Source organism: Capricornis sumatraensis, chromosome 4, assembly GCF_032405125.1.
Source record: "Capricornis sumatraensis isolate serow.1 chromosome 4, serow.2, whole genome shotgun sequence".
NCBI lineage: Eukaryota > Metazoa > Chordata > Mammalia > Artiodactyla > Bovidae > Capricornis > Capricornis sumatraensis.
The window spans coordinates 67,955,413-68,027,501 of record NC_091072.1 but is presented as its reverse complement, the minus strand read 5'-3'; the positions used below and the strand labels follow the sequence as shown (position 1 = coordinate 68,027,501).

At 39.4% G+C, this 72,089-nt stretch overlaps 1 protein-coding gene across 3 annotated transcripts; it reads right to left on the bottom strand.

The window, feature by feature from the left end:
- Positions 1–37,977: 37,977 nt before the first annotated feature.
- Positions 37,978–67,670, bottom strand: MRPL42 (mitochondrial ribosomal protein L42). Of its 3 annotated transcripts, none has more exons than XM_068971909.1 (7): positions 67,605–67,670; positions 66,793–66,867; positions 66,013–66,172; positions 60,908–60,971; positions 59,314–59,398; positions 52,038–52,201; positions 37,978–38,099 (listed from the first exon to the last, which is right to left on the bottom strand). In XM_068971909.1, exons 3-7 carry the CDS (start codon positions 66,080–66,082, stop codon positions 38,054–38,056), a joined length of 429 nt encoding a protein of 142 aa, XP_068828010.1. In that variant the 5' UTR covers positions 66,083–66,172; positions 66,793–66,867; positions 67,605–67,670; the 3' UTR covers positions 37,978–38,053. The 3 variants fall into 3 exon arrangements, with proteins under 3 accessions (XP_068828010.1, XP_068828009.1, XP_068828011.1); XM_068971908.1 differs by having other exon boundaries at positions 66,793–66,870; positions 67,605–67,635; XM_068971910.1 differs by having other exon boundaries at positions 66,760–66,867; positions 67,605–67,625.
- Positions 67,671–72,089: the final 4,419 nt, after the last annotated feature.

Here is a 72,089-nt window from a genome sequence, read left to right as displayed (position 1 = left end):
GCCACGATTAGAGAGTCCATCTTAAAGCCACTCGGCTTTGTAAAGATAATAAATCTTTTGCAACTTTGCTGCTTTGGCTATAATCCTAGCCTCCCAAGTGACAGAAAGATCCATGTTAGAAAGGTTTTCAACCATAAAACCTAAAGTCATAGAGCAGATGGAGTTTCTGGTGAACATTTCCCAGGGGCTCTGCAAATAGTGTGAGAAATGCCACTCTGTGACAGCTTGAGCCAACACCAGGCTCGTCCTTCAGGAGATCCGCTCACTACTGTGTTGCTCAGAGGAGTGGAAAGATGTCAAATTGCTGATCCGCTTGAAAGATCAAAACAGGTGTATTTCATACTCAAGCAGCAGGGACCCTGTCCTGGGAAGGAATCAGTGTTTTTCCTCATTTGCTTGCTTCACAGAAATTCATGCCCTTAGGCTCAATACCTCACTCCACCCCCAGACTAGACTCTGCTTCCAGCGAGCCCAGCTGGACTCAACATGTTCACCACACGCACAGATGCGTCCCTGATACAGATGGCACCACCAGCTCTATCAAAGCTTGCTTCTCCAGCCCCATAAGGCCTAGTTTTCAGCTTTTAGCCTACATCAGAATCATTTGGGAGCTTGTTAAACACAGATTTCAGGGCTTTAACTTATGATTTTTTGATTCAGTTAAGTCTTGGGTAGGTCCCTTGCTTCCCTAGTAAGTTTCTGGATGCCCAATGCTGCTGGTTTGGGTACCAGCCTTTGACAGCCTCTGCTCCAGGACATTGCCTTAGGCCCTGAAAGGCTGCACCAGCAAAACTGTCTGCAGTGCTAAAGACCCTCATTTTCTTTGGCTTCTGACCACCTCCATCTCAGCTTTCCTCGACTCCTAGTCATTCTTCAACGTTCTTCTTTCAACAGTCCTCCAGCCTCACATGCCGTAGAAAATGTTCTAACTGAAGTTAAACATGATGCACCTGCTGTCAAATTTAATAGACGGGCATCACCACTCAGGTGCCTCCCCAGCTGGGCCACAGCTCACCCTGTCTGAACTGCACTCCCTGCCTCTCTCCTGTTCCCTTGGTCTGGGGTTGGAGGCTGCCTGGGCGGCATGCTTTCTCTTCCTTCTGGTGACAGTATTGCCCCGAATGGCAGCCATGGCCCCTCCCTACTTGGTGACGTTGAGATGTGATTTCCAAACTGACCCTCCTGACACCTTGATTTTGAACATCTGACCTCCCGAATTGTAAGAAAATTAACTTCTGTTGTTTTCAGCTATCCAGTTTGTGGTAATTTGTTACAGCAGCCACATGGAAACAAATACATCCTGCTTCCATTTTAAGGGCTGGAACTGGGGAAGGGAGGCAGGAAATCCTGCTTAGGCGATCTGATCTAAGATATAGGAGGTAGGAAATTTCAAAGCTTCCTCAGCCCAGATCTGATTGCTTGAAAAATAGTACAGTCACCAAACTATGCAGTCTGAAGATAGCTACCACTTTGGCACAGATACTTAGCCAATCAAGAGCTCTATCTCTTACACCAACCCTGTTTATTTAGTCTCTTGAATTTGGCGGGCATTCTCTGTAGACAGAAGAAAGACTTTCTCTGTATAATAAATGAAGAAAGAAAAAGTTTCACTGAACAATCCTTTCTTAGAAAGCTTACAATTAATTTCCTTTGTAATTTCCAGTTATAAGAGCTGATAGCAGATTTCCTTGCCAGCTTTTGTAATCCCAATGACATCACAGAACCTCCATCACCGTAGAAACATTGTTCTTTTAGGTGGCGATGATGACATCAACCACTACAAGTGGTGTGGGGTGGGGAAGAACAGGAAATTGTACATTCCGCTGCTAACTGATAAATGAAGGAGGAACTCGTTTTTAAAGTAAGTTCCCATAACTAAGCAGCATTCTCAATTACTTGGCTTTATTTGAGACCCAATTGTTTCTATAATCGACAAGTCCCTAGTCAGAAAGGCTCCTCACTTCCAAAAAACCCAGGGATTATAGGTTAGATCCCCTCACTTTGGGGGAGCCCTAGGTCATTGCCTCATGTTAGACATAAGCATAAGGGCTAAAAAAGACCCACACCACAGAGCTAGGAGATAATTTTCAGGATGAAAGGAAGAGAAAGAAAGAGAGAGTAGGAGAGAAAGAGAGAGAAAGAAAGAAAGGAAAGATGAACAGAAAAGAAATACAGAAAATCAATAGACCTCTGAGTTGGGCAACCTACCAAACTGTATTAGGCTTCTCCAGAGATGCAGAACTGATGGGATGTGTGTATATAGAGACTGAGTTTCATTTTGTTTCAGAACATCATGTAGAGTTTGGTCTTATTTGTATACAACTGAAGATGTAAATTGCTATATTTCCTGGAAAGGACCTTTACCAGAATCTTAACAGTCGTTTTCTCTGAGTAGTGGAATTTCAGGTTATTTTGGTAACATTTATTAGGGGTATACTATGTGTCAGGCATTCTTTCAAGTATTTTACATGGATTAAATTAATTCAATAATTGATTTGGTTTGCACTTTCTAAAAAACAAAATCATGTATCATTTCACCCCAAAAAAACTATGAAGCAGTTGTTTTTTTAAAAAATATCCCTTCTATTCTCATACATGCTGCTGCTGTTGCTGCTGCTAAGTCACTTCAGTCGTGTCCGACTCTGTGCGACCCCATAGACAGCAGCCCACCAGGCTCCCCCGTCCCTGGGATTCTCCAGGCAAGAACACTGGAGTGGGTTGCCATTTCCTTCTCCAATGCATGAAAGTGAAAATTGAAAGTGAAGTCACTCAGTTGTGTCTGACTCCTAGTGACCCCATGGACTGCAGCCTACCAGGCTCCTCCATCCATGGGATTTTCCAAGCAAGAGTACTGGAGTGGGGTGCCAATGCCTTCTCCATCTCATGCATGAGCAGCCCTTGTTTCCCAAAGCTCCACAATCTTGGGACCATTGAGAAGCTGAAACTGTAGTATCCAGATCCCACCCAGAGTTATTACTGGAAATCTTCCCATTTCACATACACACACAAAATTTAAAAAACTGATGCTTTCCCATTGTTGTTGGATGCTTTGTTTGATTATTTTCGGGGCTCCTCTCTTGTTTATTAAGAACTGGGTAAGTCAGTAATCTGTTCCCTTTCAACCTCAGTCTTACTCGTACCCATCTCCCACAGCCCATGCTTCTAAGGTATTTAATTTGCATTCTTTTGTTTCTGTGTGTTCTTATAAAATATGCTGTCTGGTAAACTCATGTTTTTAATTCACCTAGATGGTTTGACTTTACATCTCATTCAAGGGTTCTCTGCCACACCTGCTACAATCACCCATCCAGTCCCTGCACCCGCTTTCACCATTGCTGCCAGTGGAAACTCAGAGATTCCTGGAGCTGAAAGTGTTCTCCATCATCCCTCTGCCAACCACTCACTCCTAATCCCCTGACTTGCTCCAGAACTTAAAGTTCATTAGACAACCTTAGGTCCAAAAGTCAACCTTTTTTTTTCCACGTGTGTAGCTCTGTCCCCTGAGAAACTTGCTCCAAGTTCTCCATTTGCTAGCCTGAAGTCAGTGTAAAGCTAGCAATGATTGCCAAGTCAAGCCAAAGTCAGGTCCCTGGAAGAGGACTACCGGCCAACTCACTCATCCCTAGTAACTCCTCCGCCTAAATCACTTTCCCTTCTCCACTGGGTTGAAGCAGTCTTGTTTCCCAACTTGTGCTAATACTTACGGCGAGAAGCTGGATCTTTCGCTCTGAGATTTCTTTACTGAATCTTCCAGAAAATCTAACGTGTCCTTCATCATCTCACAAGCATTATAAGAATGTATGTGGGGGGCACTCCTCTGGTGGTCTACTGGTTAAGAACCTATCTTGCAATGCAGGGGACTTGGGTTTGATCCCTTACTGGGGAACTAAGATACCACATCCTGCAGGGCAACTATGGAAAAGGCAATGGCACCCCACTCCAGTACTCTTGCCTGGAAAATACCATGGACGGAGGAGTCTGGTGGGCTGCAGTCCATGGGTCGCAAAGAGTCAGACACGACTGAGCGACTTCACTTTCACTTTTCACTCTCACGCATTGGAGAAGGAAATGGCAACCCACTCCAGTTTTCTTGCCTGGAGAATCCCAGGAATGGCGGAGCCTGGTGGGCTGCCATCTATGAGGTCGCACAGAGTCGGACAGGACTGAAGTGACTTAGCAGCAGCAGCAGCAGCAGGGCAACTAAGCCCACACCCTCTGGAGCCCCTGTGCCACAAGAGAGGCCATGCACCACAATGAAACGATTCCAGCAACTAAGACCCGACTTAGCCAAATAAAAATATATTTTTTTAATGTATGTGATGAGTCCCTCTGCTGCTGCTGCTAAGTCTTTTCAGATGTGTCTGACCCTGTGTGACCCCATAGATGGCAGCCCACCAGGCTCTCCCATCCCTGGGACTCTACAAACAAGAACACTGGAGTGGGTTGCCATTTCCTTCTCCAATGCATGAAAGTGAAAAGTGATAGCTCAGTCGTGGCTGACTCAGCGACCCCATGAACTACAGCCCACCAGGCTCTTCCATCCATGGGATTTTCCAGGCAAGAGTACTGGAGTGGGGTGCCATTGCCTTCTCCGTATGAGTTCCTCACTTTTCTATAATTTCTGCATCCCACTCATCCCATTGGCTGCCTCTAACTTCAGTCTGATGTAATCCTCAGAGAAATGCTCAGGGTGGCAGATGGTCAGAGGTGGAGTCATCTCAAAGTTAATGAAGCTTGAGTTTCAAAGTGCCCTGTAAAGGGCCCAAGAAAAGTCCAACAATGTGCTCACAATGTGTTTTTATTAAATTTGTGGGGTTAAGACATTTTAGCCACAGTGAAGTAAGACCTCTCTCTTTGTTCTCTGACCTTCCTCCCATCCCAGTCTACCACGGGTCAGGGAGCTTTGGTGAGGCCTTAGCTGTTTGGGGATCTGGCTAAAGGAAAGTTGGCTTGCGGATACACATAGTGGGGTTTAGCGTTTGTAAACACTGTTGTGTCTTCTTGTTATACTATTTGTATCCTACAATTGTATTCTTAAAGAGGGTTTCCAAAATTCCAAAATCTCCCTCCACCTCCCAAAGCTGGGTCTTTCCGCCCAGCGAAGCCCCGTGAAATCTGCTTCAGAACCCATGTATCCTTAGGCGTGACTTTGGACCTTCACGGTTCTGGCCTGATCTTCATTGGAAACATTTCTGTTGTAGGTGGACCCCCAACTCCACCGAAGCACTGCCCTTGCCTCAGTGTCATTTCCACCTGCGCCCCTGTGGGCTTTCTCCCCGCGCCCCTCGCCTCTGCTCCCTCTGCGCACATGTACTCTCCCTTCCTATCTGGTGCAGTTGCAGCTCCTATTTAAACACCAGAAGCTGAAGTGCATATTGGCAATGAGCCGGTTCTTAAAAATGAGCCCAAATGTTCGCGGCAAACAGTTCCAAGAATGCCCACAGCTGCCAGTCTCAACTTTAGAGGGCAAGAGGAGGAAACAGGCTTACAAAGCAGATGTTCTGTCTGGGTGTCCCTCTGGAACTGAGGCTGTTTGATGAGGCAGAAATATTTCCAACTCTCCACCTAACCAAACAGTGAGGGAACAAAACTCTTAAATTAGAAAAGTCTCTCAAGCCAACATCTCAGCAAAATTTTCAGCACATACACCAAAAAAAGTACTCAAAGACTATTAAGTTAACAAAATTTCCTTTTAGAGGAAAGCAACCCCCACCCCTAGTCATTGCAAATGGACTCTGTTTCCATCTAAAATGTCCTGGGAGACATCTTTCTTCTGGCCTACATTCAAGGTCAAGTTTTTGTTGGTTTCTTGGGGGTTGGGGGCTGGGGAAGAAGAATTGCTTTCGTTTTCTTTACCTCTGCAAAATGCCTTTCCAAAAGTGTTAACTCTATTTTTTTTTTTTTTTTTTGAGTGTTGACCTCCATTTCTCTGGCAGACTTTCAAATCATTTTTTTCTGGTTATAAAAGTAATCTATCCTAAAAAATCTAATCTATAAAAGTATTAATTGAAGAAATATTTACAGAGTACCTACATCTCAAGTCGTATTCTTCTTTCACTAGGATAATTTTTTCTCTCTTATTAACTAGATTTTGCAAACACTTAAATCATAATATTTATGACAAGCAGACCCCAGAATTTATTTATCCATTCTCTTTTTGTTCAACATTTAAGCCATTTCCAATTTCTCCCTGTTGTAAATAGTGCAGCAATGACCTTCCTTGCAATAGAATCTTGTCTATATCAAAAGAGTAACTCTTCAGGACAGATATCTCACAATGGAATTACTAGATCAAAACGTATGAACAATATAGACTTTCTTAAGAAACATTCTAGTAAACTTGCTGATGCATGCTGTCACCTTTGGCTTCCTCAGATCTTCCTCAAAGGACAAATCACTCATCCCTATTTAAAGACAGGAGAGCATATTCCATTCCTTCTACAGAAGTTTGCTGATTCCTAAAATAATTTCATTTCCTGGTGGCAATAAAAGTAATCTGGTGGTGATAAAATTCCAGTTATTTTCTCAAACACATATAGTACTTTCTGTACTAAATTCATCCTCTAGGGTCACATTTTCGCAGTCTTTATGCAAAGGTAAAACACTAAGAAAAGAAAGTGTATCCACACTCTTCTGCTCATGATTATCACTCTGGGCAAACAAGAAATCAACCCAGAAGGGAAATCATCCCTTCCAACAGAAATATGGAGTCACCCAAAGGTATGTAAGACTCTAGTAACCATCTTCATTCCTCTACCTATTGAGGGGTTTGAGGAGGAGAGAGGATGTAAAGCTGAGCATCTCTCTAATTAGCCTTGCTCACACAAAAGAAAAGGAGCCTCCCACCTAGTCAGCACCTCTGCTCTGGCAAGTCAACCTGTAAAAGTGCCTTACCAAGGTGCTTTTCAATATATAAGCAAATTTCATTGCATAGCATTTTAATCTTTAATTTTTCTTCTGGAACACCTTCATTCCCTGACTCTCTACTAAAGAAAAATGCCTGCTTTCCAAGAAACCAGTGCTGTCTTGAGAACCCCCAGTACTTTGACCTCAAGAAGAAACACTAGGGGAGACAAAACCAGGAGCAAGTCCTCTTTGCTCTCATTCAAGATGGAATATTTGCTAATGCGTTGCTTCATTGTCTTATTTGGATCAGAAGTCCTTTAGTGGGAATTTTGTTTATATAATGTTCTGCTTAAGACAAAGACTGTTGAGATTGAAAGATTTTCTCTTTCCTGGGAGCCAGGCATTCTGAGCAAACTGATTGCCTGGTCTTTTTCCCTCCAGCTGAGTCCAGGCTATGAGGAAATCCATGACAAGAACAAAGAGTTTCATCTCTGGATGACCAAAGAGGGCTGTACCAAAGGTGATGATAGAACCTGTGCTGGGTGAGGGACAGCACCATCATTCATTCATCCAGCAGTGACTTACTGAATGCTTAGTATGTGCCAGAATCTAGACCAGGCACTGTGTGAGTGAAACAGACTGCTCTCATGGATCTTGCTGATGAATGAGAAGCAAACACCAACCAAATACTGTTGATCCTTGAACAACACGGGTTTGAACTGTGCAAGTCCACTTGTATGCAGATTTTTTTTTGTTTCCTTCAAACACTACAGTATACCACCATCAGGGTTGGTTGAATCTGCTGATGCATAACTGCAGATAGGGAGGGTCAACTGAAAGTAATACATGGATTTTCCTGTGTGCAGAGGGTCAGCACCCCTAACCCTCCAGTTGTTGGAGGGGCAGCTGTACTCATGCCCGTGAATATAAGACCAGTCTTGGTGTGGGCAGGGCATCAAGAACATAGAGCTGTGAATGCTTGTTTGTGGTAGGGGATTTACCTTAAAGGGAGAAGGCAAGCAGTTGTTGCTGGAATTTAGATCTGAAAGGTAAGCTGGAAAAGAAGGAGGAAAGCATGTATCAGGCAGGGGGCTGCAGCCAGAAAGTGAAGGGAAGAGGGAGTTTGCAGGATGACTCCAGAAATGTGATCGAGGCCTTGCAGGGTTTTGGTTTTCATCTTGAGTGAGTCTTTATTTTTAAAAGTTATTTTTAATTGCAGGATAATTGCTTTACAATGTTGTGTTGGTCTCTGCTGTATAACAATGTGAATCAGCTGTAAGTATACACACATCTCCTCCCTCTTGAGCCTCCCTCCGACACTCCCCCAGCCCCGCCCCAGCCCTCTAGGTCCTCACAGAGCCCCGAGCTGAGCTGCCTGTGCTATATAGCTGCTTCCGGCTGGTCGTCTATATACACTGTCACACATGGCAGTGTATATATCTCAATGCTACTCTCTCAATTCACCCCACCCTCTTCTTTCCCACTGTGTCCGCAAGTCCATTCCCTACCTCTGCGTCTCTATTCGTGCCCTGCAAGTAGGTTCATCAGTACCATTAAACGAGTCTTTAGATTGTTAAGCCCCTACTATTTGACGATTCTACTCTTAGATATTTACCTAAGAGAAATGGAAACTTCCTCAAAAGACTTAACATGAATACTCATAGTTAGGAGGAGCATAAAGATGGCGGAGGAATAGGATGGGAAGACCACTTTCTCCCTCACAAATTCCTGAAAAGAACATTTCAACGCCGAGCAAACTCCACAAAACAACTTCTGTAGGCTGGCAGAGGACAGCAGGCAACCAGAAAAGCAGACCATTGTCTTCAAAAACAGATTTTTAATCTTTGCTCTTAGGGTTTTTGTTGTCAATTTTGTACTTTTAAAAACCCAAACTTCACTACCCAAGTTTACCTGAGAGCGAGATTACTGGCTTGACCACTCTCTTCTCCTTTGGACTCTCCTTTTTCTCCACCAGGTGGCCTCTGTCTCTTTTCTCCCCCATCTCTTCTCTATCCAACTCTGTGAATCTCTGTGTGTTCCAGACGGTGGAGAACACCTAAGGAACTGGTTACTGGCAGGATTTGTCTCTCTCCTTCTCATTCCTCTCTCTTATCCTCCTGGTCACCTCTGTCTACTTCCTCCCTCTCCTCTTCCCCGTATAACTCTGTAAATACCTCTGAGCGGTCCAGACTATAGAGCGCACATTGGGAAGTGACTACTGGCTAGCTTGCTCTCTCCTCTTTTGATCTCACCGCATCTCATTCCAGTTACCTCTAACGACCCCCTCCATCTTCTCTTCTCCTTGTAACCCAGTGAACCTCTCTGAGTGTCCCTCAATGCGGAGAAACTTTTCATCTTTAACCTAGATGTTTTACCATCGGTGCTGTATAGATGGAGAAGTCTAGAGGCTACTGTAAAAATAAAACTGAAAACCAGAAGCAGGAGGCTTAAATCCAAAGCCTGAAAACATTAGAGAACTCTTGAATTAAGGGAACATTAAGCAATAGGAGCTCATCAAATGCCTTCATACGACACTGAAACCAAGCTCCACCCAAGGGCCAACAAATTCCAAAACAAGACATACCACTCAAATTCTCCAGCAACACAGGAACACTCCCCTGAGCTTCAATATACAGGCAGCTCAAAATTATTCCAAAACCTTTGATGTCTCATAACCCATTACTGGTCACTCCACTGCACTCCAGAGAGAAGAAACCCAGCTCAACCCACCAGAACTCCAACACAAGCCTCCCTAACCAGGAAACCTTGACAAGCCACTGATAGAACCCCACCCACAGTGAGGAAGCTCCATAATAAAGGGAACTCCACAAATTACCAGAATATAAAAAGGCCACCCCAAACGCAGCAATATAACCAAGATGAAGAGACAGAGGAATACTCAGCAGGTAAAGGAACAGGAGAGTTGCCCACCAAACCAAACAAAAGAGGAAGAAGTAGGGAATCTACCTGAGAAGGAATTCCGAATATTGATAGTGAAAATGATCCAAAATCTTGAAATCAAAATGGAATCACAGATAAATAGCCTAGAGACAAGGATTGAGAAGATGCAAGAAAGGTTTAACAAGGACCTAGAAGAAATAAAAGAGTCAAAATATAATGAATAACGCAATAAATGAGATCAGAAACACTCTGGAGGCAACAAATAGTAGAATAACAGAGGCAGAAGATAGGATTAGTGAAATAGAAGATAGAATGGTAGAAATAAATGAATCAGAGAGGAAACAAGAAAAACGAATTAAAAGAAATGAGGACAATCTCAGAGACCTCCAGGACAATATGAAACGCTCCAACATTCGAATTATAGGAGTCCCAGAAGAAGAAGACAGAAAGAAAGATCATGAGAAAATCCTTGAGGAGATAATAGTTGAAAACTTCCCTAAAATGGGGAAGGAAATAATCACCCAAGTCCAAGAAACACAGAGAGTTCCAAATAGGATAAACCCAAGGCGAAACACCCCAAGACACATATTAATCAAATTAACAAAGATCAAACACAAAGAACAAATATTAAAAGCAGCAAGGGAAAAACAACAAATAACACACAAGGGGATTCCCATAAGGATAACAGCTGATCTTTCAATAGAAACTCTTCAGGCCAGGAGGGAATGGCAAGACATAATTAAAGTGAGGAAAGACAATAACCTACAGCCCAGATTACTGTACCCAGCAAGGATCTCATTCAAATACGAAGGAGAAATCAAAAGCTTTACAGACAAGCAAAAGCTGAGAGAATTCAGCACCACCAAACCAGCTCTCCAACAAATTCTAAAGGATATTCTCTAGACAGGAAACACGAAAAGGGTGTATAAACCCAAACCCAAAACAATAAAGTAAATGGTAACTGGATCATACTTATCAATAATTACCTTAAACGTAAATGGGTTGAACGCCCCAACCAAAAGGCAAAGACTGGCCGAATGGATACAAAAACAAGACTCCTCTATATGCTGCTTACAAGAGACCCACCTCAAAACAAGGGACACATACAGACTGAAAGTGAAGGGCTGGAAAAAGATATACCACGCAAATAGAGACCAAAAGAAAGCAGGAGTGGCAATACTCATATCCGATAAAATAGACTTTAAAACAAAGGCTGTGAAAAGAGACAAAGAAGGCCACTACATAATGATCAAAGGATCAATCCAAGAAGAAGATATAACAATTATAAATATATATGCACCCAATATAGGAGCACCGCAATATGTAAGACAAATGCTAACAAGTATGAAAGGGGAAATCAACAATAACACAATAATAGTGGGAGACTTTAATACCCCACTCACACCTATGGACAGATCAACTAAACAGAAAATTAACAAAGACACGCAAACTTTAAATGATACATTAGATCAGTTAGACCTAATTGATATCTATAGGACATTTCACCCCAAAACAATGAATTTCACCTTTTTTTTCAAGTGCTCATGGAACCTTCTCCAGGATAGATCACATCCTGGGCCATAAATCTAAACTTGATAAATTCAAAAAAATCGAAATCATTCCAAGCATCTTTTCTGACCATAATGCATTAAGATTAGATCTCAATTACAGGAGAAAAACTACTAAAAATTCCAACATATGGAGGTTGAACAACACACTTCTGAATAACCAACAAATCACAGAAGAAATCAAAAAAGAAATCAAAATATGCATAGAAACTAATGAAAATGAAAACACAACAACCCAAAACCTGTGGGACACTATAAAAGCAGTGCTAAGAGGAAAGTTCATAGCAATACAGGCATACCTCAAGAAACAAGAAAAAAGTCAAATAAATAACCTAACTCTACAACTAAAGCAACTAGAAAAGGAAGAATTGGAGAACCCCAGAGTTAGTAGAAGGAAAGAAATCTTAAAAATTAGGGCAGAAATAAATGCTAAAGAAACAAAAGAGACCATAGCAAAAATCAACAAAGCCAAAAGCTTGTTCTTTGAAAGGATAAATAAAATTGACAGACCACTAGCCAGACTCATCAAGAAGCAAAGAGAGAAAAATCAAATCAATAAAATTAGAAATGAAAATGGAGAGATCACAACAGACAACACAGAAATACAAAGGATCATAAGAGACTACTATCAGCAGTTGTATGCCAATAAAATGGTCAATGTGGAAGAAATGGACAAATTCTTAGAAAAGTACAATTTTCCAAAACTGAACCAGGAAGAAATAGAAAATCTTAACAGACCCATCACAAGCATGGAAATTGAAACTGTAATCAGAAATCTTCCAGCAAACAAAAGCCCAGGTCCAGACGGCTTCACAGCTGAATTCTACCAAAAATTTCGAGAAGAGCTAACACCTATCCTACTCAAACTCTTCCAGAAAATTGCAGAGGAAGGTAAACTTCCAAACTCATTCTATGAGGCCACCATCACCCTAATACCAAAACCTGACAAAGATGTCACAAAAAAAGAAAACTACAGGCCAATATCACTGATGAACATAGATGCAAAACTCCTCAACAAAATTCTAGCAATCAGAATCCAACAACACATTAAAAAGATCATACACCATGACCAAGTGGGCTTTATCCCAGGGATGCAAGGATTCTTCAATATCTGCAAATCAATCAATGTAATTCACCACATTAACAAATTAAAAAATAAAAACCATATGATTATCTCAATAGATGCAGAGAAGGCCTTTGACAAAATTCAACATCCATTTATGATAAAAACTCTCCAGAAAGCAGGAATAGAAGGAACACACCTCAACATAATAAAAGCTATATATGACAAACCCACAGCAAACATTATCCTCAATGGTGAAAAATTGAAAGCATTTCCCCTAAAGTCAGGAACAAGACAAGGGTGTCCACTTTCACCGCTACTATTCAACATAGTTCTGGAAGTTTTGGCCACAGCAATCAGAGCAGAAAAAGAAATAAAAGGAATCCAAATTGGAAAAGAAGAAGTAAAACTCTCACTGTTTGCAGATGACATGATCCTCTACATGGAAAACCCTAAAGACTCCACCAGAAAATTACTAGAGCTCATCAATGAATATAGTAAAGTTACAGGATATAAAATCAACACACAGAAATCCCTTGCATTCCTATACACTAATAATGAGAAAGTAGAAAAAGAAATTAAGGAAACAATCCCATTCACCATTGCAATGTAAAGAATAAAATACTTAGGAATATATCTACCCAAAGAAACTAAAGACCTATATATAGAAAACTATAAAACACTGATGAAAGAAATCAAAGAGGACACTAATAGATGGAGAAATATACCATGTTCATGGATTGGAAGAATCAATATAGTGAAAATGAGTATACTACCCAAAGCAATCTACAAATTCAATGCAATCCCTATCAAGCTACCAGCCATATTTTTCACAGAACTAGAACAAATAATTTCAAGATTTGTATGGAAATACAAAAAACCTCGAATTGCCAAAGCAATCTTGAGAAAGAAGAATGGAACTGGAGGAATCAACTTGCCTGACTTCAGGCTCTACTACAAAGCCACAGTCATCAAAACAGTATGGTACTGGCACAAAGACAGACATATAGATCAATGGAACAAAATAGAAAGCCCAGAGATAAATCCACACACATATGGACACCTTATCTTTGACAAAGGAGGCAAGAATATTCAATGGAGTAAAGACAATCTCTTTAACAAGTGGTGCTGGGAAAACTGGTCAACCACTTGTAAAAGAATGAAACTAGATCACTTTCTAACACCGCACACAAAAATAAACTCAAAATGGATTAAAGATCTAAATGTAAGACCAGAAACTATAAAACTCCTAGAGGAGAACATAGGCAAAACACTCTCAGACATAAATCACAGCAGGATCCTCTATGATCCACCTCCCAGAATTCTGGAAATAAAAGCAAAAATAAACAAATGGGATCTAATTAAAATTAAAAGCTTCTGCACAACAAAGGAAACTATAAGCAAGGTGAAAAGACAGCCTTCTGAATGGGAGAAAATAATAGCAAATGAAGCAACTGACAAACAACTAATCTCAAAAATATACAAGCAACTTATGCAGTTCAATTCCAGAAAAATAAACGACCCAATCAAAAAATGGGCCAAAGAACTAAATAGACATTTCTCCAAAGAAGACGTACAGATGGCTAACAAACACATGAAAAGATGCTCAACATCACTCATTATCAGAGAAATGCAAATCAAAACCACAATGAGGTACCACTTCACACCAGTCAGAATGGCTGCGATCCAAAAATCTGCAAGCAATAAATGCTGGAGAGGGTGTGGAGAAAAGGGAACCCTCCTACACTGTTGGTGGGAATGCAAACTAGTACAGCCACTATGGAGAACAGTGTGGAGATTCCTTAAAAAATTGCAAATAGAACTACCTTATGACCCAGCAATCCCACTGCTGGGCATACACACCAAGGAAACCAGAATTGAAAGAGACACATATACCCCAATGTTCATTGCAGCACTGTTTATAATAGCCAGGGCATGGAAACAACCTAGATGTCCATCAGCAGATGAATGGATGAGAAAGCTGTGGTACATATACACAATGGAGTATTACTCAGCCATTAAAAAGAATTCATTTGAATCAGTTCTGATGAGATGGATGAAACTGGAGCCGATTATACAGAGTGAAGTAAGCCAGAAAGAAAAACACCAATACAGTATACTAACACATATATATGGAATTTAGAAAGATGGCAATGACGACCCTGTATGCAAGACAGGAAAAAAAGACACAGCTGTGTATAACAGACTTTTGGACTCAGAGGGAGAGGGAGAGGGTGGGATGATTTTGGAGAATGGCATTCTATCATGTATACTATCATGTAAGAATTGAATTGCCAGTACATGTCTGACGCAGGATACAGCTTGCTTGGGGTTGGTGCATGGGGATGACCCACTGAGATGTTATGGGGAGGGAGGGGAGGAGGGTTCATGTTTGGGAACACATGTAAGAATTAAAGATTTTAAAATTAAAAAAAAATTAAAAAATTAAAAAAATAATAATAAAAAAATAAAATAAAATAAATAAAAAAAGAATACTCATAGTTGCCTGAAAATAGCCTAAAACTGGAAACAATCCAAATGTCCATCAACAAGAGAATAAATAAATAAATAGATAAATAAATTGCAGCATATTCATAGTCAACTGAAGGAATGAACACGCAACAACACAGAATGCTATCCAGATTACTTTGAGTAAAAAGAGCCAGGAACATACCGTCCATACTGTGTACTTATATTTGTATGAATCCAAAAATAGGCAAAACCAATCTATGGTGAGAAAGATCAGAAAGTGGTCACCTCTGGGTGTGGGGGCTGGGCAGGGGAGGGAATCACTGGAAAAGAGGAGCAAGAGAACTTTCTGAGGTGATAAAAGTGTCCTACACTTTCTTTTTTTTGTTGTTGTTTGTCTTACACTTTGCTTCAGCAATACGTGAACCGTGAACTTCCAGAGGTTCAACCTGGTTTTAGAAAAGGCAGAGGAACCAGAGATCAAATTGCCAACATCCGCTGGATCATCGAAAAAGCAAGAGAGTTCCAGAAAAACATCTATTTCTGCTTTATTAACTATGCCAAAGCCTTTGACTGTGTGGATCACAATAAACTGTGGAAAGTTCTGAAAGAGATGGGAATACCAGACCACCTGACTTGCCTCTTGAGAAACCTATATGCAAGTCAGGAAGCAACAGTTAGAACTGGACATGGAACAACAGGCCAGTTCCAAATAGGAAATGGAGTACGTCAAGGCTGTATATTGTCACCCTGCTTATTTAACTTACATGCAGAGTACATCATGAGAAACGCTGGGCTGGAGGAAGCACAAACTGGAATCAAGATTGCCAGGAGAAATATCAATAACCTCAGATATGCAGATGACACCACCCTTATGGCAGAAAGTGAAGAAAAACTAAAGAGCCTCTTGATGAAAGTAAAATAGGAGACTGAAAAGGTTGGCTTAAAGCTCAACATTCAGGAAACTAAGATCATGGCATCCAGTCCCATCACTTCATGGCAAATAGATGGGGAAACAGTGGAAACAGTGTCAGACTTTATTTTTCTGGGCTCCAAAATCACTGCAGATGGTGACTGCAGCTGTGAAATTAAAAGACGCTTGCTCCTTGGAAGAAACATTATGACCAACCTAGACAGCATATTAAAAAGTAGAGACATTACTTTGCCAACAAAGGTCCATCTAGTCAAGGCTATGGTTTTTCCAGTGGTCATGTATGGATGTGAGAGTTGGACTATAAAGAAAGCTGAGTGCAGAAGAATTGATGCTTTTGAATTGTGGTGTTGGAGAAGACTCTTGAGAGTCTCTTGAACTGCAAGGAGATTCAGCCAGTCCATCCTAAAGGAGATCAGTCCTGGGTGTTCACTGGAAGGACTGATGTTGAAGCTGAAACTCCAATACTTTGGCCATTTAATGCGAAGAGCTGAGTCATTTGAAAAGACCCTGATGCTGGGAGGGATTGAGGGCAGGAGGAGAAGGGGATGACAGAGGATGAGATGGTTGGATGGCATCACCGACTCAATGAACATGAGTTTGGGTGGACTTCTGGAGTTGGTGATGGACAGGGAGGCCTGGCATGCTGCAGTTCATGGCGTCGCAGAGTCGAACACGACTGAGCAACTGAAGTAAACTGAACTGAACTGAGGTACAACTATTTATCTTACACAGATTTTAAACTGTGTAAAGAGTCATGGTTGGTACCCCTAACCTGTGTTGTTCAAAGGTCAGCGGTAGATCTTTAAATACCTGAAAATTTAAATATCTGAAAACGATGGTTTTCCAGTCCTGTCTACTGACAAAGGCTCTGTGATACAAGGAGATTTTACCGGGGCTGGGCCTTCTTGTGTCTTGGGGAGTACAGGAGCTTAACAAACACCCCCTACCTCTTTTCTCCATCCTATAATGCATATGTGGGCTAAATTGTCCATTTTTTAAAGTAAACTTCGAGGAATGACATATTTTGATTTAAATTATTTGGGAAGGAGCATGTGAAGTAGAGAACGAGAGAAATTTGTAGTTAACACGTTTTCATTTGGGTCTTACCCCTGTCCATACCCGTGTCAGCTGTTAGCTGAATGGGTGCAGGCCAGATCTGTCTTAACTCGCTGATGAACACACTATACCAAGCGGGTTTAATAGGTGCTCAATACCTTTTTTGTTGTTGTTGTTAAATAAATTGATACATGGATTTTTGCATGGGCCCCTTAATTTTTCTTATGTCAGTTAGGTTAACTGGGAAACAAGCACCAAAATATCAGTGCTTGGGTAGAGGAAAGGTTTATTTCTCGTTCCTCTCACAGTTCAGTTGGATCAGCGAATGGGTGTCACGGTCTTCGTAGACCGGGACCTGGGGACTGGAGTCAACAAGAAGAAGGACGCAGGGGACCCAAGTCTCGAGTGAAATAATGGTACTTTATTTGCAGAAATGCATGGTCATATATCTTCAATAAAATGATTATTCAGCCAATAAAAAGAATGAAATTCCACCAGTTGCAACAAAATGGATAGTCCTGAAAGGTCACTGAAGGGAGTCACTGAAGGGAATCCAAGCAGGTGCCCTTTCCCATGATCTCAGTCCTGAGAACTGCAGCTTTGCTCATTCCTGTTTTCCAGGAACTGATAAGGATCAGAGAGTCCTTGAGAAATGGCACACAAAGGAAGAAAACAACATATTGGATCCCTTAAAGCTGAACGTCCGCTGACAAGTGGGGGAAAATCTCTCTGCTCCACAGAGTCATTCAGAGACCCAGGATCCTTCCAGTGGATGGCTTCACCATCCCCTGGGACTGTGAACTCCTCTCCTGCGCCCTGTGCATCGGACAGCCGGCAAAGAAGCGAGAATGCGAAGAAAGGATGGTACGGTAGGTTACCCTACCCCTTCAGCTGCAAGAGAGGTGGTAACAGGGATGTAGTGATGTACCCTAGAAGGAGAGGAGAAACTTGTGCATTGATAGAAATTCACTTTTTCTGCTTTACTCTCTGAGCCCCAACTTCTGAAAAGAAGAAGGAATAATTTGCCATTGCTTTATGGGGATTTAAGGAGGTAGTCGACGTGGAAGTACTTGGTAAGTATTAATCAAATGTTAGTTATGAATGTCCCTGGGTAGTTTAGTCCCTTTACTCCCGCATTCCATGAGTGAAATGATTAGGCTGAAGTGCAATCTGAGAATTCTTTCCAGCTGTAAAATGCTTAGCTTCTGTGGTTCTTCTAAACCTTCAGCAAGCAAGGGCCTTTCTGACTTTGAGGTGGTGCCTGCAATAAGACGTTTAGGATCCTACAACCCAATCCACCTGCCCCCCAACCCTCATTCATTGCTATAATACTGCCTGTGTTCTTTTAGAGACATAACCGGACTCAGTCTTATTTTAATTCTATTCATTTCAACTGTGGGTAAAAGATGATTTTTGCCTTCCTATTATGCCAGTCACTTCCAGTCTGTTAGATTCTTAATTTCAGAAGAAAATTATAAATGGGAGAAGAGAACCCAAGGAAGTATTTGACAGGTTTGAAATATTAAAAACAAACATGATTATTTAATCCTGTCTTGAAAGGTTTTATGTCATAGAATTGGCTCCATCTATTGCCCTTGTCTGCAGTTTCTTTAGTTTCTTATCTGAGTTTCCCAGCATTTTTCTCCAGCTAACTTCTCTTTGTGGTTCATTGACAGTACAGCTCCTAGAGGAGGTCAGCAAAGACCAAGTCTGAATTCTTCTAAGGGAAGAATATGCACTGATGATATGCACTGATGCTCAGGGATATTCTGGATTCTAGATAATTTGAATTAAGCAAAGGAAATGATCTACCACTTCCATTCAGGCCTCTTCTTATCTTTCTCCAAACCACAGCCAGGCGCTTTTTTCACACTGCAAATCTGATGTCATTCCTGTGCTTAAACACATTATTATATGTATTGTATATGAAAAAAAACCTTTGAAATATATTATTATAAATAATACAGTGCACAGATCTTCAGTACAATTTGAGGAGTTTTTATAATTGGATATGCTTGTGAAAACACTATCCCAAACAAAGTGTTTCAGTTCAGTCGCTCAGTCGTGTCCAACTCTTTGTGACCCCATGAACCACAGCACACCAGGACTCCCTGTTCATCACCAACTCCCAGAGTCCATCCAAACCCATGTCCATTGAGTTGGTGATGCCATCCAATCATCTCATCCTCTATCGTCCCCTTCTCCTCCTGCCCTCAATCTTTCCCAGCATCAGAGTCTTTTCAAATGACTCAGCTCTCTGCATTAGGTGGCCAAAGTATTGGAGTTTCAACATCAATCCCTCCAGTGAACACCCAGGACTGATCTCCTTTAGGGTGGACTGGTTGGGTCTCCTTGCAGTCCAAGGGACTCTCGAGAGTCTTCCCCAGTACCACAGTTCAAAAGCATCAGTTCTTCGGCGCTCAGCTTTCTTTATAGTCCAACTCTCACATCCATACATGACCACTGGTTGGCCCTATGTATACCCTGGTCCTCTGTATATATAGTTCCTCGTATCAACAGTTCTGCATCTCTGGATTCAACTAACCAGGGAGGGTGTAGTAATGAAGTATTGGCCATAGAAAAAAAAAATCACGTATAAGTGGACCCACGTAGTTCAAACCCATGTTGTTCAAGGCTCACCTCTATATTGTTGGAAATGGCCTGAGTTCATTTCCCTTATTACTCAACAGTAGTAACCTAAAATTCTATGACCCTATGAACTTTTCTCTCTGATACCTGTGACTTTCTGGTGTCTCATGGTCACAGCTCAGAGCAGCTGTTCTCATTGTAATGCATTGTTAAGGGACTAGATTAAACATCTCAGACTCTGAGATAGTCCAAGCAATTGTCTGGATTTTTCAGAATACTCAGAACCTGGTTTCTTGTGCTTCACTCTCTTTTTCTAGATGATTTTGGCAAGCCCATAGGAAAGGCTGTCATGGTCAATAGATAATTGAGTTTTCAGCTCTTGCTGTTTGAAATTTCAGATTTGTATGTATTTATCCAGTTTTTACTCTTATTCAAGTGACTTTTACATGGTCATTGCTGTATCAGTTAACTCTTGGTAACAGAAAGACCCATTCAAATGGGCTTAAGCAAAAGGTAAGTTTTGGTTCAAGTAACTAGGACCTGGTTTTTGTTTCTCCATCTCTCAGCTTCCTATCTTTTGGGTCAGCTCTGTTCTCAGATAGACAACCCCCACCTGCTCATAAAATAACTGCAGGAATGCCAAACTCTCAGCCCCTTAAGTTCACACCCAGTGGAAAGAAAAAATATATATCTGCTGGTAGCATTCATAAAAGTCTTGAAACGTTCTTGAATTGCACTGGTTTAGGTCAGGTACCCCGGAGAAGGCAATGGCACCCCACTCCAGTACTCTTGCCTGGAAAATCCCATGGATGGAGGAACCTGGTGGGCTGCAGTCCATGGGGTCGCTAGGAGTCGGACACAACTGAGCGACTTCCCTTTCACTTTTCACTCTCACACACTGGAGAAGGAAATGGCAACCCACTCCAGTGTTCTTGCCTGGAGAATCCCAGGAACGGGGGAGCCTGGTGGGCTGCCATCTATGGGGTCGCACAGAGTCGGACACGACTGAGGCGACTTAGCAGCAGCAGCAGCAGCAGGTCAGGCACCCACTCAGGAACACAGGCGCAGGCTGTCTTGAGCCTGGGTCGTGACTCCAGTCCAGGTAGGGATCAGAATGCCACTGAGGCCTCGTAGGCTGAGTGGGAAGAGAGTAAATCACCCAGGAGAGAACTGGAGACTGGTTCCACAGAGAGAGGCAGGCAAAGAAAAATTATGGGATGCATTGGTTAGTACTGCCATGGATGGCTCTGGGTGATTAGATTCTTTCTAAAGAATACAGCTATTAACCAGCTTGGGTAGCTGTTTCGAAACTCAGCAAATGTCTGAGTGAACACAAAGTTTGGGGTTTCCCTTAGCCTTAAGAACTAGAAAAACCAAAAGAGTAAACAGACAGTAAAACCTGTTAAAATAAGTCTTCATCAGAGAAAGTGTAAGCTTGAGTAGGCACTTGGGAAGTTGTTTGTAACTAAGGGAAAGAAAGATAAGAGAGTATATGTACTTTCTCTTACAAAACTGATTTATTTCTTGTTGCTTTCAAAAAGAGCTTTATAGTGACAAGATAATATACATTCAGTGCAACAGTGTGATGGGGGAGGTGGAAGTGGAAATACAAGCTAAACTAAGGTTGCTAACAAGAAAGAGAGCTTTAAGACATTGCCTGGATGGAAAAAAATTTTTTAACAACTGATACTTTTATTAGGAAAAGTACAAATGGTCATTTTATTTCTTACCATTTTCTGTGGGCTGTTTGAGATATTTATCAAAATGAAGTTAACTTTTTAGGAAATATTTATTCATTTATATATTCGGCTCCGTTGGGTCCTAATTGCGGCACACAGTTCTCCGGCTGTGGTGCGCGGGCTTAATTACTCCACAGTGGGTGGGATCTTAGTTCACCAACCAGGGATCAAACCCGAGTCTCCTGCATTGCAGGGCAGATTCTTAACCACTGGACCACAGGGGAAGTTCCTGAAGTTAACTTTTGGGGATATAAATGAAGTTAGCTTTTGACAATATTAATCAAAATCAGTTACTTGAAGTCGCTGTATGAGTGAGGTCTCTCTCTTTGGGTAAAAAGTGACTGAAACCCAAGTCAAACTAGCTTAGGCAAAAAAGAATCTGTGTTGGAAGGCTCAGCTAGTTCTGAGATGATGAGGACACATCTGGGCCTTGCACACAAGGAGTCAGGGATTCAACCACACCCAGACTCTTTTCCTTTAATCCCTTATCTCTGTTTCTCTTACTCTGGCTTTCTCCCCAGGAATTATGCCAAAACAGATTGAATGTTTTCTCAATTTTTTACCAGCTGCACCCCAAGGGAAGCCAAGAATACTGGAGTGGGTAGTCTATCCCTTCTCCAGAGGATCTTCCCAACCCAGGAATCAAACAGGGGTCACCTGCATGGCAGGTGGATTCTTTACCAACTGAGCTCTCAGGGAAGTCACTTCTCAATCTGTCTTAGCAAGGAAGTAAGCCTCTTTGTCCACTGCCAGTTTTTCAAATCCTGAAGAAGGACTCTCATTGGTCTGGTGTAGGTTATCTGCTTACTCAGGACCAAAGCATTATATTTTGATCAGCCCTACTTGATATGGTTAATCATCTCCAGTCCAATTCGCTAAGGCCAGGAGTTGGGACTCCCTACAAGACGTTTGTGTTAGAAAAATAGGCATTTTCCAGAAGAAAGAGGATTGGAATGCCAGGTCAACAAAGCCAGAGATGTTCACATCAAACATCCGATTCTTTTATTAATAATGAAGAATAATAAAGAGTTTAAAAATAATAAAGTATTCTTTGTAAACATAATTGTCACTTTAACAAGTAGAGGGTTACAGCTGCAATGCTAAAGCCCACACACCAAGATAAAATGCTTGGCACAGGTAGATAACCCAAACATTTCACAGGCAGTTGTTCAGTTTTGCTCACTGCCCACCCTTCACAGATGACCTTCCTGCCCTGCTGAGATCATGCAATGCCTGATGAAAGTCAGACCTCTGCCCAGATTTCCTAAAATGAATCCTAATTTTAGGGAAAGCTTGGAGTTCTATTTATCTTTCACCTGCATTGAGCTTAAGTTTCAGTTCTAATAACTAGACCTCTGCTTTGCTCATCTTTACCTAAGCCAAATTTCCCCCTCTTTGTCCTTCTATTCCCCTACATGATACTACATAACCCTTCTCAGACACGCTTTTTAAAAGGAGTGGGACACAAAATCTTGGTTTCTAAGTATCAATACCATTTTCCACTCGAAGGAAACAGGAGTCCTCAGAAATGGCTGATTCCAAATCTAGACGAGGAAAGTAGAAGATGAGCCTGAAATATCTTATTGTACCAGCAAGTAAAGAGGTGCTCAAAAACAATGGGAAACGTCAAATAGTTTGTAGGGCTCCTTATCTTACTTGAATTCTTGGCCATATATAAAACTACTAATCTCATCCTCGCTCTTGAAACCTCCTCTAACTTGTGGTCATCTTCTCAATGCTAGCCCCCTCCAAGAGTATTTCCTGGTATCTCATTTTCTGCCCAGTCATCAAACAGGTGTTCCTTGGGGTTCTATCCTCAGCTGTCTTCTCATTCTATTCCCGCCCTGGGTGATCTCAGCTAATCCCCTAACTCCAGTTGTTATATAAACAATGGCTCCCAAATATATAACTTTTAAGTGTATTTCTATGTGGGTAGAGAGAAGAGATAGATTTAGCACAGAGACTTTGTTAAAGCTCCAGAATCCATCCTGGATAGCACCTGGATATCTCCACTTAGTATAATTCTCATAACCTCTTAAAAATTAAAGACATCTTCATCATGTCATCTAGTATTCTTTATTCTGTTTCTGGTTTTACCAACATCTGACTCTCGCAGCAAGAAATTCTGTGGTTATTCTTTTTTAAACAAACTTTTTATTTTGTTTTGGGGTATATAGCCAATTAATGGGCTTCCTGGATGGCTCAAGCAGTAAAGAGTCTATTTGTAATGCAGGAGACTAGAGTTCAGTTCCTGGGCGGGAAGATCCCCTGGAGAAGGGAACGGCTACCCAGTCCAATATTCTTGCCTGGAGAACTCCATGAACAGAGGAGCCTAGCCAGCTACAGTCCATGAGATCGCAAAGAGCTGGACACGACTGAGCAACTAGCATGCAACATGGGCAATTAACACTTGGGACGTTTCAGGTGAACAGAGGAGGGACTCAGCCATGCATATACGTGTAGCCATTCTATCCCAAACCCCGCTTCCATCCAGGCTGTAACGCTGAGCAGAGTTCCATGTGCTGTACAGTAGGTCCTTGTGGGTTACTCATTTTAAATACAGCAGTATGTACATGTTAGGATTACTGTTAATGTCAGTGTCTTTCAGGCAGAGACCAACAGGAACTCATCTCTAGTTGGAAAGCTGAGTTAATTACTCTTTGCAGGGAAGGAAGACACACAGCCTAGGGAGCCCTGGGACTCAGAAAGAGAGTGTTTGAAGAAAACTCTTAAGGAATTTGGGATTTGGTTGAGTGATTTGAGAGAGGACGGAAGAAGCAGAGGTCTGCTCTAGACTGGCCGCCATTGGAAAGATGCAGCATTTTACTGTTGGGAACGCAATACGTCTCATGGGCAGGAAGGACAGCCCAGAGGAACTATAACACTGTAATTGGTAAAGAAGTAGCTATCGTTCATTTCAGAGAGAGGGGCAGAGTGTTTTGTACTTTGTGAATGGCGCAGTGACCCTGTTTTTGTCTGTGCTTCCACAAAATTATCAAGCAGAGTTGTTTTGTCTCATGTTATGGTCACTGACTAATCTTGTCTGATGCTGGTATTCTTTGAGATTCTTATGCCAGCAGAAAATAACATGGCCTGACTCTGAATGCCAGGTCAGCGTCAGGATGTCAACAGCTGCTATTTTCCCTTCTTTCTCACTCATTACTGTCATTCACATGTAAATCACTTACCAAGTCCTATTAATTTCACTTCCTACATATCACTAGAATCTGTCCCCTTCTCGCCATCTTCTCTTCTGCTTCTCTAACCGAGGCCATTACCATTTGTCATCTAAATAACTATATCAGTCACCCCAGATTTCATCTTGCTCCTGTTCTGGTCCATCTGCTACCCTCCCCCCAGTTAGCCAAAATGAAGTTTCTAAAAATATCATCCCTGCTTAAAATCTTCTTTGGTTACATTATCAGCCATACTGCTAACACTTACACTGTAAAATTAAAAATCATGGAGGTTAGCAATGAAATAAAACTTTTTTTTCTTTTGTCCCTAAGAGGAATTAAGAAGGGTGGAAGAATTTATTTTTATATAAGAATCAGCTGAATTTGGAGACCATTTTCACAGGGTTAGCAGAAGTATATTGTCCAGAACACGAAAATGATGTTCAGTTCAATTCTGGGCAATACATTTTAAGAGAGACATCATTTAAAAAAATATGTCCAAAAGAGGGCAACTAAGACTGGGAGCTTCTGGAAACCACGTCATACAGATAAACAGAAAAAGTGGAGCTTAAAGAAAAATAGGAATTTGACAAGTGTTTTCAAATATACAAAGAGCTGTCATATGTAAGAGGGACTAAATATACTTTTTTACAGTTGTGGGGCAGGATCAATCCTGAGGATTACAAATCATAGGCAGATTGATTTCCACTCAGTATAAGGAAATACTTTCTAATAATGAGAACTGTCCACTAATGGAGTTAGCTTCCTGGAACTCCAGGTTACTAGAAGGGTTTAAGCCAAAACTGAATAACTGTCTGGAAAGAATGCTGTAAAACAGAAGTTGTTAAACCATCAATTATGATCTAATACTTTCATAAATTATAATAAAACTTAGTAGAATGAAAAGAAAAAAATGAAAATTACAAACTTAATTTTTTATTGCCTAATTCAATGAACATAAAATTTAATTTTAGTAAATAGAATTAGAACAAATCTGAGTACATTCAGGATTAACATAGAAAATTTCTATGAAAGTTAAAGTGTTAGTCACTCAGTTGTATCCGACTCTTTTCTGAATCTGTTGGACTATAGCCTTCTAGGCTCCTCTGTCCATGGGATTCTCCAGGCAAGAATACTGGGGTGGGTTGCCATGCCCTCCTCCAGGGGATCTTCCTGACCCAGGGATTGAAACCACATCTCATGTCTCCTGCATTGCCAGGTGGGTTCTTGACCACTTGAACCTCATGGGAACCAAATTTCTATAACTCTTAACATTTTTTTGTTCTTCAGTTCTAAATGAAGAAAATTATGAGTGAATTAGCAATTTTCTAGATTAGCCCAATACATGCATACTTTGAATAAACAGCCTGCATATTACTATTTTAAAGTTTTAATATTTTAAAATACCATGTGACAAATGAGCTTGTTTCTTTATTGTTAAAATATCTAATCCAGGTTGGACTGATGACAATGCTACTTTCAGGAAATGATGCATGTCTAGACTGCTTCTATGAGATATTTTAATATCATCCCTAAGAAAGAACTGAGCTTACAAAGGGGTGATGGTAGAAATGGAAAAAATAAGTTTTAAGATAATTTCAGCATGCTCAAACTGTTCGTTTTAACTTTTGTACAAAATGAAGGGAGTGATTCTGAAATTTCAAAGTTTATTTTAAATTCTTCATTAGTTGCCAGTTAGAACAATATATCCTATAAGTCTATGATTAAATTTAAATCATCTTTTGATGAAATAAATGGATTCCAGATCTATGAAGTTACTGTCTGGACTTTCTTTTAATGGAAGATAAAATTCAAAACATTCTATCAAATTAATAATCGTTTGATGTAAACTGTTTGCACATGGGCAGCATCAAGATAATCACCACTTCCACTGACAGTTGTTAAATTATGGAACATGGAATCACAATCTGTAGAAACCCTGTTCTTCCTGGCCTCTACCTTTTGTTTTTGCCCTTTATCTTCCACTGAAAAACATCTTGCATTCCTGCTTTGAGTAGACCAATTTTGAAGATATCAAACAAGTTAATAACTCTAGATGGCCAATTTATATTTAAAAAGTTGGAACCAAGCTGGTTTCTTGAAGTGAAGCTAAATATTCAAATATACTCAACAGAATTCCCCCCTATATAACTATCATATCTCAGCATGTAATCATAGTTGTTTATAATGTTTTCTAATTATCACATAATAAAATGAATAATTTCAAATTTATTGCATTAGCCTTTATATAATTTATAATATTTCCTAAGTCACTAAACACACTGTTTAATTTAGCTGATGAACTTTTTATACTAAGACTTTCTGAAAGGAAGTGGTATGTTGACTTAAATTCTGGGTCAAGCTCCTTAACTTAAGCAACTACTTCAGAATGTTTTCTTATCATTGCAGCTATGCATCTAATTGTATTCCTGCTCAAAAATTCAAACCACATTCACTGACACCGTAATCTTTCTGTTGTTTACAGATAGTTATGTTTGTCAGCAATGAAGGTAAACAAGAGAATTATTTGGACTTATATTTGATTGTCTAATGCTGGGAGCAGGAGAGGAGAGACAGCAAAAGGGGCAAGAGTTAATTTTGAGGGATGGTGGAAATGTTCTCAATCTCGCCAAAGCAATCTTGAGGAAGAACAGAGCTGGAGGAATCATGGCCCCTGACTTCAGACTATACGACAAAGCTACAGTCATCAAAAGATGCACGTAACTAGACACATGAACCAGAAATAAACTTGCACATTTATGGCCGGTTAATCTATAACAAAGGAGGTGAGGATGTACAGTGGGGAACAGACAACCTCCTCAGTGAGTGGTGCTGGGGAAAATGGACAGCTACAGGTAAAAGAATTAAATTAGAATGTTTTCTTATACCATAAGAAACAAACTCAAAATAGATTAAAGATCTAAACATAAAACCAGAAATCATAAAACTCCTAGAAGAAAACATCAGCAGAACACTCATTGACATAAACCATAGCAATCTTTTTTGGATCTGTCTCTTAAGGCAATATATAAATAGAAACAAAAATACACATATGTGACTTAATTAAACTTAAAAGCTTTTGCAAAACCAAGGAAATCAAAATGAAAACAACCTATTGAATGGAAGAAAATAGTTGCAAATGATATGATCAGTAGGGGATTAATACCCAAAATATATAAACTGCTTATACAAAATTAAAAATTCAATTTTAAAAATGGGCAGAAGATATCAACAGACATTTTTCCAAAGGAGACATACAGATGTGTGTATGACACATAGGAAGACACACAGATGACCAAGAGGCAGATGTAAAGATGCTCAACACTGCTCGTCACCAGAGAAATGCAAATCAAAACCACAGTGAGATATCATCTCACACCCGTTAGAATGGCTATTATCAAAAAGACCACACACACACACACACACACACAAAAGACCACAAATAACAAATGTTGGCGAGATCATAGAGGAAAGAAAGAGAACTCTTGTGAACTATTGATGGGAACGTAAATTGGTGCAGCCACTATGGGAAACACTATGGAGATTCCTCAAAAATCTAAAAATTAGAACTATCATCTGATCCAGCAATTCCACTCCTGGGTATGCACCCAAAGAAACAAAAGCACTCAGTGGAAAAGATACATGCACCCAATGATCACAGTAGCATTACTTACAACAACCAAGGTATGGAAGCAACTGAAGTGTGCAGAGCAGATGAATGGAAAAAGAATATGTGGTGTGTATACACACACACACACACACACACACACACACACAATGAAATACTGCTCAGTAATAAAAAAGAAAAAGAACAAAATTTTGCCATTGCAACAACATGGATGGACATGGAGGGTATTATACTTAGTGAAATAAGTCAGGCAAATGAAAACAAATACTGTATGTTAAATATGTGCATTTTATTGTATGTAAACTATACTTCAATAAGGTGGATTTAAAAAGTGGTTCTCCAAAAAGCAGTCTTCTCCACAAATTTAATTCCCAGTGAGTGCTTCTTTTCCTAAACTTGAATGACAATACACAATTTATCAATTGATTACCTAAAGTCTTATTTCAGCTTCCAATTGTTAAGCAGACTGTACCGCCTCACTGTTTAACCCTTTCCCACCTCCACCCTCTCTTTAGCTAACCAGTGTGTGTGGAAAAGAGACAGTACTAAAATAAATGTTCTAATTGATAAGGAAATTATCAGTTAATGAGCATATCAATGAGGGCATTCAAGTAAAGCTGGTTTGTAAGTAAAAGTTATGAATTTCTTCTGGACATCAGGAAAAAAAAACTTCAGTTAATTTCTTACTGTGGGGCTTCCCTGGTGGCTCACTGGTGATGAGTCCAGCTGTCAATGCAGGAGACACAAGTTCAATCCCTGATCCAGGAAGATTCAGCTAAACCCATGCACAACTTACTGAGCCCAAGCTCTAGAGCCTGGGAGCCACAGCAACTGAGCGGTAGCTGCAACAACTGAAGCTCGGGTGCACTAGAGCTGTGCTCTGCAACAGGAGAAGCCACTGCAATGAGAAGCCTGCCCCCAAACTAGAAAGGAGCCTCCATGTGCCACGCCTAGAGAACAGCCCGCACAGCAACAAAGATCCAGCACAGCCACAAATAAGTAAGTGTTCACATTTGAAAACTTTTTGCTGATGTTGAGCCTTCAGCTCTGTCCTACAGACACGTGACAATCTACACCCAAATGTAAATCAGTTAAGATTAGTGATTCCTACTGTGACAGAATGGCCACTGTATTTGCTGCTTCTTTCAAAAGCTAGAGAGTCTCTTTCCCCACTCCCCGAACCTGGGATGGCCTTGGGGAAGCAATGTCAAGCCAGTTCAAAGGCTTGGCCTTTAGAAACTTGACAGCTTCCAGTCTTGTACCTGTGAGACCATGAAGCCATGTGACCAAGCCAGGCCTGGCTTGCTGGACAATGAGAAACATAGGTCCTCTTACTGCCCTAGCTGATAGACATTCAATCACTGTGACACACGGATGATGTCATCCAAGAGCAGCCAGCCTCATCAACCCAATTAATGACCTTGGATAGATAAGCCCAGCCTACACTAGAAGAACACCCAGAAGAACTGTTGACTAAAATAAAGGATGGTTGTTTTAGGCCAGTGACTTTTGTGGCAGTTTGTAACTTAGCCAATAAATAATAGATACTCAAGGACTCATCTGAAGCTCTCTTAAAAGACTGACCAAGTCATTTTAGACATTTATCAAAAAGTTATTAAATCCTTGGACTCCCCTAGTGGTGCGAGGGTTAAGAATCTGCCTGCCAACACAGGGACTAGGGTTCAATCCCTGGTCGGGAAGAGGCCACATGCCATCGGGGCAACTAAACCTGTGTGCCACAACTACTGAGCCTGAGCTCTAGAGCCCGCAAGCGGCAACCACCAAGTCCACTCGCCTAGACGGCCCAAGCTCAGCACCGGAATAAGCCACTGCAGCGAGAAGCCCGCGCATCCCAGCGAAGAGTAGCCCACACTCACCCCAACTAGAGAAAGCCTGCGCATGGCAACAAAGACATAGCACAGCCAAAAATAAATAAGTAAAGATAACTTTTTAAAAGTCATTAAGTCCTTAAACTGAAAGTGAAGGCTGAAGCTGACATGTAAAGAATAATTTATTTCTCCCTGGAAATATTAACCAGAAAACAACGTAAAGTGTCTCTGAATAGAGAACTAGAACGAGTGAAGAAATAATCTAATGCTTTAATAGTAAATGTATGATTTCAGAGGCATAGCCAGTGGAATGCAAGGACTGGGCATACCAACCTTTGAAATTCAATTATTAAATTTTCAGAAATGTTGTGAGCCAATTGTTAAACCATTGGGAGATTAAATCAGCCATGATAAGAGTATTTATACCATGGAATCCAGTTGTTAAATCTTTACTAGTGTATCACTGGGCATATCTGCAACTGGAGGCAAATATCATCAGTTTGTATATACCTATATACATATTAAAATATCCTTGAGACTTCCCTGGGGGTTCAGTGGTTAAGACTCTGTGCTCTCACTGCAGGGGGCACAGGTTCAATTCCTAGTCAGGGAGCTAAAATCCTGCACGCCATGTGGCACAGCCAAAAATAAAATATCCTTAACACTTAAAGAAGACATTGGTTGGCATAACCAAGGCCATGGCATAGCATTCTGCCATGATATGTAGTCTTGGGGAAGCCAATCAGTCTTGGTAACTCTGAACCCATATATGTAAAGTCTGTGCCCCAAATCATCGTTTAGGTTTCTCTCAGATCTGTTATTCTATCTCCTATGAGTGTACTGATGGTAATTATACCTGGAAGGCAATGATGGAAAAGGCCAAGGGAGCATTCAAATGATTGCACTGTGCTACTGACCACAAAGTTTGGTCTAATTCAAGACAAACTAAAGTGATAGTACAGTAGTAATTACATGTACTTTGGGTTATAGACAGCAAGGAGATCAAACCAGTCCGTCCTAAAGGAAATCAGTCCTGAATATTCATTGGAAGGACTGATGCTGAAAGGTGAAACTCCCACCTGATGCGAAGAACTGACTCATTGGAAAAGACCTTGATGCTGGGAAAGATTGAAGGTGGGAGAAGAAGGGGACAACAGAGGATGAGATGATTGGAGGGCATCACCCACTCAATGGACATGAGTTTGAGTAAACTCCGGGAGTTGGTGTTGGACAGGGCTCCTGGCATGCTGCAGTCCATGGGGTCGCAGAGTCGGGCACAACTGAGCGACTACTGAACTGAACTGGGTTATGGAGGAGGAAGAGGTGAATTCTGACTAGATGGGAAAGAAAAGAAGGTCTGGGGAAGATATTTTATCCGTCAGGAATGAGATCTCATCTCTGAGTCTACAGTGGCTTGAACTCTGTAGGTGCTTAATAAAACTTGCTGAAATTGGGCTTTCTGCAGGAAGATACTAAATAAATGTGAGGTGATTTTAGTGATGTTACTAAATCTAAGGGGATGCCTTTTGGTAGAATTAGAAAACACATTACATACTCTGAGCACTTCTTGCCCGTACATTGAAGTCTTACTTTCAGAAGGTTAAACAGTACATTAGAAAATAGTAGGGGGTTAACAGCTGAACTGTAATTAGGAAAGCATTTCTTTAGCACTGGAATATTTGCAAATTATTTTGGTAAAAATATTAGCAAATAATTTTTAACTTTGGTGGAAAAAAAATCTAAGAAATCATTCCTTTTGTCTATAAACAGTGGAAATACTTATCTATGCCTTCAGCAAAAGAAATGGTTTGCTAACTTCTTGTGTTTACATAGATAAACAAGTTGACTCATTTCTGAATACACATCTGAAACTGAAAAAATATTCCTTGATGGAATCCTCCCATCTAAAACAAAGGCACATGATGTCTTGTTTTGTTCTTTTCTTAAAAAAGCTTGAATCTAATTAAGGTTGTTTCTGAGAATATGTGGAAACTACTCTTTGTTGCATATCAATATCATTCCATTACTAATGTTATTATGTGCTTTAGCTGCAGGCATGTAAGAACTAGGGCATAATGTGACAGAGCCTTTAATTGCTGAAAAACCACAGAACTTATTCCCAAGGGGGGAAACACACACACACACACACACACACACACACACACACACACAGATACAAAAATTCTCAAAATTCTACACAATTTCCGGAGTTTCATAGATACTTCCAACCCAAATCCCCTTTACAAAATCCTTTGGTTAAAATCTTCTGCAAAAATCCTCAACAAAATATTACCAAATCAAATCCAAAAAAGTCTAAAAAGAATTATGCACCATGACCAAAAGGGATTTGTCCCAGGTGTGTAAGACCGCTTCAGCACTCAGAAATCAATTAATGTAATCCATCAGTATTGAAAAAGTCAGAGGACTGACAACCACCTGATTTTAACGCTTATTGTAAAGCTACACTCATCAAGACAATGTAGTATTGGTGAGTGAACAAACAGGTCAGTGAGACAGAGTCCAAAAGTAGACCCATACAGTAGTCAACTGAGCTTTCACAGAGGCGTAAGAGCAACAAAAGTGAGCATAGAATGTCTTTTTTAACAAATAGTACTAGAACAATTAGACATCCACATGCAAAACCAAATCTAAACGTTAACTTTTCACCTTTCACAAAAATTAGTTCAAAATGGATTACAGGTCTAAATGTAAAAAGCAAAACTATAAAACATTTAGAAGATAACACAGGAGAAAATCTAGATGACCTTGGGTTTGGTGATGACTTTTGCAGATACAACACCAAAGACACATTTCATCAAAGAATTGGTAAGCTAGCCTTCATGTCGATTAAAAATGTCTGCTTTTTGAAAAGACACTGTCAAGAGAATGAAAAGATAAGCCATAAACTGGGAGAAAATATTTTCAAAAGACACATCTGATAAAGGACTGTTATCCAAAATATACGAAGAACTCTTAAAACTCAACAATAAGAAAACAAATAACCCAATTAGAAATGGGTCCCAAACATTTTAACATTGACTGTGGCTACAGAACTCTATGAATATACTAAAAACTATCTAATTATACACTTTACATGGGTGAATTGTATGGTATATGAATTCTAACTCAATAAAGCTAAAAAAGAAAAAAAGGGTCAAAGACCTTAACAGACACTTCATCAAACACATACAGATGGCAAAGAAGCAGATAAAAACATGCTCCACATTCTATGTCATCAGAAAAATACAAATTAAGACAACACACCACTACACACTATTTACGATAAACAGGACATGGAAGCAACCTAAATGTTCATTGACAGAGGAACAGATAGAGATGTGGTACACACAGTGGAATTTTGGTCAGTCATAAAAAAGAATGAAAGAATACCATCAGCAGCAACATGGGTGGACCCAGAGATTATCACACTAGGTGAAGTCAGACAAAGATGAGTATCATATAGCACTTATCTGTGGAATCTAATTTTTTAAAATGATACAAATGAACTTACTTACAAAACAGAAACAAACTCACAGATTTTCTTTTTCTTTTGATGTGGACCATTTTTAAAGTCTTTATTGAATTTGTTACAATATTGCTTCTGCTTTATGATTTGGTTTTCTGGCCATGCGACCTGTGGAATCTTAGCTCCCCGAACAAGGAATCTAACTCGCACCCTCAGCACTGTAAGGTGAATCTTTAACCACTGGACCATCAGGGAATTCCCTCACAGATCTTGAAATCAGACTTATGGTTATCAAAGGAGAAATGTGGGGGGAAGTGATAAATCAGAATGGGATTAACATATACATACTACTATACATAAAATAGATAACAAAGACCTATTGTATAACACAGGGAACTCTACTCAATGTTCTGTAATAACCTATAATAAGAAAAGAATGAAAAAGAAAATATATATAACTGATTCACTTTCCTGTACATTTGAAACTGACACACTGGAAATCAACTATATTAGAATAAAATTTTTTTTTTAAATAAGAAATAGTCTTTTTAAAAAAAACTATTATGTCCGATGCAGGATACAGCATGCTTGGGGCTGGTGCACGGGGATGACCCAGAGGGATGTTGTGGGGAGGGAGGTGGGAGGGGGGTTCATGTTTGGGAACGCATGTACACCCGTGGTGGATTCATGTCAATGTATGGCAAAACCAATACAGTATTGTAAAGTAAAATAAAGTAAAAATAAAAATTAAAATAAAAAAAGTATTGCCCAGGATGTAGTAACAGCACTCCTTATAATAGGGAACAAATGGAAATAATGACTATGTCTAATGGTATGCGTGCATGCTAAGTCGCTTCAGCAGTGTCCGACTCTGCAATCATGTGGACTGTAGCCACCCAGGCTCTTCTGTCCATGGGATTCTCCAGGCAAGAATACTGGAATGGGTTGCCATGCTCTCCTCCAGGGGAGCTTCCCAGGGATCGAACCTGCATCTCTACGTCTCCTGCATTGGCAGGCAGGTTCTTAGCACCATTAGCAACACCTGGAAAGCCCACGTCTAATGGTATGGAGTTAGTTAAATTATTACATTCCAGTTTATAAAATAATACGCATCAATTAAATGAGAGTACTGATACAGCAAAAGAATGCATGATACTAAGTGAGAAAGCAAGTTATAAAACAATATGCATAATAAATACAATTATTTTTGGAAATATATTTATGTAGCAAAATAACCCAGGAAAGAAAGGTAGCAAATATGTTAGTGTTCTCTTTAGATGGGACAATCATAGATAATTTTATTTTCTCTTTAGTCTCTAATTTTAAAAAAATGATACATTATATCTAAGTAGCTCAGTAGATACTAGTTAAGTAGATACTATGCTCCTTAAGGGTCCATTTTCTGTTATTGGCCTGGCAAAAAGTACAATGCCTCTTCATAGTAGTAGGGGTACAACAAATGACTAGATCAACAGAATGAATGATGGCTTTAATTAATTTCACTGGGGCCACTTACTCTACTTATCATTCTTACCTATAGAATACCCAAATAGTATCTGCTAAATTAAGTACATTAAGTCACTGCCCTTTGGGTGAGGCGTGCTCAAACCGAACCCTATATGAGAGTGCCCTCTGGTGGTTTCACCGACAAAGCGTTTTTTCAATTTGAAGTATGGAGGCCTGGCGTGCTGCGATTCATGGGGTCGCAAAGTCGACAAGACTGAGCAACTGAACTGAACTAAACAACAATCCATTCCTTCCTCCAGGGGATCATCCCCACCCAGGGATCGAACCCAGGTCTTCTGCCTTGCAGGTGGACTCTACCATCTGAGCCACCAGGGAAGCCTCAACAACAATCCACCTTACCAACAGAAGGAAATATGAGAATAAGGACTTGGTAGTAGCATTTTCATGAAGCTAAATTTATTCCATTTAGAGTCATCAGACCTTACATATTTTTTAAATTTCTGAAAAAACAAACTAATCTTCCATGAAATGTTAGTGATGGCGGATAATACATTACACTGCTGAGGTGGAAAATGGGAGAAGCTGAGTGGAGGTGAAGGTGGTGATGAAATATGTACTTATTCAGCAACTCATGAAAACCAGAATTCCAGGAACTACAATGTATGGTACTTCCAGTACAAAGAAAACTAATTCTCCCAAGGACTCACATGTACATGTGCACTTTCGACATATCACAGCCGAACAATCTGTATTTAGTAGATCCTTGCATTTAGAAGAAAATTTTAGTTTTTCTTACTACTTTCATAACATGGTATATCTCAATCTTTGTAAAATTTTGGATATAACAACCTGAAACAACTATTTTTGAAGATATGTCACTGAATATGTGGTTAATATTTCAATTATCAAATTCTATTGTCTTTCGCTTTCCCCACCAAATGAGTAACATAGTTTTCTTTCCTTTATACTTTTCTATTATTCCTACATTTTACTGAACACTTGAACCTTCACCTTCCTTTATGAAAAGAACTAGATTAAGCAATAGAATGTGAAATCATTTTTCACATCCAATTTAAAAATATCACAAATGTTGCACAAGTTTGAATAACTTTCCATCTTCTTAAAAGACTCCTCACTTCCTAAGGAGAAATCACAGAGGCAGCAATGCTGACCATATATAAGCTGGTAGTGATAATCAACAGAATAAACTATTAACATTCTTATAAGAAAAATCAGAGATCAAATTGCCAACATCTGTAGGATCATAGAAAAAGCGAGTTTCAGAAAAACATCTACTACTGCTTTATTGACTATGCCAAAGCTTTTGTGTGGATCACAACAAGCTGAAAAATTCTTCAAGAGAGAATACCGGACCACCTGACCTGCCTCCTGAGAAATCTGTATGCGGGTCAAGAAGCAAGTTAGAACTGGACATGGAACAACAGACTGGTTCCAGTCAGGAAAGGAGTACATCAAGGCTGTGCATTGTCACCCTGCTTATTCAACTTATATGCAGAGTACATCATGTGAAATCCCAGGCTGGATGAAGCACAAGCTGGAATCAAGACTGTTGGGAAAAATATCAATAACCTCAGACACGCAGATGACACCACCCTTATGGCAGAAAGTGAACAGGAACTAAAAAGCCTCTTGATGAAAGTAAAGTGGAGAGTGAAAAAGTTGGCTTAAAACTCAACATTCAAAAAACTAAGATCATGGCATCCGGCCCCATCACTTCATGGGAAATAGATGGGGAAACAGTGGCAGACTTTATTTTCTTGGGCTCCAAAATCACTGCAGATGGTGACTGCAGCCATGAAATTAAAAGACACTTACTCCTTGGAAGAAAAACTATAACCAACCTAGATGGCATATTAAAAAGCAGAGACATTACTTTGCCAACAACGGTCTGTCTAATCAAAGCTATGGTTTTTCCAGTAGTCATGTATGGATGTGAGAGTTGGACTATAAAGAAAGCTGAGTGCTGAAGAATTGATGCTTTTGAATTGTGGTGTTGGAGAAGACTCTTGAGAGTCCCTTGGACTGTAATGAGAGCCAACCAGTCCATTCTGAAGGAAATCAGTCCTGAATATTCACTGGAAGGACTGATGCTGAAGCTGAAACTCCAATACTTTGACCACGTGATTCAAAGAACTGACTCATTAGAAAAGACCCTGATGCTGGAAAAGATTGAAGGCAGGAGAAGAAGGGGATGACAGAGGATGAGATGGTTGGATGGCATCACCGACTTGATGGACATGAGTTTGAACAAGATCCAGGAGCTGGTGACAGACAGGGAAGCCTGGCGTGCTGCAGTCCATGGGGTTGCAAAGAGTCAGACACGACTGAGTGACTGAACAGAACTGATTCTTACAATGCCAGTTTAATTTAGTAATACTAATGCTCTAATCAGAGTTGCATGTGCTCTGAAGCAATTTTTAAGAAATGGTGCACTGAGAGGACCCAGAGGGATGGTACAGGGAGGGAGGAGGGAGGAGGGGTTCAGGTTGGGGAACACGTGTATACCTGTAGTGGATTCCTGTTGATGTATGGCAAAACCAATACAATATTGTAAAGTAATTAACCTCCAATTAAAATAAATAAATTTATATTTTAAAAAAAAGACAGCCAGAAAAAAATATCAATATATTCTTTCTAGGAAAGTAAAAATTCTTGGGTGAAAGAAAACACCTCTTGTCATAGTGATGCCTTGTTAAAAAGCTCTGGAGCCTGACAGTGTGGATCCTGGCTCTGCCACTTGCTAGGTAGGCAGAGTTCAAGTCACTTAGCCTTATCTGTAAAATGGGAAAGATGCTGTTTCTTCAGAGGATTATTTTGAGAATTTAATAATATTGTAAACAAAGGACCTAGCAGATAGTAGAAACTGATTAAAATGTAATTATTCCCTAGAGCCACAAGAGAGGAAACATTATAACATCTTTTTCTGTGTGAACAGAATGAGTTTCTTTGCAAAAGCAATTTAAAAATCTTCAGAAGAACCATGAACATTTTTATTAATCATATTTATACTACTAACAGTATTTGGTTGATAAAAGTACCTAATCGTACTAGGCACATAAAAATAAATACTAGACTGAAATAACTCAACAGGAAAATACTATAAAATAGGCTCTTTAAAATTCGAATTGTCAAATTCAGAATTACTTACTATATATAAAGAAATACACATTCTAATATATGAAAAGATGTTTTATTATTATTTTACTATATAACATATTAGTGAATACACCCAACTGTATCTTCTCAAAAGGCAAATGAGATCCAGGGTAACATTCCTCTTTGATTCCTGAAAACATCAATATCATCTGTCTTTTGGAGGATTCAGTTTCCTACGACGTCTGTGATACCTTGAAAAGAAGAAAACATTTAAAATAAGATTATTTTAATAAAAGTTAACTGTTCCTGATAGAAATATCAAACTTCTATTAGCTTGGTGTTTATTGGCACTCAAAAAAAAAAAATCAATGAAACATAATACATACACAAGACATACCTCAAGTAGATAGTTCTTAATAATAAGCCATATTTCCCTGCTGTGAACATTGCTTTCTTTTAATTAAGCATTTGGAAAGTCTTTTTTCACATCTTGAGGTAGTTTTAATATGGTAACGTAGATGACTGTTCCTTAACTTAAATCTAATGGTTGTCTTTGAGGTAAAGAAACACCACATTGCAAATATGAAGGATACATGCTATTGAAGTTTTATTTAAAAAGGGATGATCAACTCTAAATGGAAGCCTCTGGAGCTGCAAAATCATATTTTAATAAACAATAAAATATAATTAGTAGTATGTATATGGAAAATGTGCAGTATCACAAAAAATGGAAGAATTACAAATTAAAACAGTGAGAAATCTTTTCCCTTGTTTTTGTAATCACAAATACTTTTTAAATTATAATGTACAATCCAAGTATAGGTATGGTGAACTAAGCAATATCAGACCCAACTGCTTAAAGTATGCATCAGTATAACATTTGAAAACCACACTATCAAAAATTTTTTTTATTAATCATAACTTTTGATCTAATAATTCCTCTCTGGAAATCTATCCTAAAGCAATAAGTAAGTAGCTAAAATATTAACAATCTTAATATGAAAATATTAAATATATAATATTCAATATTAAAGGGGGAAGGGATGATACAGGATTCAAATTTATATATACAGTATGATTAAAATCATGTAAAAATAGGCGAACTATTAAAACTTATGTATAGAAAGAAAGAGAGAAATAAAATGTACTGTTACCAGTGACTGAAGTGTTTTCACCATGCAGAATTCCTTTTTCTTTTTTCAACTGCTCTTTTCAATTATTTTTTCAATAAAGAACTCTTTCTTTATTGAGTCAAGAAAATTTCTGCACAGAGTACATGTGCTTTCAGTGATGAGTTCTCTTCAAAAATTCCCTTAAGGCGAGACTGTGGCAAATTGATCTGAGCTAATTTTTAACTTTTTTGCTAGTGTGGAAATTCAATGTAAAGATATCTATACCAATGAGTGACAAGGCATGTATCTTATGTCCTTCAGTTGTTGTGATTAAGATGATCTCAAGTATTTTTTGCTTATCTTAAAGGTTTCATATAGGCAACTTTCCCATACACTGCTTTTTGATAAACTGCAATTTACAGAAATTAAACTAAATAAATGAAGTACATCTATATATACTAACAGGGAATACTAAGTTGTAGGATAACACATATAACATATTATCACTACCTGAACATGTCTACATATATTTATATTGGCATTGAGAAGATCATGGTTTTCTTAAGGGCTCCAGTTATGTGCCATATAATCAAGGTTTTACTAGCACAACTGTATTCCTGAAAGATGTTCTGTAAAAGCTGTGAGACACAGAACAGGGGTTTGGGAAGTTACAAACTTCCTGAAATTATTTATTAAAATTTTGAACATGTATTTATTTTCCTGGGAAGTGGATTAATAGGTTTCATTAGATTCTCAATGAAGTCTGTAGTTCTAAAAATCTAAGCACTGTCCTACACAAGTGTGATTCAGCTTATAATGCTCGAACATTTTCACTACTCAAGATGCTTAAGACCAGAAAACACTGAAATCTTGATAGCCCTGAATCTAACAAAGTCAAATTCTAAAATATGCTCAATAAATGTCAAATCGCATTAACAGATTTTTTTATCATGCATGAATGTCAATACTCGGAAGCAAATACCTGAATTTTAAGGTGCTCTTATAGAACTGGACATGGAAAAACAGACTGGTTCCAAACAGGAAAAGGAGCACATGACGGCTGTATATTGTCACCCTGCTTATTTAACTTATATGCAGAGTACATCATGAGAAACGCTGGGCTGGAGCAAGCAAAAGCTGGAATCAAGATTGCTGGGAGAAATATCAATAACCTCAGATATGCAGATGACACCACCCTTATGGCAGAAAGTGAAGAAGAACTAAAGAGCCTCTTGATGAAAGTGAAAGAAGAGAGTGAAAACGTTGGCGTAAAGCTCAACATTCAGAAAACTAAGATCACAGCATCCGGTCCCATCACTTCATGGCAAATAGATGAGGAAACAGTGGAAGACTTTATTTTTCTGGGCCCCCAAATCACTGCAGATGGTGATTGCAGCCATGAAATTAAAAGACACTTGGTCCTTGGAAGGAAAGTTATGACCAACCTAGATAGCATATTGAAAAGCAGAGACATTACTTTGCCAACAAAGGTCCGTCTAGTCAAGGCTATGGTTTTTCCAGTAGTCATGTATGGATGTGAGTTGGACTATAAAGAAGGCTGAGTGCTGAAGAATTGATGCTTTTGAACTGTGGTGTTGGAGAAGACTCCTAAGAGTCCCTTGGACTGCAAGGAGATCCAACTAGTCCATCCTAAAGGAGATCAGTCCTGGGTATTCATCGGAAGGACTGATGTTGAAGCTGAAACTGCAATACTTTGGCCACCTCATGCAAAGAGCTGACTCATTGGAAAAGACCCTGATGCTGGGAGAGATTGAGGGCAGGAGAAGAAGGGGGCAACAGAGGATGAGATGGTTGGATGGCATTACTGACTCGATGGACATGGGTTTGGGTGGACTCCGGGAGTTGGTGATGGACAGGGAGGCCTGGCGAGCTGCGGTTCATGGGGTTGCAAAGAGTTGGACACGACTGAGCGACTGAACTGAACTATGACTTATCATCTAAACTGGGATCATTTAAAAAATAAAAACCTGCTCTATTAATAATTAACAAAATAGTTAAACTGAGACAGTCCCTGGCAAGCCAAAACGTATTGTTATCCTTCTTAAATTACACAATGACTCAGTGATATCTGAAAGATTTGTCAACAGCTCTTAGTCCAGGACAGTACTTCACCCCCTGGTTCACAATGCAGCTGGACGTTCAATGTTTCCTACTGATGGTGAGAATTAATTTTTGTTGCCTCCATGGGAAAATATTCAAGTTGCTCTTTAAAGAGGTACTGCCACTCATATGTTTATAGAATTGCTTTATATTTCAGAAATTTAGAGTTATGTTCCATATCCTTCTTACTTTCAATCCAGTCTTCTTTCAATCCTTCCATCCTTTTTTTCAACATAACTTTACATTTGATAAAATTATGTTACCTATTTTCTTTTTTAAGAGATATTATGAAAATCAGAATCATCACTTATTCATTTGTTTTTAAATATGTGGAGCATCTACTACATAGCAGGCATCATTTTTAGGCACTAAAGTTTCTGTGGTACACAAAAAACTGACAAAATCCCCACTCTCATGAAGCTTACATTCTAGTGTATTAACAGAAAAATAAGATAAGCAAGTTGGCCAAGGAAGGCTTCAGTGATAAAAACTCCAAAGAAGAGGTGATGGAATTCCAGCTGAGCTATTTCAAATCCTAAAAGATGATGCTGTTAAAGTGCTGCATTCAATATGCTAACAAATTTGGAAAACTCAGCAGTGGCCACAGGACTGGAAAAGGTCAGTTTTTCAAATCCCAAAGAAGGGCAATGCCTAAGAATGTTCAAACTACCATACAAATGCACTCATTTCACATGGTAGCAAGGTAATGCTCAAAATCCTTTAAGCTAGTCTTCAACAGTATGTGAACTGAGAACTTTCAGATATACAAGGTAGATTTAGAAAAGGCAGAGGAACCAAAGGTCAAGCTGTCAACATCCACTGGATCACAGAAAAAGCAAGAGAATTCCAGAAAAACATCCACTTCTGCTTCATTGACTACACTAAAGCTTTTGACTGTGTAGATCACAACAAACTGTGGAAAATTCTTAAAGAGATGGTCCAGACCAGCTATCTGCCTCCTGTGAAACCTATATGCAGGTCAAGAAGCAAGGGTAAGAACCAGACATGGAACAATGAACTGGTTCAAAACTGGGAAAGGAATACGTCCAGGCTGTATATTGTCACCCTGCTTATTTAACTTATATGCAGAGTACATCATGTGAAATACCAGGCTGGACGAATCACAACCTGGAATGAAGACTGAGAAATATCAATAACCTCAGATATGCAGATGACACCACCCTTATGGCAGAAAGTGAAGAAAAACTAAAGAGCCTCTTGATAAGCATGAAAGACGAGTGAAGAAGATGGCTTAAAACTCAACATTCAAAAAACGAAGATCATGGCATTTGGTCCCATCACTTCACGGCAAATAGATGGGGAAACAATGGAAACAGTGACAGACTATTTTCTTGGGCTCCAAAATCACTGTCGATAGTGACTGCAACCATGAAATTAAAAGATGCTTGCTCTTTGGAAGAAAAGCTATCACAAACCTAGACAGCATATTAAAGTACAGAGACATGACTTTGTCAACAAAGGTCTGTATAGTCAAAGGTATGGTTATTCCAGTAATCACATATGGATGTAAGAGTTGGACCATAAAGAAGGCTGAGGACTGAAGAACTGATGCTTTTAAACTGTGGTGCTGGGAAGACTCTTGAGAGTCCCTTGGAGTGCAAGGAGATCAAACCAATCAATCTTAAAGGAAATCAACCCTGAACTGGAAGGACTGACGGTGAAGCTGAAACTCAAGCTCCAGTACTTTGGGCACCTGATGTGAAGAGCCAACTCACTGGAAAAGACTCTGATGCTAGGAAAGATAGAGAGCAGCAGAAGGGAACGACAGAGAATGAGATGGTTGGACGGCATCACCAGCTCAATGGACATGAGTTTGAGCAAGCTCCAAGAGACGTGAAGGACAGGGAAGCCTGACGTGCTGCAGTCCACGGGGCTGCAAAGAATCGGACACAACTGAGCGACTGAACAACAATAACGGGTCCGAGGTGGAAGGAAGGGCATGTCGAAGGAACAGCAAAGAAGTCATGAGGTTGCAACAGCCTGAAGATGGAAGAGAACAATTGGAAATGAGAGTAGAAAGGTAATAGAGGGCCAGATCACGTAAATTCTTGTAGATAACAGGTAAGGCCTATAGTTTTCTCTGAGTGAGATGGAAAGCTGCTGGAAGTTTTTCAACAGAAAATTTATAATAACTAGCAGAATTCTGGCTGTGTGCTCAGAAAAGACTGCAGGAAAGCAAAGGCTGAAGTAGGGAGACCAGTTAGAAAGCTTCTATGAACCAGGCAAAAGATGGTGGCACAGACGGGATGATGACAGAGGGAACGGTGATAAACGGTCAAATTGATACATTTTGGAGATAGAGGCAACAGATCTGCAGATGTTGGGGGTGAGACAAATAGAAAAGTTAAGAATGGCACCAAGATTTCTGGCCCAAGCAGCTAGAAGAATGGAACTGGCATTAACTGAGACAGGGAAAATTGCAGGAGAAGCTGGTTTGTGAGAGACCATGAGAAGCTCAGTTAGAGACACATTAAGTTAAGGACATTAGACAAGTCAAGTAGGCCCCTGGAAATACAGGTCTGGAGGTCAAGGGACAGGAAGAGAGAGATCTGGGAGCCAATGTAGATGGTATTTAAACCCATAAGACTGGATGAGATCACTGTCTTAGGGAATGCACAGAAAAGGTGAGAGAACCAAGGACTAATCCTTGGGGAACTCCAAAATTTAGACATAAAGGAAATGAAAAGGAATCAGCAAGAGAAACCAAGATATTAATAGTATATGAACTCTGGATATGTAAAAAATATAAAAAAGAGTTTCAGCAAACTTATTAAGGTTGAATTAGTAAGAAAAATAACAGAAAACTCAAACAGAACCACTAGGAACCCTGCAATATTGCTAAAATGATGTGTTCTGCAAGAACGATAATGGAAGGAATGCTCCACTGACTTTATTTTTTTCACACCAACTGAGGAAGACTAAAGACAGGAAGAAGAGCTTGGACACAGATGCTGGCAACTTAGGGCACTGATATGTCCTGCTTCTTGAATACTGGTGACATTAAAGGTCAACAGGAGACACCTCAGGGGCTGCAGAGAAGAGCAAAATGACTCACAATCAGGTCCTCAACACCTGTATACAGAGGAGCTATCTAATGCACACTATAGAGAGTACAAAGAAATTGATTTGTAGAAGGAGTACCTTTCACAAAATATATTCAAAGTCCCATTACATCAGGTAAATTATAATGTAGTGAGTTAGCTAGGGTAATTTGTTTTCATCACCTATAATATCATCAAATAGGAAGTAAGCAGGAGCCTCATGGTTACATATGCTATATTTTTAAAAAATCAATCTTTGCACAACTACATATAAAAATAGGCAAAAGGCAGAGGGGAGGGAACCAAAACTTCAATTTAATCCCAAACCCTCAGCCCAAATTTCGTCATCGCTCATTCTCAGCCTGAAAATTCAAACAGTTCTATACCCAGTCTCAGTATAAAGCCCAAATCTAAGAGGACTCTTCGGATTGCCATCCTAAAGTAAATAAGATCATCGGGATTAGCAAACAGTAATATCCAGTTGATATATTTAGTGGTAACAATTCTAACAGTGGATCTCCATATGTGAGATAACCTAACCCCCAGTGTTTATTATCCACTGGACTATTTCAGCATCAATTCTGTACAGTCATACTACCTATGCTTCCAGTCCACCCCACTGTGGGTGAGGTCAATAATTAAATGCAGGTAGGTTCAGGATTGAATGAGGTAGGCAACACCTTGAGATCATAAAGCCTTTTCTGACCTTGATTCAGAATCTGATAATAAAGAACATCTTAATGCACAGGTGACATACAGAGATAAAATGGAAATTAAACAAATCCTCATGACTTAACAGCTCAACTCTGAAAATAAAACTTCCAAGAATCACAGGGAAATTTACCAATGGACCAACCCGAAGACTACCATAAAGTATAGCTTCAAAGAAAAACAACACCTTCAACAAACTGGAAAGATAATTAGGTAAGATAATATCCCATCAGACAGTGACTTAGTACATAGACATCATATTAAAGATACTGTATTAGAGGTCTTCCAGGAAACTACAAAACAGAAGTTGCATTCCTGATGAAGACAGAATGACAGCAAAAGATGAAACCAAAAAATTACCCACAAATATAATGTTAATGGGTATTTAATAAATTATAGTTAAAATAATTTAGAGGCAGTAGCTATTCAAAGTGACTATAATCAAATTTCATGAAAAAAGTAGACTAAGGGCAAATGGCACAAGAAGAGCACAAGTACTGAAAATCAAAAAAAAAAAAAAAGCACTTAAGATGGCTTGATACTAAAATCAGAAGTCAGACTGGATAAAAAAACAAAATACAACTATATTTCATTTTAAAAGCCCACTTTTGAGGACTTCTGTGGTGGTCCAGTGGTTAAGTTCATGCTTCTGATTCACCAGTTCAATCCCTGATCAGGGTTATATGCTGCACTTGGCATAAACAAACAAACAAACAAGAAACCCCTTCAAACTTTATAAAAAATTTTGCACAGCAAATAGAACTAGAAACAAAATTAATGAACAAAATGAATGAACAATCCACAGAATGGGAGAAAATATTTGCAAACAGTGCAACTAACAAAGGATTCATCTCCAAAATATACAGACAGTTCATGCTGCTCAATATCAAAAGAATAAACAACGCAATCAGTAAATGGGCAGGGACTTCTCTGGTGGTCCACTGGGTTAAAACTCCATGCTCCCAATACAAGGGGCAAGGTTCCATTCCGGGTTGGGGAACTAAGATCTGGCATGCCTAAAGGTGCAGCCGAAAAAAGAAGAAAAAAAAGGGGGGGCAGAAGATCTAAACAGACATTTCTCCAAAGACAGACAGACGGCCAAAAAGCACACAAAAAGATACTCAACACTGCTAATTATCAGAGAAATGTGGATCAAAACTATAAGGGGGACTTTACCCAAGGGTCCAGCAGCTAAGAATCCACCTTCAAATACAAGGGACACGGGTTTGATCCCTGGTCGGGGAGAGGAGCAGCTAAGCCTATGCTCCACAATAAGAGAAGCCTACACAGCTCAGCAAAAGAAAGTCTTCCAACCACAACAAAAAGCCCCCACGCCACAGCAAAGACCCATGTAGTCAAAATATTAAAAATAAATTAATTAAAAACAAACAAAAACTACAATGAGGCATTACGTCACACGAGTCAGAATGGCCATTACCAAAAAGTCTGCAAACAATAAATGCTGGAGAGGGTATGAAGAAAAGGAAACTCGCCTATACTGTTGGTGGGAAAGTAAATTGGTACAACCATTATGGAGAACAGTATGAGTGTTCCTTTAAGAACTAAGAACAAAACTACCATATGATCCAGCAATCCTACTCCTGAGTATATATTCAGGGAAAACCGTAATTCAGAAAGATGCATGCATCCCAATGTTCACTGCAGTGTATTTAGAATAGCCAACACACAGAAGCAACCTAAATGTCCATCAACAGAGGACTAGATAAACAAGATGTGGTACATATATATAATATATGCGGTTTTACTCAGCAGTGAAAAAAGAATGAACTAATGTCATCTGCAGCTACATGAATGGACCAAGAGATTACCATGCCAAGTGAAGTAAGTCAGACAGAGAAAGTATCATATGGTGTCACTTACATGTGGAGTCCAACAACAACAACAAAATGATACAAATGAACTAATTTACAAAACAAACAGACTCACAGATCCTGAGATCAAACTTAGGGTGACCAAAGGAGAAAGTGGAGGGAAATGATAAATTAGAAGACTGAGATTAACACATACACACTACTATATATAAAATAGATAATTAACAAGGACCTACTGTAGAGCACAGGAAACTCTACTCTGTAATAACCTATACAGGAAAGAACCTGAAAAAGAATGGAGAGACACACACACACAGACACACACACACACATAGACACACACTCACTCTGCTGTACACCTGACACTAATACTGTAAGTCAACTATACTCCAATAAAAATTTTTTAAACTTAAATAGGACTTCCCTCGTGATGCAGTGGATAAGAATCCTTCTGCTAATGCAGGGGCAACAGGTTTGATCCCTGATCCAGGAGGATCCCACATACCAGGGAGCCACTAAGCCCATGCTCCCAATGCTGATCCTCTGCTCCGGAGTCCAGGAACTGCAAATGCTGAGCCCCTGTGCCACAGCCACTGAAGTTCGCATGCTCTAGAGCCTGTGCTCTGCAGCAAGAGAAACTAGCGCGATGAGAAGCCTGTGCACCACAACGAGTATCACCTCCACTTGCCACAACGAGAGAAAAGCCTGGGCAGTGTTGAAGACCCAGCACAGCCCAAATCAGTTTAAAAAATAAAACGGCCAACATACCAGAAAGGACCCAAAATGCCCAACTGGTTAACAGATAAACAAACTGTGGTCTATCCATACAAGGAAATATTATCCAGAAATGAAAAAGGACAAACTATTGGTATATACATCAATATGGATGAATCTCAAAAGCACTGTACTTAGTGAAATAAGTTAGACACGAAAGGTTATGTACTGTATAATCCCATTTATATGAAATTCTAGAAAGTAATAAAAAGCAGACAAGTAATTGCCAAGGGTGAGGATTATAGGGAGGGATCAGAATGCAAAAAGGCATAGGAGAACTTCTTGGAGTTATGAAAACAGTCTATATCATGATCGTGGTCGTGATTATGAAACAAAGCAGGACCTTAAGGCCCTTGACCGCCCTCCCCACATATCCTCAGCTTGCTTTTTGTCTGTGGGAAAACATTAGCCAACGAATAAGTTTAATCAGAGAAGTGAGAAAATGAAGAAACAAAGGAAAACAGTCCAACAAGACTAAATAACAAGTTGTAATAACAACAGAATAACAATGATATGCTAAATATTATACTCAGCATGTACAGCATGTAATAACTACACAAGACAGTTGTATAACTGTTATCCAAAATGGGTGTCCAGCTACCCGCATCTCAAAAGCTAGTAAGTAGGCAAGGCTGGTGGAAAGGAAAGTTTGCTTTATTTTGAAGACTGGTTCCCAGGGTGAGTAGGTACTGCTGTCTGTTGAAACGCTGACTCCCCCGACTGACAGTTGGTGGGCAAGAGCTTTCATAGACAGAGGGAGGGGGCTTCATGCAGAAAACAGTACACTCAGCTCCGACAGTTATCTTGAAATTGGTCACTGGTGGTCTGATCAGCATCATCTTGATTGTTCTACGTACGACCCTATGCGACCCTTTACAACCCTGTGGATTGTAGCCCATCAGGCTCTCTGTTCAAGGGATTCTCCAGGCAAGAATACTGGAGTGGATTGCCATTCACTTCTCCAGGGGATCTTGCCCACCCAGAAACCCAACTCTTGTCTCAACATCTTCTACAAGCAGGTGGGTTCTTTACCACTAGCAGTATACATTTGTTACAATGTATACATTTACATACTTAAACTAGTGAATATTTCACTTAAAACATTTGTCAAAAGTCACAAAGTTGTAAACTTAAAACTGGTAAACTTGAAGTATGTAAACTACACCTCAAAAGAGCCTATTTAAGAAAAGGTGCTTCAGGGAGCTCTCTGGCGGCCTAGTCGTCAGATTTGGCGCTTTCACTGCCCTGGCCTGGGTTCAGTCCCTGGTTAGGGAACTGAGATCCTACAAGCTGCATGGCATAGTCAAAAAAAAAAGAAAGATGCTTCAAAAAGAATAAGAGGAAAACTGTGAGTAGGAGACAATGAGACAATGTTAATTATTATCACACTACTACTGTATATATACTGTATGCCAGCTGTTTGATTATATTTTATCTCAAAACCACCAAGCAAATTAAACATTATTAGCCATGAGATTAAAAGGCACTTACTCCTTGGAAGAAAAGTTATGACCAACCTAGATAGCATATTCAAAAGCAGAGACATTACTTTGCCGACTAAGGTCCATCTAGTCAAGGCTATGGTTTTTCCTGTGGTCATGTATGGATATGAGAGTTGGACTGTGAAGAAAGCTGAGCCCCGAAGAATTGATGCCTTTGAACTGTGGTGTTGGAGAAGACTCTTGAGAGTCCCCTGGACTGCAAGGAGATCCAACCAGTCCATTCTGAAGGAGATCAGCCCTGGGATTTCTTCGGAGGGAATGATGCTAAAGCTGAAACTCCAGTACTTTGGCCACCTCATGCAAAGAGTTGCCTCATTGGAAAAGACTCTGATGCTGGGAGGGATTGGGGGCAGGAGGAGAAGGGGATGACAGAGGATGAGATAGCTGGATGGCATCACTGACTCGATGGACGCGAGTCTGAGTGAACTCCGGGAGTTGGTGATGGACAGGGAGGCCTGGCTCCCTGCGATTCATGGGGTCACAAAGAGTCGGACACGACTGAGCAACTGAACTAAACTGATTTCTATTTTCTTCAATAGATAACAAGATTGAATAACTAGTCAGTAAGTAGCAGAGACAAGATGATTTACGTCAGTCCAGCCTCTTTAACCCACTTATACTCTCAGAAAAGGTTCTACTTTATTGGAGTTCAAAAAGCACAGAACTGAGTATAATATGAGGTAGGGTTATTCATATAGGGAGAGTTTAACAGTGTTTATCTACGGGGAATACAGCATTTGTAGGTATAAAGGAAATTTTTATTTTATACTTTAAATGCTTCTGAGTTGTTTTAAAATATTTTAAAAACAAGTATTTTATACCTTTCAATAACTTATTTAAAAAGATGTTATATAGCCCCAAGTAGTAAATTCATAATGGGTCCCTCCCTTTCTTTTAACTGTTATAACTTTAAAACTGTGAAATATTTAGTAAAATATCCTTGTATATCCCACCTGATATTTAAGAAATGTTCTCTAACATCTAGAAACCAACACTTGAAAATGGCTCCCATTAAACCAAACTATCTATATATATACACCAAATAAATATTTGTTAAGTATCAGTAATCACACATTGAAATTGTGAAAGATGATGCATCACAATGGCAATGCCTACAGGTAAAACTTTTCTTTGTACACATAAGCTAGCATCTGGAGTTTTTCTGTTGAACTCTTTATTAGGAGAGATACTGAGATAATCAACTGCATCTAATTAAAGTCTGCTTAGAACTGAAAATGCCTAGTAATCCTGAAGAGAGAAGACATACCAGGAGATTAAATTAATTAGCAGTCAAAGCTAATTAGCAGTAATAAGATTAAACATAGGTAGGGTACTAGACAGAAAAGTCTGAAGATTACACGTTTGGTTTTAAGACTCCCTAATGGTCTTGCCTTCAGTCTTTCCTCTTCAAATTACAAATCAACACAGAACTTTTGTAACTTCAGCAATTTGGTTATGAACAAAAGATCACAAGAAAACTGCAGCAATATGAAACATACAGGAACCAAGTACTGAAAGCTATTATAAAAAATTTTTTAAGGTGGGGCTTGAACTAAAGTATCTCGATGATGGGAAAGAAATAAAAGATAAACATGAGCAATGGTATGAATCATAGAAAGAAATCTTAGAATACAGCAGTGACTGAGATATGGGGCTATATAAATGGCTTGCTAACCTGTTTTCCTATAATGTAATTTCCAAAGAGGGAAAAACATAGACTGCATGTATAAAGTAAATGGGTACTGAATAAGAAAGAAAAATCAAGGAAGGGGACATAAAATAGGTAAAGGAATTGAAAGATACTTATGGTAGCCAAGAGATAAATGGATAAAGAAGATGTAATGTATTTATTTGCTACATACAGCAGCTTGTGGGATCTCAGTTCCCAATCAGGGACTGAATCCATGTCCTTGGCAATGAAAGCACGGAGTCCTAACCACTAGACAACCAGGAAATTTCCAGTATTACGTTTAGTTAAATAGGTCAGACAGAGAAAGACAAATACTCTATGTTATTACCTATATGTGGAATCTAAAAAATAAAACAAATGTATATAACAAAACGGGCTTCACAGGTGGCGCTAGTGGTAAAGAATCCAGCTGCCAGTGCAGGAGACATAAGAGATGCAGGTTTGATCCTGGGTCAGGAAAATTCCCTGGAGGAGGGCATGGCAACCCACTTCAGTATTCTTGCCTGGAGAATCCCCTGGAGGACAGAGGAGCCTGGCGGGCTACAGTCCATGGGGTTGCAAAGAGTTGGTCATGACTGAAGTGACTTAGCATGCACACATATGTAACAAAACAGAAACTGACTCACATAGAGAACAAACTAGTGGTAACCAGTGGGGAGAAGGGAGAGATGCAAGGTAGATTAAGAAACTGTGAGATTAAGAAACACAAATTACTATGTATAAAGTAAACAAGCAACACGGATATATTGCACAACACAGGAAAATATAGCCATTATTTTGTATTAATTTTAAATGGGGTAAAACCTATAAAAATACTGAATCACTAGTTTGAGGTATACCTCAAACTAATATAACATTGTAGGCCAATTATGTTTCAATAAATTAAAAACAAATATTGTTTTAACTTAGACACTACAGTGGCAAAAAAAATCATAGATTTTTTTTCCCTTGGAAACTGATGCAGAAATATCATTACAGAAAGATTATTAAGGGAGAGAGAGGCTCTTTTTGAGTGGAACAGAGCTGTGCTTTGTTATAATGAATTTAAAACTTTGCACAGATTATCTAGTTAGAAATCTTCTAAGGACAATGAATAAAAACAATACTTTAAATGACTATATCACAAAATAGAGAAAATTTTAAGAACCCCTCCAAGATTCCCTGAAAGCTTTGATTAAACTCTCCCACTAAAATAAAGGAAGAAAAGAAGTATACTTTCATTTTAGCTACACTTATGTAGATTTAAAAGCACAATTCAGTAGGTGAACATACTGGGTGTTAACCCCTTCAGGCAAAGTACAACCTCAGAAGGCTGTTAACAGAAAGAAAGCTGTGTTATTTCTTTAGTGTTCAGTGAGAGATAAAGAAGAAAAAAAACCACTTACTGTCCACGAGGATACCAACGGTGCTTAGTAGTAAAGAACATTTTACTGAGTTGTTCTATCATGGGTCCTTGCTCTAAGTGCTCACTCTTCTCTTCTAATCTGGTTTTCAGTACTAGATCATGTGTTTCTTCATTGTTATGCACTGGATCTGGCCGAGGGATAGGCTACAAAACAAGCAGCAGTGAACATCAGCATGTAGGAATGTTAGCCAGCATCTGATTGAGTTGACGGTAAAATAATCACCACCACAGTATCTCAAGGTGGGTAGATAAGTCACCAGAACGGTTTCACTGAGTTGCACTATCCATTAGCGTATCAGAATTTATTTTTGGCTGCACCAGGCATGGCATATGGGATCTTAGTTCCCCAACTAGGGATTGAAGCTGTGCCCTCTGCAGTGGAAGCACAAAGCCCTAGCCACTGGACCATCAGGGAAGCCCCCAGAAACAGTTTCCTTCTCATATCACGTTCTGGGTTTCCTTTCCAATAATAAAGTTATTATTTAAATTTATCTTCCCCCAATAATAAAGTACTTATTACTTTAGTCTCCATTTCTCAAAACTATAAATTGTGTCCATTTTACTTTTTAACTTAAAAGTTTATAGTCTCAGGACTTCCCTGATGGTCCAGTTGTTAAAATTTGATGCTTCCACTGCAGGGGGCTCGAGCTTGATCCCTGGTCAGGGAGCTGAGATCCCACATATCACATGGCTCAGGCAAAAAAGAAAAATTACAGTGTCTACAGTCTCTAACATTAAAGTGAGATACAATGAAAAACCGTTACTTGAAAATGACATTTCTTATATCCAAAAGAAACAGGAAAATTTTTCAGTATTTTCATTTTAGGTGACTGCACTGGCATTAAATGATGCTGTATAATAATTTGAGTAGTTTTTTTCCCCAAAGACGTTAATTACTAAAAAAAAAAATCTCATTTCTTCCCAACACTAGTAAGATAGCATACGCCCATCAGCAACAGTGGCTGACTAAAGCTCTTAAAAATCAGTACCTTGGAAAGTCAGCTTACCCATATTTTAAATATTAAGTGATATGACATATAACACAAGATTGTAACATTATATTAGTTTTATAAAAAATATAACATATATAAAACATATATGTATATTATATATATAACATATATAAAACATATATATTTATATATAACATATATAAAAGACGCTTGCTCCTTGGAAGAAAAGCCATGACCAACCTAGACAGTATATTGAAAAGCAGAGACATTACTTTGCTGACAAAGGTCCATCTAGTCAAAACTATGGTTTTTCCAGCATCGTGTATGGATGTGAGAGTTGGACTATAAAGAAAGCTGAGTGCCAAAGAACTGATGCTTTTGAACTGTGGTGTTGGCGAAGACTCTTAAGAGTCCCTTGGACTGTAAGGAGATCCAACCAGTTAATCCTAAAGGAAATCAGTCCTGAATATTCATTGGAAGGACTGATGCTGAAGCTGAAACTCCAATACTTTGGCCACCTAATGCGAAGAACTGACTCATGAAAAGACCCTGATGCTGGGAAAAACTGAAGGTGGGAGGAGAAGGGGATGACAGAGGATGAGATGGTTGGATGGCATCACCGACTCGATGGACATGAGTTTGAGCAAGCTAAGGAGTTGGTGATGGACAAGGAAGCCTGGTGTGCTGCGGTCCATGGGGTCACAAAGAGTCAGACAGGACTAAGCGAATGAACTGAAAACATATATAAGCTTTACGAATACCTTATATATGTATTACAACACAATGAAACCTTGAATTTCTATTAATGACAACTACTACATTCTACCACTGTATTAAATGTTAGAGCATATATTCATATTTATTGCTTATGTACATGAAAAAATAAAGCCATTTAAAAAAGCAATCTGTAAGTACATGATGGTGGTGCAACTAAGTACTACAGAAATGCAAAATAACAAAGACTTTAGTGAAAAATAAAACAGGAGCCAAGTTAGAGCCTTGTCACAGAGTGCAGAATGAGTTCTAGAAGGAATAAAAAACATTACAAGTAAAGCAAAGTAGGTAAAAACACACAATAAACAGGTAATCTTAAAAAAAGGACCCTGAGAAATTAAGATTATAAAAAGCTTTCAGTTTCAGTTTTCGTGGTTCAGTGGTAAAGAATCTGTCTGAAATGCAGGAGATGCAGGTTCGATCCCTGGGTCAAGAAAATCCTCTGGAGAAGGAAATGACAACCCACTCCAGTATTCCTGCCTGGGAAATTCCATGGACAGAGGAGCATGACAGGCCATAGTTCATGGGGTTGCAAACTGTCAGACATCACTTAACCACTGAGAACTAAGCACAGCAATTTGACATAGGTAGAAATAAGGAACCACTTCCTCAGTGTGGGAGGGAATAAGGAGAAGGCATAATGAAGAGGTTAAGAATTTGGGCTTTGGTCAATAACTACTAACTCTGTGACCTTGGAAAAGTTATTTAAGCTCTTAATTTCCTTTCTGTAAAATCTGAGGAGTAATTACCTACTTAATATAGGTTTGATGTGAGAGTTGGGACCATAAAGAAGTCTAAGAGCTGAAGAATTGATGCTTTCAAACTGTGGTGCTAGCGAAGACTCCTGAGAGTCCCTTGGACTGCAAGGAAATCAAACCAATCAATCCTAAAAGGAAATCAACCCTGAATATTCATCAGAAGGACTGATGCTGAAGCTGAAGCTCCAATACTTCGGCCACCTGACTCGAAGAACTGACTCATTGGAAAAGACCATGATGCTGGGAAAGACTGAAGGCAAAAGGAGAAGGGAGCAGCAGAGGATGAGATGGTTAGACAGCATTACTGACTCAGTGGACATGAAACTAAGCAAACTCCAGGAGATAGTGAAGGACAGGGAAGGAAGCCTGGCATGCTGCAGTTCACGGGGTTGCAAAGAGTCAGACACGGCTGAGTGACTGAACAAACTACTAATATTTCTTTTAAGGCCTCAAACAGGAAACAAGTATTACTTAATTTTTTTTTAAAGAAGTGTTCCTTAAATATTTAAAGTAACTTTATAAGGTCATCTCTTACATATAGAATGAAATATTAATATATGTCTTTGCAAGTTACTATCAGGCTCTGAAGGATACCAGCAAACACTAGATTAGAGCCTATAGTTTTCTCTCCTCTAGGTTATTATGTTGTTATTGTTTTTAGTCACTAAGTCATTCCTGACTTATTGTGACCCATGGACTGTAGCCCGCCAGGCTCCTCAGTCCATAGGATTCCCCAGGCAATATTGAAATGAATCACCATTTCCTTCTTCAGAGAGATCTTCCCAACCTAGGGATAAAGCTGAGTCTCCTGTTTAGCAGGTGGATTCTTTACCACTGAGCCATCTGAGAAGCCCCTTAGGTTACTAGACTTGTTACTAAAGATCAAATGTTTTAAATATTATCAGCTATTTTCAAGTTAATAAATGTTCGTTGTCTCTCTTCCTATTCCCAAACAGGCTCAATTCTAATATATCACAAATTCTCTCTGCTTTGTATAATTAAAAACATTTTCTTTCCCAGGCACACAGAAAAAAGATATTAGAATTAATGGCTCCCTCGAAATCTAAACCAAAAGCCTCTACAGACTCAGAACTGACTTTTAGGTTGCACTTGATCTCCTTGATCAAATTTCAAAGAAAGGGTACATGAATATTTCAGTAAAAAGGAAAAACTAAAACTGTATGTCAACTTTAAAAAAAAACATTTAGAACTGTCATCTTGAATTTTCCTTGTTTTCCTTAAGAATTTTAAGAATTTGACTTTTGAAATTTTCCACTAAATCAACCACTAAAAAGAACTGCCTAATACTTACATTTTTACTTTATTTTTCCAAATCATTATTTTTCTGTCCCTGGTTTAAAAGCTTTATTTTCCTAAACTAGAAATATAAATTCTAGAAAAACATTTTTAGTTTTAATAAGACTTATACCTGGCCGAAACAGAAAGAAGGATCTTTTTACCTGGATATTTGGAATATAATCAACATCTAGATGCAAATGCAAGTTACCAGAAAACCAAGGATATAAATCATTTTAATTTTCTTAAAGTCAGTGTCCGTAGGTATTTCTGCATATGACCAGGGTCTTTGTATGCAATATGCTTTCTAGGGCCCAGAGAATTAAAGGATCCACTAGAGTTGCAGCTGAGCTTCCCCAGTAGCTCAGGTGGTAAAGAATCCGCCTGCAATGCAAGAGACCCTGGTTTGATTCCTGGGGTCGGAAGAGCCCCTGGAGAAAGGGCATGGCAACCCACTTCAGCATTCTTGCCTAGAGAATCCCCATGGACAGAGAGGAGCCTAGCAGGCTACAGTTAGTCCTTGGGGTCACAAAGAGTTGGACATGACTGAGCAACTAAGCACAGCACAGAACAGAGTTGCAGCTACTTCCTTGAGAAAAGAAAATCAAATCTATATGTTAAGTTATGTTTAAATACAGTTATTTAATGCTATACACTTTGTGAAATCTGTAAATCTAGATTCAAAAAGAACATATTTTAACAACAACGTATTTTCAAGAATGTTTCCTATTGTAAATAAAGTCCAATCTGTAATTACTTGAGAAACAAAAAATTTCCAAGCTTCTACAAATTTGTATCTCTTAGCTTTAGAACAGAAAATCATGGAGAGGACCCAATTTATTTAGTTGATCAACAAATATTTATTGTGCACCAACCAAGTACAAAGGTTTTCCAGGTGCTGATAATATAGCAAAAAATAGAACAAAATAGACAAGGCCCTGTCCTCATGGAGCTTACATTTTAATGAAGGGAGACACACAGAATAGCAGGAAAACATCCATTGTGCCAGAAATGATACACGCTATTGAGAAAAGCAAAGCAAAGAAGGACAACAGGGACTCCAGGGGCAGGGGTACTACTTTAAATGCAGTGGCCAAGGAAGGTCTCCCTAGGTAACAAATAAGGAAAGATCTCAAGGAGAGGGAATAACTACAGGATTTTTTGGGGGAAAGCATTCAGGCAGAGGAAGCAGTAACCTCATGGGCCCTGAGGCAGGAGCTTCCTAAGTATCTACCTTAAAGAACAGCAGGGAATCCACTGTGTAGAGGGATTACGTGTGACCTCACAGGAGTGATCTCCTAGACTAGAGAGAGGGATACTGAGGACACCAGAGAGGAGACAACTGATAAAGGAAGGGCAACAAAAAGAGAAACAGAGACGGGTACGTATGCAAGGGAGTGATGATGAGGACGACCATGGATTCGATCCCAGGCAAGGAGAATGTATGAGATATGTAAAGGACTGCGAAAACATGGTTCCATCAGTCGATGGAGGTCTTAATGAGGGAATAAATAATTCTTGGAGCTGGGAAACTAGGACGAGTTGGTAGCATACTAATGGAATTCTTAAACATCTAGATTGGGAGTAAGAATTATTTGTGATTAAAACCTCTCTAGAAAACTACCATGGGCTTCCCTGGAGGCTTAGACGACAGAGAATCCACCTGCAATATGGGAGACCTGGGTCTGATCCCTGGGTTGGGAAGACCCCGTGGAGAAGAGAACGGCCAACCCACTCTAGTATTCTTGCCTGGAGAATCCCCATGGACAGAGGACCTGGCAGGCTACAGTCCATGGGGTTGCAAAGAATCGGACACCGCTGAGCGACTAAGCACAGCACAGTAGCAGGAGCAACCATGGCAGTGGGGGCCGCTGTAGGGATAAAAGGTCAAGAAGTCAGAGGCTGGGGTAGTAGACAGATCATCTACACGGACACTGAAATAACAAATGAGGATACAAACAGTGTTGGTGAGTGTGAAAGTACATTCAAAATCTTCAAAGAAGGGTGGAGGGACGGGGAAGGGAGGATGAGAAGTGAACTGCAGGATGACAGCAAAAAAAAAAAAAGATAAGTAGAAAACATGACTTAATGATCCAAACTACAAAGCCAGAAACTGTTAGGGAGGAAGAAAGATGATCTGGATATGACAGTGAAGAGCCACAGGGACATCTATTCTATCTCTAGGCTCAGCAGTAAAAGGCTTTAGGAGAGAAAGCATAACTACTTAAGAGTGCTAAGGAAGCAATGGGGCCAGGGTACAGCCAAGTTTCTTTTAAGAGTCAGAAGGCGAAGGCAACGTTCTAGAAGAAGTTAAGGTTCTCAGAGACTTTATAAAGACAGTAAGTTTTAATAAAATGTAGACATTTTAAGAGTTGGGAAGGATAGGAAAAGTCTCAGATTCAGGGATGCGAAGAGCTATATGGAGATGAGAGTCTGGATAGTGAGAAAAGACCACACAATCTTGGGCTTTTTAGTATAACTGCTAACACAGGAATAAAGCACATAACCAGAAAAATAATACAAAATAAAAATGGGAGAAGACCCAATACAGTATGAGCTAGAGGTTACAGGCCAAAAGTCAGTGACTTTACCTGTTTTCTAAAAACTGTTCAAAGAAATGAAACAGAAAAGGTACAAAATTACTGCCTATGATATCTAGCTAGAATACAAAGTAGGCAGACAAAATGATGAAATAAAAAAGAGAATACAAAATAGCAAACTAACATTAATTTGTTCTATCAAATCAGTACTCTAGCCTTAATGATGATTTTTAAAAACAGCTACCACTAGATGCATCATATGATGAATTACTTAAGTAATTTTACCTCAAAAAGCAAATCAAATATTACCAAATATAATAGAAGAAGGCTTAAAGAAAAAAGAGAAAGCAATTCGTACATAAGATAATAAATAAAGACTTGGGTCAAGTTAAATAAATTGTATTAAAATAAAAACAAAGCCTCCTTTATCTAGTGCTCTGCTTTTGAAGAAATATGGAAAACATTACTTAAACTAGGCCACTTAAAATTATGCCCATGTTGGCCCATTAGAAAAAACTAACCAAAAAAAGGAATTCACCAAACATTAAAAGGATGATCAGAACCAACACAATATAAAAGTTATGAAAGAGCACTCTAAAATACAAACTTTTCATAATTTATTAGACTGCAATATACAGTAGCATGGCACAATGTGTTTTTAAAATTTATACTAAGTGTGTTTGATCCCTAGTCAGTAATCCGCCAAATTTTAGGCAAGAAAATTGATGCCATAATTGTGTTTAAATAGTTCACATTGTGTATTAAAAAAAATCTTTAGAGAAAGAGGAAGAGAAAAATAAAAGCAGTAAAATAAAAAAGCCAAGACGATCAACATCAAATAAAGAAAATCAAACAATTCCCTTCTCTTTGGACACTGTAAAGAAGTATATTTTCAACAGCAAATTAAAAATCATAAGAGATCTGCTTATACATACTTTTGTGTGTTCATATGGAATGTCCACAGAAGGGTGATAGCATACTATTGTCCTGGCATCAGATGTCAGAGCAAGCTCTACTTTGCTTAAAAAAAAAAGAAGAATGAACGTTTCAGAGACAAATTTATACTGTATTCAAGGCAAAATGAGTACTAGAGCTGAAATCTGTTAATCACCAATCCCTGAAAAATAAGTGCCGTGTCACTGGACTGGCAAAGGAGGTACCCATATCACAGGAGACAATTCAGATCATCCCACAGAGTATGTCAATTTAACTACCATAACAAACCCATTACCCATGATTTTATCTATTATCCTTCAAATTACTTGTTTTGTTAGTTTGTTCTCCAAATCTTTGGAAGAGATCTTCATGTTCACTCATCACTATTAATAGAACTTCCTTTCCTTATCTAAAAGCTACCTTCAAAAACCTATAAGATTACTTGAATTATTAAAGCTGAAGATCAGCAAAATACATAATCTTCCAGGTAAAGGATCACGTGAATTTCCAATCATAAAGATTGTAGTTGAACACTTTTTCTAGATCAGCATTTCTCCAAGCGCCCTTGGCATAATGCAAAACATGTAAAATTCAATCTTTTCAGGTTCAAAATGTGGCACCTATTATCTAGTCTTGTTGCATCACTATCCTAACACTAAATTTACAATTAAAACTGGTCTCAAGAGATAAGAAAATACATTTTTACTAAAATTCACAATAAAACAACTTTGTGGGGCTTTCCTGCTTCTTCAGTGATAAAAAAAAAAAATCTGTCTGCCAATGCAGGTGATGGGGGTTTGATCCTTGGTCCGGGAAGATCCCAGATACCATGAAGCAACTAAGCCCATTGCACCACAACTACGGAAGCCCACATGCTCTAGAGCCCCGTAGCTCCAACTACTGAGTCCCCCATGCCTAGAGCCCGTGCTCCACAAGAGAAGCCACCAAGATGAGAAGCTGGCACACAGCAATGAAGGCCCTGCTCACTGCAGGTAGAGAATGCCCAGACAAATCAAAAAAGACCCAGCATAGCCAAAAATAAATAATTAAATAAAAGTAACTTAAGAAAAAAAATACTGTAGCTTCTGCACGTAGGACTCTGCTACAAAGGACAACATTCCATTCATATGCTATTCCTAGTTCTTAGCATACTGACTAGAACTGAGAAAGTACCAAATAATTTGCGGTTAAATTAAATATTTACAATTTAGGATTATTCAATATCAACAAAAGAAAAGATATATAATTGTTTAAGCTAACAGATATGAACTCTAAGAGAAAATCATAAAAGTAATTAACTTTTCAAAAAAACTAAAGAATGCTTCAGGAAGAAAAGACAGCATTTCTATTAGCACATCTGTCTTAGAACAAATGAAGTATTCACCGAAACACAATGATAAATGATTTTTATTTAAAACATTTATAAGTCCAGACACTGGGTAAATAAGATCACTGAAATATTTTTTTTAAACAAAATTAAAGAAAGAACAATCAGAAAAGAAAACAGAAGTACCAAAACAAGAAATAAAACAATCATTTCAGTTAGAGCTAACAGACTCATTTCTTTTTTTCCAATTAGATTTCAATACATACCAATTATAGTCATCTGGAAGAGAAGAATACGTAGATTTGTGACGAACACAATATAAGGTTCCGTCTGCAAAAACCCCAAACAGTAAAATGGATTTAGTTCATTTGAGCATATATTCTCACACAAATGTAAAGTTAGGTTTACCCATTCAACCAATATTTACTATATTCACTATGAAACAGGGTTGCACTTGGAGCTAAGGATTCAGCAAGTTAAGATCCTACCCTCAAAAAAGGTTCAAATCCGGTTAAAGAGGGACACGTAAACAAACAACTCCAATACAAAGATAAGCCCTGTTAGCACAGAAGAATTGGGAGTAGAAGGGGCACACCGACAAGCTACAAAACAGGAGTACAGGTTCAAGAAGATGATCCAGCGGAGATGATCTTTAGGGTGTTCTGAAGGATGAAGCAGTAAACTGGAGCTATTAGTGGATGAGTACAACATTCCTTGCTGCTGCTGCTGCTGCTGCTGCTGCTAAGTCGCTTCAGTCGTGTCCAACTCTGTGCAGCCCCACAGACGGCACCCCACCAGGCTCCGCCCTCCCTGGGATTCTCCAGGCAAGAGCACTGGAGTGGGTTGCCTTTTCCTTCTCCAATGCATGAAAGTGAAAAGTGAACGTGAAGTCGCCCAGTCGTGTCCAACTCTTAGCGACCCCATGGACTGCAGCCTACCAGGCTCCTCCGTTCATGGGATTTTCCAGGCAAGAGTACTGGAATGGGATGCCACTGCCTTCTCCGACAACGTTCCTTAAAGAGGTAATAAAAAGTGCCAACAAAAGAACATAAAACTTTATAGTGTTGGGAATTCCCTGGTGGTCCAGTGTTTAGAGCTCGGTGCATTCACTGCCAGGGGCTGGGTTTGATCCCTAGTCAGGGAATTAAGATCCTACAAGCCAGGGAGCACAGTCAAATAAATAAATAAAAACTTTAGAGCAACTGGAGTGCACAGTCCATAAAAGAGGAGTGTTTAAGTGACAAAATACAAAATAAACTGTTCAAAATCAACTTTTCTTAATCAAAATGCTGACATTTCCTTTTTTAAGAATACCTGCAAATTCAAGTGGAGAAGGCAATGCATCCCACTCCAGTACTCTTGCCTGGAAAATCCCATGAACGGAGGAGCCTGGTAGGCTGCAGTCCATGGGGTCGCTAAGAGTCGGACACGACTGAGTGACTTCACTTTCACTTTTCACTTTCATGCATTGGAGAAGGAAATGGCAACCCACTCGTGTTCTTGCCTGGAGAATCCCAGGGACAGAGGAGCCTAGTGGGCTGCTGTCTATGGGGTCGCACAGACTCGGACACGACTGAAGTGACTTAGCAGCAGCAGCAGCAAATTCAAAAGCCATATTTTTTTGACAGTTTGTAAAAGGTTTCTCTACGTCCAGAGAAATGATAACTCTTTTAAATATAAAGGAAAAATGTAATTCAGTATGGTTAAAAAAAATTCTGAAATCTTCTGTAGAAAAGATCAACTTCTCTCAACTAGTCTCTTGCTCCTCAGTATGGAATGCCATCCCAACTTGGTTCAAATGCGACTCATCTTTCAAAAGTCAAATGCTACTCTTCCATGAAATTCTTCCCTTCTCCCTGCCCGACAACCCCCATCACAGAAGAGCTATCTATTTTGCATACTCCACAACCAACACTCCATAGGACACTGCTATACTATCTCTGTGGTCTTTTTTTTTTTTCAATGCACCAGTTATTTATATGTATCAAAGATGTCTAAACAAAGTTGCATTTTCCATCTTTGTATACCTCTCCTTTCCCCAAGGATTGCATATACTTAAGAGTTCTAAATATAAATCCTTACTCAAATACATTAAAAAGTACCTTAACAAAACTCACTAGACCGTAAAAGATTCTTCAGCAAAATGTTGACCCCACAATTCCACTGATGTAAAGATAACAAAAATACGAAGAATTATAAATATAACCTCATCTTTCAAAAGATTTATTAATTTTCATTATCTGTGCTAATACAGAGGCGTATTCATTAAGACAAATCAGAGGGTAATGTAAAAAATCATTTATACGTATTTTATTTTGTTTGACACTGTTGGGGATCTTAACTATGTATGGATTAGTATTAAAAGTCATTTGTATTCTCTGAACACAAACCAGCTAAGTGATCTACATGCTTGCTGAAAGAAAAGAGGGTTGGGTGGCAGAGGAAGGACAGAGAGAGGGTAGGCAAGAGGGAAAACTCAAGACAAGACTTTCAGTTCAACAGAAACTGCACAATTTCTACTCTGCACTTACAGACATTTGTTTGTACCCTCATGACACATACATTCTACCTTCTATTCCACGTATTGTTTCCATAGTTGTCTACTTTAACTTCAAGTCTAAATAAATTCTTAAATAAACATCCTGCTTATTACTGTGTCCCATATCATGCTTAATAAAAAAGAAGAGACTGCTAAACCGCCTCTGAAATGTTAACTTCTGTATAACTAATACTTAAAAAACTTATTTGACATTTTAGCAAAAGAAAAATTCTAGATATGGTTAAGTATCAGAAGTTCTAAAGGCATAATTAGGACTGATGCCAAAGTTAACATCAATCCATCCAAAGCAACTCAATATGCCAAAAAGAATCTCCCATGAGAGTCAGTTCTCCACATCTCAAGGACTTCTCCTGTTTTATGTATATATTTATACACACACACACAGTTTAACTGCATTACGATACGATCTGTAAAAGCTGATAGTCCCATTCATTTTCAAATGCTGAATTATCTTAAATTACTTCAACAAAGATGGGATAGCAGAAAGTATATTGAGAAGACACAGTTTTGATCTTAGCTCTAATTTATCAGATGCGCAACTTGGTTGAGTTCCTGAGGGCCAGAGAACTCTCATCTTCAGAAAGAGAATGCCACCACATGATAAGCAAATTATTGTAAAATTCAAAGTTGTAAACATCAAAAGACTTAAGGTGCTTAAAAGCTGTAAAATTTCCACAGTGACTATATATTTCAGAGGGTTTTAAATGTTCCTTTCGGAGTATAGGAAGGCCTTTTTATTTGTGCCCACTGAATTTTCCAATAACTGTTTGCTTTGCCTCTAACCTTTTAACATCCTTCCCTTTTGTATAAAATATCAATAGCAACAGTAATAATATTTTACCTTCACTAGTAATAATACAAATTGTGTAGAATAAGGGGCTTCAGGATGCAAGAGGTTATGTTGTCAATGATTATTAGGATGACTGATGATGGAGTTATTTTCTGGGATAGCCCAACTGGTGAAGTCTACATAGACATTTTTAACTTTGCCATGGGCAGATTAACTGGTTTTCAGATTAACCTGAGTGAGGACAAACTGCTGTTTCAGGACATGGACTAGGTCAAAATTGATTAGGCCTGATTTCCCATCAGCCTTGGGGCTGAGTTCCTATCAGAGCAAAAAAGAGACTAATTGCAGCAGAGCTCTCTCCCCAAGTTCTCAACAACAACAAAAAATGCTCCCAGGTAATCAAGGGCTGACTGCAGTTTTGTTTGCACTGATTTTAGCGTATATCTAAAGACTCTTAGCAATCTCCTCCTCTTTACTTAATTATACCTTTACTTATATAGTTTTTTACCCATTAGTGTTCAAATAACTCTTTTCCTCTTAACTCAGTCAGTTCAGTTCAGTTGCTCAGTCGTGTCCAGCTCTTTGCGACCCCCATGAATCGCAGAACACCAGGCCTCCCTGTCCATCACTCCCGGAGTTCACTCAAACTCATGTCCATCAAGCCGGTGATGCCATCCAGCCATCTCATCCTCTGTCGTCCCCTTCTCCTCCTGCCCCCAATCCCTCCCAGCATCAGGGTCTTTTCCAATGAGTCAACTCTTCGCATGAGGTGGCCCAAGTATTGGAGTTTCAGCTTTAGCATCAGTCCTTCCAATAGAAACGTTCAATTACAAATGGTAGTCAACAGGAAACATGAACAAAGAAATTAAGATTGGGCAGAGATGAGTAAAAATGTCGGCTGACTAGCTAAACATGAAAAAGAAAACCTATTGTAGCATTCTAACCATGTCTGCTTTAGAAATAGGAAAATGCAGTTCACAAACAGAGGAAAAGGGAAGAGAAAAGAAGGCTGGTTGGGAAATAAGATTTTAATTGCCTGTTTATTTATATAGGTCATGGTTTTGACTATCAAACATGTATTACTAGGCTTTGGAGAAAATATTACACTATATTTCTTCAGAAAAGAAAGAAATTACATTTTTTTTTTAATTACATAGAAAAAATACAAAATACACCAAAATATTAACATAATCATCTTTGTAAGATGGAATTGTACATCTGGCCCTTGTTTGCTAATTTTAAGAACTGCCGAAAAAGTAGTATGTGAGGACTTTCATGGTGGCTCAGTGATAAAGCATTTGCCTGCCAATACAGGAGACATGGGTTCAATCCCTGGTCGTGCACGATCCCACCTGCCAGGGAGCAACTAAACCCTAGCACCACGACTATTGAGCTGATATTCTGGAGCCCAGGAGCCGCAACTACTGAAGGCCAAGTGCCCTAGCGCGCTTGCTCCACAAGAAAAGCCGCCTCGGTAAGAAGCCCAAGCGCCAAACAGAGAGTAGCCCCGGCCTCTGCAACTAGAGAAAAAGCCTGAGCAGCAACCAAGACCCAGCAGAGCCAAATAAATAAGTAAATAAATAAAGACTTTTTTAAAAAAAGTGGTATGTGAAAAAAAAAAAAAAAGTGGTATGTGAAAACATAAGTGATTCAAACCAGAAAAAGTTCCTCTTTATTAGTGCTTCACTTGGCCTCAGTTAAATCCCACTTGTGGTCTACAAAGATAACTTACTTGGTCCACATCTTTTACTCTTTATTTATAAATGCTGATATACACATATGGGTCAATCATCTTTCAAATGCACAAATTAGATCATAAAACAGATACTGTCTGACATACACCCCTCTCTACATAAGGATCTTTCCACATCATACAACATGCGGAATACATATACCTCCTATATAATAGCAAGCATATACAATAACTAAACACTGTAAATTTTCTTCAGTGAACACACATTATAATATTTGAAAAAGTTTAAAATCTCTTAAACATTAAAACAAAAACAAACCCAACTTACTTTGAATTGGAAATAAATGTTTCAAGATAGTTCTGCTTGATATTGCCCATTTTACTGCTGCCAATGCCATGGTGAATCAAAATGCTTATCAGGTGGTATAAAGATGATCTGAAGAGAAACTGCTTTCAAAATCTGCTTCTAGATATAACAATCTTCACCCCTGCATGAGAGATAAAGAGAAACGAGTGCTACCTATGATAAACTGAAGCGACACAACACACTGAACACCGCAAAATAAGATCACTACCTAAAACCATAGACACTAACGCAAAACTTTTTACACAACTTTCTCTTTCCAGGCAATACAGGACAAAGAGCAACATCATCAGATGTTATAGTTATTTCCATTCAATGAGTGCACAGCCAATGTGTAATTACTCTTAGAAACAGTCAGTCACACATGCTATACAGAGCATTCTCCTTTCATAAAGCTAATGTGTCTGTGTACAACTTCCGAGGCACCAAACACAAGATCTTATTACATCTCTTACAATGGTATTGCTTCTGATTAAATGAAATATTAAACAAGAAGACCCAGCCGTGGCTTATTAAGTATTGACTTAGAGAAACACACATAAACATCCTATCCTAAAGCCCCAAATAAAATGTCGCCCTCTTATATATGTATGAGATTTCTACCTTTGCAAGGTGCTTTCACTACCATTCATTTTACCCTCATATTAATCATGAGAAGTATCTTTATTTTGATTCATGAATTAATTAAAGTACAAAATTTAAATAACTTGCTTCCAAGAGCTTCAGAGTCAATCATTTACAAACCGGGAAAGTTTGGGCAAGTCATTAAGCAATCCTCTCAGTTTCTTCCACGGTAAAACGGGGGAAAACAACTCCAGGCTGCTGGGAATAAATGACATACATCACTCGTTTGCAACTGACTATTCGACGACTATTCCCCATACCCCCATCCCCACACAGTGATAAAATCGTACTTTATCAGTCTTAGTTGCTAAACTATGCAGCTGACTCCTTGCACTGTCGGTACATTAGCACTGACATCCCCGAGATCGTTTCTATAGTTTACAACCCATTTTCCTATACATTATATGCTCTTTCACAAGTGTGGAAGTAGGCATCTCCACTTGAAAAGTTAAGAACCTAGGCTCAGAGAAGTCAAATGGTTTGTCCGCCCACTTTACCGCTGCTTAATAGGTGGTATGGTTGAAACGCAAACCCGTATCTTCCGACTACGAACTGAGAACAGAACGTTTTAAACGACATTCTGTCTGAAACCCAGGGATCAGATTGTTCACCTCAAAAAAAAGAATTCAGAGGGTATATCCCTTGGCCTGGAATTCAACCCTGAAGAATACAGGGTTACGGAGAGCCTGAGAGGGACTGAGGTTTGAGAAACAGGCTACCAGAACTAACACCTTTCACCTGGAGCTTAGTTCCCACAGGAAGCGCGAGGATACACGCCGGCCCTTCTGCAAGACAGCCTGAGTCTGGTCATGCCAGAGGCTTTATCCTGCCGTAGGATAGGAGATAGGAGACCTCAACACTTGCCAATAAGCCTCTGGGCCCGCCGAGTTTCTAGGGACCCCTAGACAGGAAAAGGAGAGGGCAGCGTTTACCTGGACTGCAGCTCACCGCAAACCCGCCATCTTGCCTCAGTCTGGGGTCTAGGCGGCCCAGCTCCACGCGCCTTCCTGGCCCGCGGGGCACTCTGGGAAATGTAGTCTCCGCAGGAAGGAGCCCAAGGTGCCCGGGTTGGGGCGCGCGGCAGCATGGGGTGCGGAGCGGGGATTCATCCAACCTGCTCCCGGGTTTAGTTTCAGGAGTTCGCCAGCAACTTTACTAGCACTATCTTCAAAAACAAATTAACTGCTCCCCACTCATATCCTTAAGAAAGTAACACACACTATTCTTTTAAGGTTTATATCAATAATCGAAGCAACTTGAGATCCATCCTCCGATGAGTTAGGTTTCCTACCGAGACATTTCAGAGAAGCATTGAAGGAGTAGTGGCGTTGGATTTAACGTTTGAAATGGGGAAGCGGGGCAACCCTTCAACCTAAAAGCCCAGCATTATGTTTTGAGAACGGTGCTGGTTATTTATTATGAGAGGAAGACAGGTGCAGAATCCTGAACCTTGCCTTGTATCTTAGAGGGAAGAAAAGGCCACACTACAGTGTCTTTCCGGACTATGCTGTAGGGGAAGACAGCGAGGAGAAACAGATTGGAAGGAACAATCAATGAACTCGTCAAACATTCACTGTGCAGAGCTGAAGAGAGACAGATCAAAGACGATTCCGCAGGACACGTCTCCGTGGCTGTGAGCCTAGTGGGAACCGCTGACCAACAGGGAGGCTCAGCGGGGCGAAGAAAGGTTCACAAAGCTGAGACCACAAAAGAAACCATCCATGGGCCTGGGCACATAAGGAGTGAGTGTAGAAAAAAAAAAAAGTACCCAGAACCTAGCCAGGAAATTCCAACATTTAGCGGTCCGGTGGAGAAAGACAGCCAGCAAGGGCCTCTCAGAAGCAGCTGGAGAGAGGCAGTATGAAAACCAAGAAGGCACAGTCTGAGAGTGTGTCCGGAAGAGTTTCAATAATGTAGAGTTTAGTGTCGGCAGTTTTAAAACTAATTTCCAACATGCTAACATTTTGATGTATAGTCTAACTTTTTGTCTCTTTGTGTATCTGTACTTTGATAGTAGCTAACAGTTATTATGCACTGGTCATAGCAAACACCCTCTTCCAACAACACAAGAGAAGACTCTACACATGGACATTACCAGATGGTCAACACCGAATTCAGATTGATTATATTCTTTGCAGCCAAAGATGGAGGAGCTCTATACAGTCAACAAAAACAAGACCAGGAGCTGACTGTGGCTCAGATCATGAACTCCTTATTACCAAATTCAGACTTAAATTGAAGAAAGTAGGGAAAACCACTAGACCATTCAGGTATGACCTAAATCAAATCCCTTACGATTATACAGTGGAAGTGAGAAATAGATTTAAGGGCCTAGATCTGATAGATAGAGTGCCTGATGAACTATGGACGGAGGTTCATGACACTGTAGAGGAGACAGGGATCAAGACCATCCCCATGGAAAATAAATGCAAAAAAGCAAACTGGCTGTCTGAGGAGGCCTTACAAATAGCTGTGAAAAGAAGAGAAGCGAAAAGCAAAGGAGAAAAGGAAAGATATAAGCATCTGAATGCAGAGTTCCAAAGAATAGCAAGAAGAGATAAGAAAGCCTTCCTCAGCGATCAATGCAAAGAAATAGAGGAAAATAACAGAATGGGAAGGACTAGAGATCTTTTAAAAAAAAAAAAAAGTAGAGATACCAAGGGAACATTTCATGCAAAGATGGGCTTGATAAAGGACAGAAATGGTATGGACCTAACAGAAGCAAAAGATATTAAGAAGAGGTGGCAAGAATACACAGAAGAACTGTACAGAAAAGAGCTTCATAACCCAGATAATCACGATCCTGTGATCACTCATCTAGAGCCAGACATCCTGGAATGTGAAGTCAAGTGGGCCTTAGAAAGCATCACTATGAACAAAGCTAGTGGAGGTGATGGAATTCCAGTTGAGCTATTTCAAATCCTAAAAGATGATGCTGTGAAAGTGCTGCACTCAATATGCCAGCAAATTTGGAGAACTCAACAGTGGCCACAGAACTGGAAAAGATCAGTTTTCATTCCAATCCCAAAGAAAGGCAATGCCAAAGAATGCTCAAACTACTGCACAATTGCACTCATCTCACACGCTAGTAAAGTAATGCTCAAAATTCTCCAAGCCAGGCTTCAGCAATACGTGAACCATGAACTTTCAGATGTTCAAGCTAGTTTTAGAAAAGGCAGAGGAACCAGAGATCAAATTGCCAACATCCACTGGATCATGGAAAAAGCAAGAGAGTTCCAGAAAAACATCTATTTCTGCTTTATTGACTATGCCAAAGTCTTTGACTGTGTGGATCACAATAAACTGTGGAAAATTCTGAAAGAGATGGGAATATCAGAGCATTGACCTACCTCTTGAGAAACCTATATGCAGGTCAGGAAGCAACAGTTAGAACTGGACATGGAACAACAGACTGGTTCCAAATAGGAAAAGGAGTACATCAAGGCTGTATATTGTCACCCTGCTTATTTAATTTATATGCAGAGTACATCATGAGAAATGTCCAGCTGGATGAAGCACAAGCTGGAATCAAGATTGCCGGGAGAAATATCAATAACCTCAGATATGCAGATGACACCACCCTTATGGCAGAAAGTGAAGAAGGACTAAACAGCCTCTTGATGAAAGTGAAAGAGGAGAGTGAAAAAGCTGGCTTAAACTCAACATTCAAAAATCTAAGATCATGGCATCTGGTCCCATCACTTCATGGCAAATAGATGGGGAAACAATGTAAACAGTGACAGACTTTATTTTCTTGAGCTCCAAAATCACTGTGAATGGTGGCTGCAGCCATGAAATTAAAAGACAATTGTGCCTTGGAAGAAAAGCTATAACAAACCTACACAGCGTATTGAAAAGCAGAGGCATTACTTTGCCGACAAAGGTCTGTCTAGTCAAAGCTATGGTTTTTCCAGTAGTCATGTATGGATGTGAGAGTAGGATCATAAAGAAGGCTGAGCACCAAAGAACTGATGCTTTCAAACTGTGGTGTTGGAGAAGACTCTTGAGAGTCCGTTGGACTGCAAGGAGATCCAACCAGTCAACCGTAATGGATATCAGTCCTGAATAATCATTGGAAGGACTGATGCTGAAGCTGAAACTCCAATACTTTGGCCACCTGGTGCTAAGAGCTGACTCATTGGAAAAAAACCCTGATGCTGGGAAAGATTGAAGGCAGGAGGAGAAGGGGTGGACAGAGGACGAGACGGTTGTATGGCATCAGTGGCTTAATGGACATGAGTTTAAGCAAGCTCCAGGAGATGGACAGGGAAACCTGACTTGCTGCAGTCTGTGGGGTCAAAAAGAGTCGAACACAACTGAGCAACTGAACAATAACAATGAGATGTAAGCAAATGTGCCTTTGGGTCTTCCCAAATGCTTTGCAAAGTACCTGACATACTGTAAAGCACTCAATTCAGTACTAGAAATAATTTTCCTTATAGGTGCTTAATAAATACTTGTGTAATAAATTTTTATGAATATCTTACCCAAAGAGATTACCTACTTCTTAGACACTGAAATGTAATCCTTCCCTTTTGACTGTCAGGAATAATCCAATGAATGTAATTAAAATTGAAAAAAGGACTTAGTCTAAAATGGAAAATAATGATTTCTAGCTTTAAGTTGGTATAGCACTTAGTCTCAGAAGAAAGCAAATGACATACTCAGCAGGTATCACTCTGAGCAGTTTATTTACGGAGGAATTCTTTAAGGAGGTGTGAGTGGAAATCGCGTGGAGCAGTAGTAGTATAACCCGGGCTTGGTACTATTGGCTGTTCCTTCCAGATCAGAAGGAATAAACAGGGGGAGCAGTTCCTAGACTCCAGGAGAGAATCCTATAGTTGGCTACCTGGAGGAGAGTAATCAGCTGTTGAAGGGCATCGCCAGCCTGATGTGACCTTGCCAGGAACAATCCAGGATAATAATTACTCTGACTTCCCTATCCTTTCCCTCTCCAGTCTCCTGCAAGGGCTTGTCATTGGCCCAAACCAAACAGAAACCAGAGGTGAAAGAACCCCCTCTATGCAGTGTAGTCTAATCAGGTTAACTTCCAGGAGAACAGAGTGGATGAGGTGAAGAGTGGATTTGGAAGAGCGAAAGGGAAGTTCTTGGCACCATATCAGAGTAAGTGTCCTTGGCATGTTTTTGGTGCTCTGACTGTAAAGCCAGAGATTGGTAATCCAATTGGATGTTATTTAAATATAAACAGTATGATCCTCCAGTTTTAATGGAATAGGAGAAGAATTCTGAATAGCTTTGAGCAGTAATACCTTCATTGAATATGTTGATAAATCAAATAAGTGAAACAACTTGGGTACGAGATTGGAGGCTCACATCACATTGATAAATTAGGTAATATGTGTAACATGAATTCAGGTAACACTCCCATCTGGAGGGTATGGGTGGCAACCGTAAGA

What these genes read in the sequence shown, in the direction of transcription:
- MRPL42 (XM_068971909.1), bottom strand. Translation starts at nt 66,082, where the DNA reads ATGGCATTGGCAGCAGTAAAATGGGCAATATCAAGCAGAACTATCTTG. An exon ending in ACATTTATTTCCAATTCAAA is followed by an intron (nt 60,972 to 66,012) that starts GTAAGTTGGGTT and finishes GGGTTTTTGCAG; the next exon opens with ACGGAACCTTATATTGTGTT. An exon ending in CTTCCAGATGACTATAATTG is followed by an intron (nt 59,399 to 60,907) that starts GTATGTATTGAA and finishes TTTTTTTTTAAG; the next exon opens with CAAAGTAGAGCTTGCTCTGA.